We start from the raw sequence: 71887 nt of genomic DNA on the forward strand, positions 1-71887 counted from the left end.
AGTGTGTGCAAATTTAGAAGAGTAGGGAGGTAAGGCAATAAATAGGCCAAAGAGGCAAAATAATTACAAATTAGCATTAACACTAGAGTGATAGATGTGCAGATGAGGATGTGCAAATAGAGATACTGGGGTGCAAAACAGCAATAGTATAAATAACAATATGGGGATGAGGTAGTTGGGTGTGATATTTACAGATTGGTTGTGTACAGGTACAGTGAGCTGCTCTGACAGCTGATGTCTAAAGTTAGAGAGGGAGATATAAGACAACAGTTTCAGTGATTTTTGCAATTCGTTCCAGTCATTGGCAGCAGAGAACTGGAAGGGAAGGCGTCTAAAGGAAGTGTTGGCTTTGGGGATGACCAGTGAAATATACCTGCTGGAGCGCGTGCCACGGGTGGGTGCTGCTATTGTGACCAGTGAGCTGAGATATGGCGGGGCTTTACCAAGCAAAGACTTATAGATGACTTGGAGCCAGTGGATTTGGCGACGAATATGTAGTGAGGGCCAGCCAATGAGAGCATACAGGTCGCAGTGGTGGGTAGTATATGGGGCTTTGGTGACAAAACAGGTGGCACTGTGATAGACTGCATCCAATTTGCTGAGTAGAGTGTTGGAGGCTATTTTGTAAATGACACGACGAAGTCAAGGATCGGTAGGATAGTCAGTTTTACGAAGGTATGTTTGGCAGCATGAGTGAAGGAGGCTTTGTTGCGAAATAGGAAGCCAATTCTAGATTTAATTTTGGATTGTAGATGCTTAATGTGAACCTGGAAAGAGAGTTTACTGTCTAACCAGACACCTAGGTATTTGAAGTTGTTCACATATTCTAAGTCAGAACCGTCCAGAGTAGTGATGCTAGTCAGGCAGGCGAGTGCGGGCAGCAATCGGTTGAAGAGCATGCATTTAAAAGCAGCTGGAAGCCATGGAAGGAGAGTTGTATGGCGTTGAAGCTCGTTTGGAGGTTTGTTAGCATAGTTGTCATGTTTTGTCATTGATTATCATGTCTTGTCCCTGTGCTTCCCCTTCTATTCGTTTCCCTCTGCTGGTCTTATTAGGTTCTTTCCCTCTTTCTATCCCTCTCTCTCCCCCTCCCTCTCTCACTCTCTCGCTCTCTCTTCTCTCTATCGTTCCGTTCCTGCTCCCAGCTGTTCCTATTCCCCTAATCAATCATTTAGTCTTCCCACACCTGTTCCCGATCCTTTTCCCTGATTAGAGTCCCTATTTCTCTCCTTGTTTTCCGTTCCTGCCCTGTCGGATCCTTGTTTATAATTCACCGTGCTGTGTCTATGTATTGCCCTGTCGTGTCGTGTTTCCCTCAGATGCTGCGTGGTGAGCAGGTGTCTGAGTCTGCTAGGTTCAAGTGCCTTCCCGAGGCAACCTGCAGTTCTTGATCAAGTCTCCAGTCTGTTCTCGTCTTTACGAGTAGTATTATGCCTTTTGTTTTGTAAAGTATCTTTACTGGATTAAAAACTCTGTTTTCGCCAAGTCGCTTTTGGGTCCTCATTCACCTGCATAACAGAAGGATCCGACCAAGGAATGGACCCAGCGACTACAGATGCTCGTAACACTGCCGTCGAGATCCAAGGAGCCATGCTCGGCAGACACGAGCAGGAATTGTCTGCTGCTCGCCATGCCGTGGAGAACCTGGCCGCTCAGGTTTCCGACCTCTCTGGACAGTTCCAGAGTCTTCGTCTCGTGCCACCTGTTACTTCCTGGCCTGCCGAGCCTCCGGAACCTAGGGTTAATAACCCACCTTGCTACTCCGGGCAGCCCACGGAGTGCCGCTCCTTTCTCACCCAGTGTGATATTGTGTTCTCTCTCAACCCAACACATACTCTAGCGAGAGAGCTCGGGTTGCTTACGTCATTTCACTCCTTACTGGCCGGGCTCGAGAGTGGGGCACAGCTATCTGGGAGGCAAGGGCTGATTGTTCTAACAATTACCAGAACTTTAAAGAGGAGATGATTCGGGTTTTTGACCGTTCAGTTTTTGGTGGGGAGGCTTCTAGGGCCCTGGCTTCCCTATGCCAAGGTGATCGATCCATAACGGATTACTCTATAGAGTTTCGCACTCTTGCTGCCTCTAGTGACTGGAGCGGCCGGCGCTGCTCGCTCGTTTTCTGGAGGGACTCCACGCAGTGGTCAAAGATGAGATTCTCTCTCGGGAGGTTCCTTCCAGTGTGGACTCTTTGATTGCTCTCGCCATCCGCATAGAACAACGGGTAGATCTTCGTCACCAAGCTCGTGGAAGAGAGCTCGCGTCAACGGTGTTTCCCTGCTCCGCATCGCAACCATCTCCCTCCTCTGGCTCAGAGACTGAGCCCATGCAGCTGGGAGGTATTCGCATCTCGACCAAGGAGAGGGAACGGAGGATCACCAACCGCCTGTGCCTCTATTGCGGATTTGATGGACATTTTGTCAATTCATGTCCAGTAAAAGGCCAGAGCTCATCAGTAAGCGGAGGGCTACTGGTGAGCGCTACTACTCAGGTCTCTTCATCTAGATCCTGTACTACTATGTCGGTCCATCTACGCTGGACCGGTTCGGGTGCTACATGCAGTGCCTTGATTGACTCTGGGGCTGAGGGTTGTTTCATGGACGAAGCATGGGCTCGGAAACATGACATTCCTTTCAGACAGTTAGACAAGCCTACGCCCATGTTTGCCTTAGATGGTAGTCATCTTCCCAGTATCAGATTTGAGACACTACCTTTAACTCTCACAGTATCTGGTAACCACAGTGAGACTATTTCTTTTTTGATTTTTCGTTCACCTTTTACACCTGTTGTTTTGGGTCATCCCTGGCTAGTATGTCATAATCCTTCTAATAATTGGTCTAGTAATTCTATCCTATCCTGGAACGTTTCTTGTCATGTGAAGTGTTTAATGTCTGCCATCCCTCCCATTTCTTCTGTCCCCACTTCTCAGGAGGAACCTGGCGATTTGACAGGAGTGCCGGAGGAATATCATGATCTGCGCACGGTCTTCAGTCGGTCCCGAGCCAACTCCCTTCCTCCTCACCGGTCGTATGATTGTAGTATTGATCTCCTTCCGGGGACCACTCCTCCTCGGGGTAGACTATACTCTCTGTCGGCTCCCGAACGTAAGGCTCTCGAGGATTATTTATCTGTGTCTCTTGGCGCCGGTACCATAGTGCCTTCTTCCTCTCCGGCCGGGCGGGGTTCTTTTTGTTAAGAAGAAGGACGGTACTCTGCGCCCCTGCGTGGATTATCGAGGCTGAATGACATAACGGTTAAGAATCGTTATCCGCTTCCCCTTATGTCATCAGCCTTCGAGATTCTGCAGGGAGCCAGGTGCTTTACTAAGTTGGACCTTCGTAACGCTTACCATCTCGTGCGCATCAGAGAGGGGGGGCGAGTGGAAAACGGCGTTTAACACTCCGTTAGGGCATTTTGAGTACCGGGTTCTGCCGTTTGGTCTCGCCAATGCGCCAGCTGTTTTTCAGGCATTAGTTAATGATGTTCTGAGAGACATGCTGAACATCTTTGTTTTTGTCTATCTTGACGATATCCTGATTTTTTCACCGTCACTCGAGATTCATGTTCAGCACGTTCGACGTGTTCTACAGCGCCTTTTAGAGAATTGTCTCTACGTAAAGGCTGAGAAGTGCTCTTTTCATGTCTCCTCCGTTACTTTTCTCGGTTCCGTTATTTCCGCTGAAGGCATTCAGATGGATTCCGCTAAGGTCCAAGCTGTCAGTGATTGGCCCGTTCCAAGGTCACGTGTCGAGTTGCAGCGCTTTTTAGGTTTCGCTAATTTCTATCGGCGTTTCATTCGTAATTTCGGTCAAGTTGCTGCCCCTCTCACAGCTCTTACTTCTGTCAAGACGTGTTTTAAGTGGTCCGGTTCCGCCCAGGGAGCTTTTGATCTTCTAAAAGAACGTTTTACGTCCGCTCCTATCCTCGTTACTCCTGACGTCACTAGACAATTCATTGTCGAGGTTGGCCTTCAGAGGTAGGCGTGGGAGCCATTCTATCCCAGCGCTTCCAGTCTGACGATAAGGTTCATCCTTGCGCTTATTTTTCTCATCGCCTGTCGCCATCTGAGCGCAACTATGATGTGGGTAACCGTGAACTGCTCGCCATCCGCTTAGCCCTAGGCGAATGGCGACAGTGGTTGGAGGGCGACCGTTCCTTTTGTCGTTTGGACAGACCATAAGAACCTTGAGTACATCCGTTCTGCCAAACGACTTAATGCCCGTCAAGCTCGTTGGGCGTTGTTTTTCGCTCGTTTCGAGTTTGTGATTTCTTACCGTCCGGGTAGCAAAAACACCAAGCCTGATGCCTTATCCCGTCTGTTTAGTTCTTCTGTGGCTTCTACTGATCCCGAGGGGATTCTTCCTTATGGGCGTGTTGTCGGGTTAACAGTCTGGGGAATTGAAAGACAGGTTAAGCAAGCACTCACGCACACTGCGTCGCCGCGTGCTTGTCCTAGTAACCTCCTTTTCGTTCCTGTTTCCACTCGTCTGGCTGTTCTTCAGTGGGCTCACTCTGCCAAGTTAGCTGGTCATCCCGGTGTTCGAGGCACTCTTGCGTCTATTCGCCAGCGCTTTTGGTGGCCGACTCAGGAGCGTGACACGCGCCGTTTCGTGGCTGCTTGTTCGGACTGCGCGCAGACTAAGTCGGGTAACTCTCCTCCTGCCGGTCGTCTCAGACCGCTCCCCATTCCTTCTCGACCATGGTCTCACATCGCCCTAGACTTCATTACCGGTCTGCCTTTGTCTGCGGGGAAGACTGTGATTCTTACGGTTGTCGATAGGTTCTCTAAGGCGGCACATTTCATTCCCCTCGCTAAACTTCCTTCCGCTAAGGAGACGGCACAAATCATCATCGAGAATGTGTTCAGAATTCATGGCCTCCCGTTAGACGCCGTTTCAGACAGAGGCCCGCAATTCACGTCACAGTTTTGGAGGGAGTTCTGTCGTTTGATTGGTGCGTCCGTCAGTCTCTCTTCCGGGTTTCATCCCCAGTCTAACGGTCAAGCAGAGAGGGCCAATCAGACGATTGGTCGCATACTACGCAGCCTTTCTTTCAGAAACCCTGCGTCTTGGGCAGAACAGCTCCCCTGGGCAGAATACGCTCACAACTCGCTTCCTTCGTCTGCTACCGGGTTATCTCCGTTTCAGAGTAGTCTGGGTTACCAGCCTCCTCTGTTCTCATCCCAGCTTGCCGAGTCCAGCGTTCCCTCCGCTCAAGCGTTTGTCCAACGTTGTGAGCGCACCTGGAGGAGGGTGAGGTCTGCACTTTGCCGTTACAGGGCACAGACTGTGAGCCGCCAATAAACGCAGGATTAAGAGTCCAAGGTATTGTTGCGGCCAGAGAGTGTGGCTTTCCACTCGCAACCTTCCTCTTACGACAGCTTCTCGTAAGTTGACTCCGCGGTTCATTGGTCCGTTCCGTGTCTCCCAGGTCGTCAATCCTGTCGCTGTGCGACTGCTTCTTCCGCGACATCTTCGTCGCGTCCATCCTGTCTTCCATGTCTCCTGTGTCAAGCCCTTTCTTCGCACCCCGTTCGTCTTCCCTCCCCCTCCCGTCCTTGTCGAGCGCACCTATTTACAAGGTACGTAAGATCATGGACATGCGTTCTCGGGGACGGGGTCACCAATACTTAGTGGATTGGGAGGGTTACGGTCCTGAGGAGAGGAGTTGGGTTCCGTCTCGGGGCGTGCTGGACCGTTCGCTTATTGATGATTTCCTCCGTTGCCGCCAGGGTTCCTCCTCGAGTGCGCCAGGAGGCGCTCGGTGAGTGGGGGTACTGTCATGTTTTGTCATTGATTATCATGTCTTGTCCCTGTGCTTCCCCTTCTATTCGTTTCCCTCTGCTGGTCTTATTAGGTTCTTTCCCTCTTTCTATCCCTCTCTCTCCCCCTCCCTCTCTCACTCTCTCGCTCTCTTCTCTCTATCGTTCCGTTCCTGCTCCCAGCTGTTCCTATTCCCCTAATCAATCATTTAGTCTTCCCACACCTGTTCCCGATCCTTTTCCCTGATTAGAGTCCCTATTTCTCTCCTTGTTTTCCGTTCCTGCCCTGTCGGATCCTTGTTTATAATTCACCGTGCTGTGTCTATGTATTGCCCTGTCGTGTCGTGTTTCCCTCAGATGCTGCGTGGTGAGCAGGTGTCTGAGTCTGCTAGGTTCAAGTGCCTTCCCGAGGCAACCTGCAGTTCTTGATCAAGTCTCCAGTCTGTTCTCGTCTTTACGAGTAGTATTATGCCTTTTGTTTTGTAAAGTATCTTTACTGGATTAAAAACTCTGTTTTCGCCAAGTCGCTTTTGGGTCCTCATTCACCTGCATAACAATAGTGTCCAAAGAAGGGCCAGATGTATACAGAATGGTGTCGTCTGCGTAGAGGCAGAGAATCACCAGCAGCAAGAGCGACATCATTGATATATATAATGAGACAACAAAAAGTAAGGCAACATGAAAATATTGTCCCATTTACATTGTGTAATTTATTTATGGTCCCTAACTATCCCCAGAGATAGACTATCCGAAGTCGAGCCAACTTTGCCACGTGTGCACAGGAGCCACGTGTGCACATAAGCAAAATAATTTGGCTAACTCTTCCCACCTGCGAACACACACAAGACACCCACATCAAACCACACCCCCAAACCAACTCACGTTTGAATTCAGTCATGGCCGCTAGCATTTCTTAATGAACCAAATCTAAAATGAGACCAAATCAGGAAGTGCAGTTGCCCTTTAAATCTCATGAGCCACTGCATGTTACGATTTCCCTGCCAGTGACTCTAACAACATTTCACACACTGCACCAAATACCCTAGTTTTGTACTCCTAATATCAGTATACGTATGAATGCTCCTGTCACTCCGTTGCCACTCAGAAGATCTACAGCCTTTGATCTGTCAACACTCAAAAGCATCTTTTTCTCCCAACTGTTTGATAATGGGAACACGGGTGAACACCAGTCAATGGGGACTAACGAACCAGACAACCACTGTGTCCAGCCTTAGACATGCTCTCTACATGCAGGTAAGTGGCAGCACTAAAGAGATTTATAGATGTTGGAAAATACCCTGACACTCACACCTTACCATTACACTTGCACATGTCAATCTACAGCCCTCTTTCAGAGACACAAACTTTCTGACTCTTCAGTAGGTGTCTCTCCACCGGCAGGAGCCTAGCAGGCTAGGGGGTCGTACATTGGCCCTTCACATCTATGACACTGGACAATGGTTGGTTGCTAGGGAGACAGACATCAGCCCATCCTTCTGGCTCTGCAGGTCACATTCATTGAATTAGGAATTTGAATTCTAGAATAGACATGAACCTTCTTATAATGGTATGAAGGTCAGCCATTTTGATCAGGGAATTGGTCAACCATGGTTCACCAGTGCTGTGATAAGAAATTGTGTAAAATAATGAATTTGAAGAATGTATAGTGCTGTGAAAAATTATTTGCTCCCTTTCACATTTTCTATACTTTTGCATATTTTTGATACTGAATGTTATTAGATCTTCTACCAAACCTAATATTAGATAAAGGGAACATGAATTAACAAATAACACAAAAATTACATACTTATTTCATTTATTTCATAAACAAAGTTATGCAAAACCCAATGCCCCTGTGTGAAAAAGTAATTGTCCCCTTACAATCAATAACTGGTTGTGCCACCTTTAGCTGCAATTACACCAGCCAAACACATCCAGTAGTTGTTGATCAGTCTCTGATGTCACTGTGGAAGAATTTTGGCCCACTCTTCTATGCAGAACTGCTGTAACTCAGCGACATTTGTTTGTTTTCAAGTATGAACTGCTCGTTTCAAGTCCTGCCACAACATATAAATTGGGATTAGGTCTGGACTTCAATTTTTTTGGGGCTTTTTAGACATTTTCATGTAGACTTGATTATGTGTTTTGGATCATTGCCTTTCTGCATGACCCAGCTCTGCTTCTGCTTCTGCTTCAGCTCACAGACGGTGGCCTGATTTCGCCTGTAGAATTCTCTGATACAGAGCAGAATTCATGGTTCCTTCTATTAGGCTAGTCATCCAGGTCCGGAGGCAGCAAAGCATCCCCAAACCATCACACTACCACCACCATGCTTGACCGTTGGTATGAAGTTCTTATTGTTGAATGCAGTGTTTAATTTCTACCAGGCATAATGTGACCCATTTGTACTTTTGAATCATCTGTCCATAGAACATTCTTCCAAGACTCTTGATGATCATCCAGGTGCTTCCAGGTGCTTTTTGGCAAACTTGAGTCATCTTTTTGCAAGACATAGATCCCATTATGCCTGGTGAAAACCAAACACCACAGTAAAAACCTCATACCAACGGAATGTGGAATGAGGGAGAACTTGGTTTGTTGTTTTGGAAAATGTATTGTTTTGGAATGTTTTGAAAGTCTTTTGATAAGGTTTGGTGACTAACTAACTACTTTTGGAGTTTGGATCCCGCGACGTTGTTGGTATCAGTTGCTGGGACCCCTACTATCTGTCCAGTGATCCCGCTGACCAAGGCCGGATCTGAGGAGCTGCTTGGCATAGCAGCTAGCCTTGCTGCTAGCTAGTTGCCTATCAAGCTGCCTGTCAAGCTAGCAGGGTTTTCTTAATAAAAGAATGGACGACCTGACCAGAGAGGTCCAGGACCTGAAGAACAGTTTGCAGTTCTCCCATGGTCAGCTCAATGAGTTGACAAGAAGATTGAGGTTGAGCGTGCCCACAGGACTGGAAAACCCACCACCGGCCAGGGTAACATGCCCAGGCCAATAGTAGTCAAGTTCCTGAAGTTCAAGGACAAGGTAGCTGTTCTGTAAAGAGCCAAGAACTTGAGAAGAATGTACATCTTCCTCAACCAATACTATCCAGAAGCTGTGCCCCAGAAGAGGAAAGAACTCCCTGCCATGAAAGATGCCAGAGCGCGTGGGGACCTTGAGCCTGTCATAGCGGATGTAAGCATTGTCCACCCTCCCTCCCAAAAGCCTGGAAGGGATGAGAGAGCGAAGTCTATGGGTTTGTAGCATCAACCCTGCAGCACACACATATACTTACACACACCAACTGATTAATGACTGCTGAGTATATATATATTTTTTAAATCTTGCTTTGTTTGCTGTTTTCCATATTATGTCTATCTCTGATCAGCTACCCAGGAAAGTGCTGGAAATACCCCATATTAATATTTGTAGCTTTAGAAATAAGGTTCAGGAAATTAATAACTTGCTAACATCAGATAACGTTCATATATTAGCCATTTCTGAGACTCAATTAGATAATTCATTTGATGATACAGCAGTAACCATACAAAGATTTAACATCTATAGAAGAGACAGGAATGCCTATGGGGGAGGTGTTGCTGTATATATTCAGAACCATGTAATGCTTAGAGGTCTTATGTCGAGTGTTATTGAAGAGTTGTGGTTGCAGGTTCACCTGGCACATCTAAAGCCTTTTCTTTAGGAGTGTTGCTATAGGCCAGTAAGTGTTAACAGTCAGTATCTAAATAATATATGTGAAATACTTGATAGTGTATGTGATGTAAACAGAGAGGTCTACTTTCTTGGGGACCTGAATATTGACTGGTTTTAATGAAGCTGTCTGCTCAAGAGGAAGCTTCTCACTGTATCCAGCGCCTGTAATCTGGTTTAGGTTATTAATCAACCTACCAGTGTGTTTACAAAAACTACAGGAACAAGATAATCCACATGTATATCATATTTTTCTAATACTGTAGAACTTTGTTCTAAAGCTGTATCTGTACCCATTTAATGCAGTGATTACAATATAGTGACTATATCCAGGAAAGCCAGTTCCAAAAGCTGGGCCTAAAATACTATATAAGAGGTTATACAAAATATGTTGCTGAGATTTATATGGATGATGATAAAAATATTTGCTGGCCTGATTCAATCAATCAATCAATCAAATGTATTCATAAAGCCCTTACATCAGCTGATGTCACAAAGTGCTGTACAGAAACCCAGCCTAAAACCCCAAACAGCAAGCAATGCAGGTGTAGAAGCACAGTGGCTAGGAAAAACTCCCTAGAAAGGCCAGAACCTAGGAAGAAACCTAGAGAGGAACCAGGCTATGAGGGGGGGGGGGTCAGTCCTCTTCTGGCTGTGCCGGGTGGAGATTATAACAGAACATGGCCAAGCTGTTCAAATGTTCATAGATGACCAGCAGGGTCAAATAATAATAATCACAGTGGTTGTCGAGGGTGCAACAGGTCAGCACCTCAGGAGTAAATGTCAGTTGGCTTTTCATAGCCAATCATTCAGAGTATCTCTACCGCTCATGCTGTCTAGAGAGTTGAAAACAGCAGGTCTGGGACAGGTAGCATGTCCGGTGAACAGCTCGGGGTTCCATTGCCGCAGGCAGAACAGTTGAAACTGGAGCAGCAGCACGGCCAGGTGGACTGGGGACAGCAAGGAGTCATCATGTCAGGTAGTCCTTGGGCATGGTCCTAGGGCTCAGGTCCTCCGAGTTGAGTTGTTTATTGTTTTTGGAAGAACATTTAAAAATGTAAAGAAAATGTACGCCTACCACGCTGCACCTTGGTCTTCATTTAACGAACAAGTACTGCAAATTGAGAAATTATGTGAATAAACTCACCAAAAAGAAAAATAAACTGTATTATGAATGCAAGATCAATGGTACAGTATAAAGACTTTAGAGTACTTTAAATGAAATTATGGGCAGAAAGACAAATTCAAATCCATCTTTCATTGAATGAGATGGCTTATTCATCACAAAACCATATGATGTTGCCAATTATTTTAATGATTACTTAATTGGCAAAGTTGGCAAACTTAGGCAGGAAATGCCAACATTGAGCCATCGTTCCCATGTATAAAAAAAAAATTATAATAAAATAATGTAACGGATCTCTTCGTTGTCTGACGACGAGTATGAAATATCGGACCAATGCACAGCGTGGTAGGTGTCCATGTTAATTTATTAGCTGAACACAAAACAAAATAACAAAGTGAATGGAAGAAATGAAACAGTTCTGCAAGGTGACATACACTGAACAGAAAATGGGAAAAAAAGGCCACCTAAGTATGGTTCTCAATCAGAGACAACGATTGACAGCTGCCTCTGATTGGGAACCATACCAGGCCAAACACATAGAAATAGCAAACATAGAACAAAAACATTGAACGCCCACCCCAACTCACGGACATGGACCCCACTCCAACATAGTCTTGGCCCACTTAAGTGGCGCCTTTGGAGCGGTGACCCTCGCCGCCGACCTCGGACTGGGGACCCTTACAGCGGGCCCCGAATAGACGGGACATTTCGGCAGCGCCGGACAAGAGGGAGACTCCGGCAGCTCCTGACTAACGGGCGGCTCCGGCAGCTCCTGACTGATGGGCGGCTCCGGCAGCTCCTGACTGACGGGCGGCTCTGGCAGCGCTGGACAGGAGGGAGACTCTGGCAGCGCTGGACAGGAGGGAGACTCTGGCAGCGCTGGACAGGAGGGAGACTCTGGCAGTGCTGGACAGGAGGGAGACTCTGCCAGCGCTGCACAGGCAGGAGCACCTGGAGGGAGGAGATGGAGAGACAGCCTGGTGCGTGGGGCTGCATCTCGTGCCTATCGCGCTGCCATGCTGCCTCCTCATATCGCTGCCGCTCAGATCTCGCTGCCTCCAGTTCTTCCTTGGGGCGGCATTATTCCCCAGCCTGTGCCCAGGGTCCCTCGCCGTCCAGTATGTCCTCCCAAGTCCAGGAGTCCAGAACCCTCTGCTCTTGGTCACCACCCACAAACAGGAGTGGGAAAACAGGCTACCTAAGTATGGTTCTCAATCAGAGACAACGATTGAAAGCTGCTTCTGATTGGGAACCATACCAGGCCAAACACATAGAAATACCAAACACAGAACAAAAACATTGAATGCCCACCCCAACTCATGCAAATCAAAAGTAACAGTCAGTATGGAGGGATTGTGGGATTGTGCGTTCCTGGTGTAACTCGGGCAGTTGTTGTTGCCATCCTGTACCTGTCCCACAGGTGGGATGTTCGGATGTACCGATCCTGTGCAGGTGTTGTTACAAGCATTTCGCTACACTCGCATTAACATCTGCTAACCATGTGTATGTGACAAAAAAAAAATATTTGACGTGGTCTGCCACTGCAAGGATGATCAGCTGTCCGTCCTGTCTCCCTGTAGAGCTGTCTTAGGAGCCTTACAGTATGGACATTGCAATTTATTGCCCTGGCCACATCTGCAGTCCTCATGCCTCCTTGCAGCATGCCTAAGGCACATTCACACAGATGAGCAGGGACCCTGAGTCAGTAGAAAGGCCTCTTTAGTGTCCTATGTTTTCATAACTGTGACCTTAATTGCCTACCGCCTGTAAGCTGTTAGTGTCCGTTCCACAGGTGCATGTTCATTAATTGTTTATGGTTAATTGACAAGCACGGGATGCCGTATTTAAACCCTTTACAATGAAGATCTGTGAAGATATTTGGATTTTTACAAATTATCTTTGAAAGACAGGATCCTGAAAAAGGGACTTTTTCTCCTATGCTGTCTTCTCCTTACACCTCTGAACAGCCAATATACCTCTGTTGCTAGACAGAACTTTAGTGAGATCTGTTCTTCCTCACTTCATCTAACCTGACCTTGGCCCAAATTTCTCACTCCTCTAACCTGACCTTGGCCCAAATTTCTCACTCCTCCCCAACTCCTCCCCAACTCACGGCTGTCCTACCAGACTGTGGCCCTTCTCCTTCCCATCAGATACGTGAAGTCTAACAAATAACCTATTCTGACAGAATGTAAACGTTTTACATTCCTCTCTCTCCCTCAGTGACATGAATAAGGATATTTCCTATATTCAAGTTTAGAAGTCAGAACCCATCAATAGGGTTTGGACAAGTTGTTAATGCAACAAGTACCTAGACAAGTTGTAAATTCAACAAGTAATAGGATCTCTATGGTCACACTCTCCTTGCAGTCTCCTCCAAGCAGTGGCAGAGAGAACAGCAAAGGTCACCTCTGTCCTGCACAGTAATATCACAATCATATCTCTGGACCTGTGGGATGGTGGGTTGGGCATGTTTAAAAAACACTACCATTCCAACCATTTCCATTCGATGTATGTTATATGTAAATAAAGTATTCTTGTGTGTAACTTTGTGAGGTTGCCTCATTCCCCTCTGACCGGGGGAGGTGCTAGGGGGTCATGATCACAGATCAGCCCAAATGGAGAGTTGCACTCCAGCAGTGCACCATGCACACTCAGAGGTGTCTGGTTCTGACCTAAGCCTAAACTGATTCCTCCTATACTGCTTTGTAAATCCACCAGATCATGAACGTAGGACACTACGTATCACCTCCAGTGTATACAAGTGACAAATACTTTTAGGCCTATCTATCACCTTCTAGCTGAAGCAACTCCGGTTGTTAGCTTTTTTGTATTTGAATGGGAGACATGAATTTGCAATGGGCGTGTTTGAGAGGATCACTTTTGTCATGTTGGTCACCACCTTTCAAATTTCGTTGCATTATGGGTATAAAAATGTTCCAACTTGCCACTACTGCATGATCTTTACAACAACCATGTGATCTAAGGTCATGAACTTTTGAATGCAGTCGACTGGAAATTACTGCAGTTGCTCCTCACTAACTGCAACTTGAAGTCGGAAGAAAATCATTGTGAGAGACAATCTTCATCTGTTTTTCTTTTAGAAGCAAAAGCCACCACATGCTCATAAATTGATGTCGCCACCTATCATTGATCAACAATGCATGTTTACTGTTTTGGGTGGATTACTATACTGAAGAAAAATATAAAACACAACATGTAAAGTGTTGGTCTCATGTTTCATGAGCTGAAATAAAAGATCCCAGAAATGTTCCATAAGCACAAAAAGCTTATTTCGCTCAAATGTTGTGCACACATTTGTTTACATCCCTGTTAGTGAGCATTTCTCCTTTGCCAAGATAATCCATCCACCTGACAGGTTTGGCATATCAAGAAGCTGATTAAACAGCATGATCATTACACAGGTGCACCCTGTGCTTGGGACAGTAAAAGGCCATTCTAAAATGTGCAGTTGTGTCACACAGCACAAGACCACAGATGTCTCCAGTTTTGAGGGAGTGTGCAATTGGCATGCTGACGTCAGGAATTTCCCACAGAGCTGTTGACAGGTAATTCAATGTTAATTTATGTACAATAAGCCACCTCCAATGTCGTTTTAGAGAATTTGGCAGTACGACCAACCTGCCTCACAACTGCAGACGACATTTATGGCGTTGTGTGGGCGAGCGGTTTGCTGATGTCAACATTGTGAACAGAGTGCCCCATGGTGGCGGTGGGGTTATGGTATAGTCAGGCATAAGCTACGGAAAACATACACAATTGCATTTTTATTAATGGTAATTTGAATGCACAGAGATACCAAGATCCTGAACCACATTGTCGTGCCATTCATCTGCCGCTATCACCTCATGTTTCAGCAAGATAATGCACGACCCCATGTCGCAAGGATCTCGCTACACCCGCAATAACATCTGCTCAATATGTGTATGTGACTAATAACATTTTGTTTTGATCTGTACACAATTCCTGGAAGCTGAAAATGTCCCAGTTCTTCCTTGGCCTGCATACTCACCAGACATATCACCCATTGAGCATGTTTGGGATGCTCTGGATTGATGTGTACGACAGCATTTTCCAGTTCCCGACAATGTTCAGCAACTTCGCACAGACATTGAAAAGGAGTGGGACAACGTTCCACAGGCCACAATCAACAGCCTGATTAACTCTATGTGAAGGAGATGTGTCGCTCTGCATGAGGCAAATGGTGGTCACACCAGATACTGACTGGTTTTCTGATCCACGTCCCTACCTTTTTTATTTAAGCTTTCTGTGACCAATATCTGTATTCCGAGTCAGGTGAAATCCATAAATTAGGCCTGACTGATTTCCTTATATGAACTGTAATGCATTACAATCTTTGAAATTGTTGGGTGTTGCCTTTAGATTTTTGTTCAGTATATATTACTTTCCAGCCATTCATTTCACACATGAAGTTGATTTATTCTGAAATTGCTATTTCCTGTTCTGATGTAATAGCTGATAGTACTCATGGGGCACCTTTCTTTATTGAAAATAACTTGCACCTGCTACTTTAGAGTAAGAGTTATAGAAATATTAAAGCCCAGGCTACGTTGTATTAGAAGGAATTTCATTTCAGATCAGATTCCAATTCACAAAAATGTGAGTTATTTCGCAGACATTATCCTTATTTAGTGTTTTCTTCCAGCAATTTCTGACTCAGCTGTGATCAAGAGGCTCATCCTATCACATATCCTTGGGATGTCCCTAACCCATCGAAGTTGAAATATAAAATGTTTAAGGTAAGGGTTAATTTTAGGGTTAGGTAAGGGTTATGTTATAGTTAAGGTTAGGGTTAAGGTTAGGGTATGGACGTTCCAAGGATCCAGGATTGCACTGATCGTGACCAAAACGTTATCACTGTTGACGTCTATGAATCGTGGCCAGTGATTGGATGTCTCTGGTGTGTAAGGTGAGTTTCAATTGGCAGCAGCGCTTTGAGAACGTTTTATCATGAGTTCCCATTGCAGCAGCACTCTTGGGACTGATCGCATGCCTGAGCTGAGTTGAGCTGAGCTGCCATCGACTGTCTCGAGTATCTTCAACAATGGAAGAATCATAACTTTATGTCAACTGGAAAACTCACGGCTATATCGAGTTTTTGAGCAAAAGTCAGCTGTGTAGTTGTATCACGCGTTTAAGTGTGGCGTGTAGGGGTAAGTCTTGAAAGTCGGGGGTTGGTTTGTCTGATTTGTCGTATTTTTGGCCATTGTTAAATTTCAATTTGACTCAACACTTGTCATTTTTATATAGGATAGTAGCCAATAGTCACCTCAAGCTGATAATCTCGAAATCCAGGTTGAGGTTTGTCATGTGTGTGAATTTGTAGCAACTAGTGTATTACTCGCTTCGTAGTTAGGTTTGCACAAATTACCTAATTTACACACACGAAAACAGCGGTTTTGGCTCCACTGTTACCAACTTCTACTCATTAATTTGCTTGCTGATTATTTTTTCCTGAATTGTTGAATAGTATACCTAATATGAGAGTTTTCTAAACTTCATTTATTTTAAAGACCCAGTGTAGTCAAACGTAATTTCCATTATTGTGTATATATACTTCCACACTGAGGTTGGAATGATGCTGTGAAAGTTATGGTAATGTAAGCGCTGTTTTTAAATGTAAGCCTGAAATTGCAGCCTGTTTTGGTGGGATGGAGTTTTGGCCTGCCTGGTAAATTTAGTTAATAGACCAATAAGAAAGAGTTCCAAACCTCTACGCCAATAACAGATGGTTTTCAGTTTTCACTTCACCACTTGGACCACCGCAAGATAGTCCTAGAAACATTATTGCCTAGAAAAATTATTGCTTGAAAAAATTGCTCTTTGGTTAGCTTTTTTTGTGTGTTTTTGACCCTTTTAATTGGCAACAATCACAGTAAGGTACTTATTGTTACCCAGAAATGATTTGATATTGAGATAAAAATGGCTGTACTTGACCTTTTTTAATTGAAAATGTGTCAATAGTGAAAATGCAGAGGGAAAATAAGCGAACATTGTGGTTCACTGCTGGAATTTCAGCGATGCAGAATTTAACTGTTGTCATAACATTGGACTCTTTAGACTGGACAATTTGTGCTTCCAGAAATTTCTACAAGATTGATTAAATGGAGCTTGAGGGCCAATGGTGGAAAGGACAACTTGCTGGAGATATATACCAGGCTTTGCGCTACAAAGTAAGTATGCAGTCATATTTCAAAGTGGAGGCAATAACTGCCTACATTAGTGTAATATTCCAAAAGTGAGAGCTGTTGACCTGATGTATTATATTAACACATAGGCCTACAATACATGGCTGATCATAGTAAAGTTAAAAATGTGACTGTCCAGTGTTTTTATGCGTGTTACACACACACACACACACACACACACACACACACACACACACACACACACACACACACACACACACACACACACACACACACACACACACACACACACACACACACACACACGAGTCCAAGTCAAAACACCTTCTCATTCAAGGGTTTTTCTTTATAAAAAAACTATTTTCTACATTGTAGAATAATAGTGAAGACATCAACACTATGGAGTCATGTAGTAACCAAAAAAGTGTAAAAATATATTTTATATTCTTAAAAGTAGCCACCTTTTGCATTGACAGGTTTACACACTCTTGGCATCCTCTTAACCAGCTTCACCTGTAATGCTACTCCAATAGCTCCCACATATGCTGAGCACCTTTAGGCTGCCTGTCCTTCACTCTGTGGTCCAACTCGTACCAAACCATCTCAATTGGGTTGAGGTTGTGTGACTGTGGAGGCCAGGTCATCTGAAGCATCACTCTCCTTCTTGGTCAAATAGCCCATACACAGCCTAGAGGTGTGTTGGGTCATTGTCCTGTTGAAAAACAAATGATAGTCCCACTAAGCGCAAACCAGATTGGATGGCATATCACTGCAGAATACTGTCGTAGCCATGCTGGTTAAGTGTATCTTGAATTCTAAATAAATCACTGACAGTGTTACCATCAAAGCACCATCACAGCTCCTCCTCTGTGCATCACGGTGGGAGTCATATATGCAGAGGTCATCCGTTCACCTGCTCTGCGTCTCAAAGACCCAGAATTCATAAAATATTTTGATTTAACACTTTTTTGGTTACTACATGATTCTATATGTATTTCATCATTTTGATGTCTTCACTATTATTCTACAATGTAGAAAATTGTGAAAATAACGGAGAACCCTGGAATGAGTAGGTGCCCATGCTGAGGTTGGAATATTATTGTGTAAGAGCTATTTTAAAAGTCTGCCTGAAATTTCAGCCTATTGTGGTGGGATGGTGTTTTGGCCTCTGACATCACCAGAGACTAAATTAGTTAATAGAAAAATAAATAAAAGCTAGTTTTCAGTTTTCCCACTCCCAAACAGTCTTATCAAAATTATTGCTTGAGAAATCTCACAGCACCCCCCTTACACCAACTCCCCTAGCTCTGACTTTGCTGATTGCTACTTTGATGAAAAATGTACTTATTACGACTGATGTGGTTATTCCACCTAGCTAGCTTAAGATCAATGTACTAACTGTACATCGCTCTGGGTAAGCGTGTCTGCTAAATGAGTAAAATGTTAAATGTAACGTAGTGTTGTCACGATACCAGAATTTTGACTTCAATACCAGTTTTAGTATCACGATACCACAGCAAAAAAAAGAGTAGACTAAGTCACAGAATGGCACTTAATCTAGACACTCAGCTACTGCTCTGTTCAATCTTTTGAGTTCAATATCATGACAATTTAAATTTGATTTCAGACAGCCCTGTATGCATTAATGAAGTAATCATATCATTTAATTAGACTTTAGTAAAAATGAACTATAACAATGGTAAATCTCTATTGATAAACAAGGTAAATCAAGATTTAGTCTACGTGGCCTATTCACAATGCAGGTCAATGCATTTTCAATAATGTGTAAATGCATTGAATTATTGAGCTTGTTTTTGCTAATTTTATGTGGCTATAGATGACAATCTGTTTCCCTTCCATTTGCGTAGAAATGGCCATCTCTACTTTTTAGAAAAGGGCGTGCTGTCTCTTTTAAACCCATTATTGACGTAGAGAATCGACAGCTGACGGGGGAAATTATCTTCTCCAGGGTTCTGGTCTAGAAGCACGGCATCCGGTCCAGAAATACAATTTTCTTACACGGCTACACAGAGAAGTCAGATTTGAAAATGGCTAATTAGACACTTTTTAGTCATCACCTTTGTGAGGCTGAGATATTAACATTTTACACTGAACAAAAATATAAAAGCAACAAGAAAAGTGTTGGTTTAATGTGCTGAAATAAAATATCCTAGAAATGTCCCATATGCACAAAAAGCTTATCTCAAATTTTGTGTATGAATTTGTTTATCCCGTTTGTGAGCATTTCCCCTTTGCCAAGATAATCCATCCACCTGACAAGTGTGGCATATCAAGAAGCTGATTAAACAGCATGATCATGACACAGGTGCACATTGTATTGGGGACGATAAAAGGCCACTCTAAAATGTGCAGTTTCGTCACACAATGCCACATGCTGACTTTAGGAATGTCCACCAGAACTGTTACCAGATAATTTAATGTTAATTTCTCTACCATAAGTCGTTTTAGAGAATTTTGCAGTACGTCCAAAATCAAATCTATTTATATAGCCCTTCGTACATCAGCTGATATCTCAAAGTGCTGTACAGAAACCCAGCCTACAACCCCAAACAGCAAGCAATGCAGGTGTAGAAGCACGGTGGCTAGGAAAAACTCCCTAGAAAGGCCAAAACCTAGGAAGAAACCTAGAAAGGAACCAGGTTATTTGGGGTGGCCAGTCCTCTTCTGGCTGTGCTGGGTGGAGATTATAACAGAACATGGCCAAGATGTTCAAATGTTCATAAATGACCAGTATGGTCGTATAATAATAAGGCAGAACAGTTGAAACTGGAGCAGCAGCACAGTCAGGTGGACTGGGGACAGCAAGGAGTCATCATGTCAGGTAGTCCTGGGGCATGGTCGTAGGGCTCAGGTCCTCCGAGAGAGAGAAAGGAGAGAATTAGAGAACGCACACTTAGATTCACATAGGACACCGAATAGGACAGGAGAAGTACTCCAAATATAACAAACTGACCCTAGCCCCCCGACACATAAACTACTGCAGCATAAATACTGGAGGCTGAGACAGGAGGGGTCAGGAGACACTGTGGCCCCATCCGAGGACACCCCCGGACAGGGCCAAACAGGAAGGATATAACCCCACCCACTTTGCCAAAGCACAGCCCCCACACCACTAGAGGGATAACTTCAACCACCAGCTTACCATCCTGAGACAAGGCTGAGTATAGCCCACAAAGATCTCCGTCCAACCGGCCTCTCAACTGCACGTGTTACCACACCAGCCCAGGACCTCCCATCTGGCTTCTTCGCGTTCAGCCGCCAGCTGAGGAAACTGTGGGTTTGCACAACCAAAGAATTACTGCACAAACTGTCAGAAAGTCTTAGGGAAGCTCATCTGCGTGCTTGTTGTCCTCACCAGGGTCTTGACCTGACTGCAGTTCGGCGTTGTAACTGACTTCAGTGGGAAAAATGCTCACCTTCGATGGCCACTGGAGAAGTGTGCTCTTCATGAATTAATCCCGGTTTTAACTGTACAGAGGGCAGACGGCGTTCATGGTGTCTTGTGTGCGAGCGGTTTGTTGATGTCAACTTTGTGAACAGAGTGCCCCACGGTGGTGGTGGGGTTATGGTATGGCCAAGCATAAGCTACGGACAACAAACGATTGCATTTTATTGATGGAAATTTCAATGCAGAGCTACCATGAGATCCTGAGGACCATTGTTGTACCATCACGTCATGTTTCTGCATGATAATCCACGACCCCATATCGCAAGGACCTGTACACAATTGCTAGAAGCTGAAAATGTCCCAGATCTTCATGGCCTGGATACTTAGACATGTCACCCATTGAGCATGTTTTGGATGCTCTGGGTCGACGCGTACGACAGCCTGGACTCGCCAATATCCAGCAACTTCGCACAGCCGTTGAAGAGGAGTGGGACAACATTCCACAGGCCACAATCAACAGCCTGATCAACTCTATGTGAAGCAGATGTGTCAAGCTGCATGAGGCAAATAGTGATCACACCAGATACTGACAAGTTTACTGAGCAACACCACTCCTTTTTCTGAAAAAAAGGGTCTGTGACCAACAGATGCATATCTGTATTCTCAGTCATGTGAAATCCATTGATTAGGGCCTACTGAATTTATTTCAATTGACAAATTTCCTTAAATAAATTAACTCAGTAAAATATTTTATATTGTTGTTTTTATATGCATGCATGTATGTATGTAGTTGTAGTGGGGACTTTTTTGCTGCTTGCTCTGCTTTCTGTGCGCAAGTGTGAGTGTAATGTTGGTCTGTATAAACCGGATGCAAACCAGATATAGACGGTCCATGAATCGGCGTATGCGAACGTGAGTAAATTACATAGAAAACAATGGGTGGACAGCCTCCAGAGGTATAATAAGAACTGATCTTTAAATGTGATGGAGAGACGATTTAAAGGTGCAATATGCAGAAATTGCTCTGCCATTTCGGGATTGCTAACGTTTACGACAAAACGAGCAGTCGATAACTGTAGAGAATTATTGTACCATCTTAACCACTGTGAAATAGATATTTTCAATAACTCCAAATATTGTATTTTCAGTTTGAAACTGGTGTACAAAACAGAGATGCAAAAACTAAACTTAAGAATGGGAAGCATAGACCCAGTGCACAGAACAGATCTACTGCTTCTTAGATTAGCTTTCAATGAGATCTATAACTCGCATTTCTATGTGAATTTGGTCAGGTCACCCAATAGGTTTATGTTGACAATCAGCAACTTCTATGCAGCATGAGTGATGAGCTAACATGTTGCAGTCTAGACTCCTAGTCCTCTAGCAGTGCGTAAGTGGATCAGGCGAGAGGCATGAACGGTGAGCTCGCGCTATGAGGGGACATCAGCTGGCCTGATAGCCTTGAACCTCTCAATAAGTATATGATATGAGACTCGTGGCAGAAGTACCGAAAGTAACATTCTATGTTTTTCATGTTCTAGTATCTAGAGCAGTTTCGGTATACTGTGCAACACTACTAAGAAGGAATTTGTTTATTTTTTATCCGTAAGGTTAAATTGCTACTATTTGATATAGGACTCATTTGAGTGAGGCTAAAGCAACCGACTGCAGACAAAAGTCGAGGCGGGTGCAGCTGTGACTGCCAAAAGTGAATCGGAATACAAATTGTATTTCTACGATTCCAACAGTTAAAACGTGGCCATAATCGCTTGTGGACAGACGCGTAACATAAAATGGTATCGGAGCGTCTCTCAACAGATGGTGGGATGAGACGACGAAGAACTTCCGGTGGCCTGTTTTTTTTTCTTCTTTTTTTTCCCCGTCACTTATCATTTGGACTGTCACGCTATCTTTGCAATCTCTGAAGTGGAGGAGACATCTGGCCCATAGACTTACCCAAAACTGTCAGTTTCTGTTTAGGAGGTTAGGGATGTCGCTAGTCTCGTTTAATATTTTTTCTCATACTTCTACCCCCAGATCTTTAATGGAGCATCTGAAGCAGTCACACATTTTAGATCTGGTTGGCCAAGATTACAGATCTTATAATGTATTGTTTACTTTTTTTTTCAGGAAATCAAGTTGCCCTCCTACAAAGGCCAGTCCCCCCAGCTCAACCTCAGGCGCTACTTTGCAGACCTCATAGCAATCGTAAGCAATCGCTACCGGCTGTGCCCAACAGCCAGACACCTTGCCGTCTACTTGCTGGACCTTTTCATGGACCGCTATGATATAACGGTGCAGCAGCTTCACATGGTCGCACTCTCCTGCTTGCTTTTGGCTAGTAAGTTTGTCAGCTTCCTTGCAAGCCTCTGCTTGGCCAAACTTCTAATTGCTATGGTCCACCCAGCCTATAAACTCAATTTTTCTGTGTGCCTTGTGATTATTTCCCGTCCTCTACAGGTAAGTTTGAGGAGAGAGAAGACAGAGTTCCTAAGCTGGAGACTCTTAACAGTCTGGGCTGCATGAGCTCCATGAACCTGGTCCTGACCAAGCAGGGCCTGCTGCACATGGAGCTCCTCCTGCTGGAGACCTTCCAGTGGAACCTGTACCTGCCCACCGCTGCACACTTCATAGAGTACTACCTGTCCATCGCTGTCAACGAGGCGGACCTTCACGATGGCTGGCCCATGGCGTGCCTGGAGAAGACGATGCTCTACATGACAAAGTATGCTGACTACTTCCTGGAGGTCTCCCTTCAAGGCAAGTTGACGTTCTGTTGCTGCTTCACTTAATTAATTTGATACAGCAGTAGCAATGCAGGGATATAACATCTACAGAAGAGACAGGAATGCCTATGGAGGAGGTGTTGCTGCATATATTCAGAGCTAGATTCATGTAAAGGTTAGCGAGGATCTCATGTCTACTGGTGTGTTGTGGTTGCAGGTTCACCTGCCTTATCTAAAGTAATATTTCAGGGTGCTGCTCTAGGCCACCAAGTGCTAAGTCAGTATCTGGATAATGTGTGGCTTGCTTGATAATGGGTGATGTTAAGAGGTCTATTTTTTTTGGGGGGGGGGGGTGTGTGACTTGATTTAGACTGGTTTTCATCAAGCTATCCACTCAAGAGGAAGCTTCTTACTGTAACCAGTGCCTGTAATCTGGCTCAGGTTATCAATCAACCTGCCAGAGTATTTACAAACAGTACAGGATTTACATCATCCAAGTGTATTGGTCATATCTTTACTAATGCTGCAGAACTTTGTTCTCAAGCTGTATCCACACCCAATGGATGTAGTGGCTATATCCAGAAAAGCCAAGGTTCCAAAGGCTGGGCCTAAAATAGTGTATAAGATCCTACACAAGATTTTCTAGTGACGCCTATGTTGAAGATTTGTTGGTTTGTGTGTAATGAGGAGCATCCAGATGCGGCACTTGATGTATTTATGAAATTGTTTCTTCCAGTTGTCAATAAGCATTAGTGGTGTAACGGACCGTAGTTGATCCGTGATCCATACGGATGCAGGTGTTGTGCCACAAAGCCTTATGAACATGGAAATACATTGAGCATGGCCACACATTTAAAGTGTCGTCACCCTGTTGTCAGTGACAGGAGCCAACTCAGCCAAGAGACAACTTCTCAACCCAGCATTTAAGCAGCCTTTTGCTACAGAGTCAGACAGGGCTAAAGCCACCACCAAGTCTATTGGGATGTTTATCGCTGCAGACGTGAGGCCATACTCTGTTGTGGAAAACAAAGGGTTTAAAAATATGGTGGAAGTGCTTGAGCCAAGCTATGAAATCCCCTGGCGTACCCACTTCAGTATGAAGATCTTGCCAGATCTTTATGAACAGGAAAATATCAAAATTGTCAACTAATTATCCAAGGCATCCTCTGTTGCCCTCACCACAGACGGGTGGACCTCCAGGGCAACGGAAAGCTACGTGACTGTGACTGCTCACTACACCACAGAGGAGTGGGAGATGCGAAGTCCGGTGCTACAGACACGCCCCCTCAGAGTCTCACATCTGGCACAGGTACTGCTCGGAGCAGTAGCAGAGTGGAAGCTAGAGAGGCCCAATGGCAATATCTCAACCACCACAGATAATGCCAAGAACCAAGCAAATGTAGTGATAGAGGCTGGACTGGGGCCACCGATAGCTTGCTTTGCACATGTGATCAATTTGGCATCCTAAAGGGGAATCTCAGTGAACCAGATGAACCGCCTCCTTGGGAGGATCAGGAAGTTGGTGGCTTCCTTTTTCCACCGATGCACAGCAGCCGCTCGTGCTTAAGACCAAGCAAGAAACGCTACAGCAACCGACCCACAAGATCATACACAATGTCACAAGATGGCGCTCCAACATGTCATAAGTGGAGTTTCATCTGAGCAGCAGGCAGCTATATATTCTGCACTGACAGACAAGACTCTGAAAAAAAAGACATCTTCACCTTGTCTGATGATGACATAAAAAAGGTGGCAGAGGAGGTCCTCCAGGTGCTCAAACCCCTCAACGGTTCCAACCCTATTGAGCACTGAAACTGCACTGTCTGTGTCCATGATTCTACTTCTGAAAACAAGGATTCTACAATTCATGGCCCCAAGTGAGGAAGACTGCACCATCACTAGAGATATCAAGGTTGCCATAAGAGGACCTGAATCCCAGACCCCCCCCCCCCTAATGTACAGGACTACCTTCATAGATGGGGTGGTAAGGTAGCCTAGTGTGGTTAGAGCATTGAACTAGTAACCGAAAGGTTGCAAGATCAAATCCCTGACAAGGTAAAATCTGTTCTGCCCCTGAACAAGGCCGTTTAACCCACTGTTCCTAGGCCGTCATTGAAAATAAGAATTTGTTCTTAACGGACTTGCCTAGTTAAATAAAGGTCAAATAAAAAATAGATCTACTGCACTGGATCCAAGGTTCAAGTCCCTGTCTCACCTAGACCCTGCCCTACACCGGAGGACATAGTGATCTCACCACTGATATTGTGGCCACTGAAGAGGTAAAAAAACCCTGAGTGAATTACTTAAATAATATACTGCAGTCTAATTTTAGTCTATGCTATTAGAATCATCAATTTTTGATGTGAAATACTGACTTTTAAATGTTGCCACAATTATAGTTCTATGAAAATAAATAATTTGTTTAATAGATTAAGTCTTTTTTTCTGCAGGGTCAAGCCACAGAGCTGACAGGAGCAGACTCTGAGGCATCTCCGCCACAAAGTAATTTGGCCATGAAGGAGCTTTTCGGGGAGACCTTTGCGATTAAGGACATAGGCAAGACGTTTGCAAACACCATCGAAGAGGTGGCATCCTACAAGGCAGCAAGCGGCATTCCCACTGGCATGGTGGAAAAGCAATGAGTGTAAATACCCTCACATGGCCATGATGGCTAGAGGTTACCTGACTGTGCCTGGCACTTCAGTTCCTAGCTAGTGGGTGTTCTCCACAGCAGGGGACATAGTGACTGCAAAGAGGTCTACCCTCTTCCCAGACAGTGTAGACTTAATCTTTCTGAAAAATAATTAAGTTATTAGCTCAGGTCTGCTTTGCTTTTTTTACTTTTTTTTAAGAGGACAGGCTATTTTTATTCATTCACTATTGTTCCAAGGAAGAAGGTATCATGCACTTTGCATTTTAATTTAACAATTGAGTGTTGAATATTTTATTTTAATATTTGATTTAAACATTGAAAAGTTACTTGCTTCAAGTGTTCTTTAAGTCGCTCTGGATAAGAGCGTCTGCTAAATGACTTAAATGTAAAAAATGTAAGTAATAAAGGGTAAGCAAAGTTATGTCTACATTTTTTTTTTTTTTTTCTGAAATGATCCAATCCGTGACTCAAAACCATGAATTTTGGGATCCACTGCACCACTAATAAGCATGCACCTAATGAAGAAACGGACTGCTAAAATTGTTAAGCCCCTCTGGGTTATTGAGGAATGGAAAAACTTTATGGTTGAGAGAAATTAAGCAAAGGAGAGCCTTCGTTAGAATGGCCGACTATTGTAAAATGAGAAATTGTGATTTTAAACTGAACAAAATAAAATTTATTTATATATATATATATATATATATATATATATGATGGAGGTATAATTGGAAAGAAAGCTTTGGAGTACTTTAAATGAAATTATGGCAAAAAAGACTAATTCAACTCCATCTTTCATTGAATCAGATGGCTCATTCATCACAAATCCTATTTTAATGATTTCATTGGCAGAGTGCATAAAATACCTAATGAAAGAAAAGCATTGTAATTTTGTAAAGTTAGCGTGGGAGAGGTGGGAAAATGATTGCTCTCCGTTAGGGATGTCCCAATTGTAGTCGATAGGCTGTTAGTCGACCAATGCATATTTTATTTCTTTGTCGAGCAGTTGAAAAAAACAGAATTATATTTATTTCATGGCACATGTCTTGATGTCTGTCTCAGTGGACTAATCCATTGCGGAGGCCGCAGGGATGGCACACCAGTAATACATTTACAGTTGATTCCCATTTCTATTCTGCAATGTTTGTTTGGTTACCGTCATTTCTGTTAATGCATTTTAATATTAGTCTTTTACAGTGGACATGTTTGCAGTGCGCACAACCTAGGCAACACTTGTGAGAAACAAGTTTTGGTTTATTTCATTCCATTTATGAGTTGTCCATTTATTGTATTTTGTTTAAAGGGGTCCTGTCAATGTTGAGTAAGGGATGTAGACTTATACAGTGCATTTGGAAAGTATTCAGACTCCTTTTCCCACATCTTGTTACAGCCTTATTTTAAAATAAATGTTTCCCTCAATCTACACAAAATGCCCCATAATGACAAAGCAAACACAGGTTTAGAAAAAATAGAAATGTGATATTTACATAAGTATTCAGACCCTTTACTCAGTACTTTGTTGAAGCACCCTGTATTTGGAGTTTTTCCTATTTTTCTCTGCAGATCCTCTCAAGTGCTGTCAGGTTGGGTGGGGAGCGTTGCTGCATAGCTCTTTTCAGCCCTTTCCAGAGATGTCCGAGCTCTGGCTGGGCCACTCAATGACATTGAGACTTGTCCCAAAGCCACACCTGTGTTGTCTTGGATGTGTGCTTAGGGTCGTACCTGTTGAAGGTGAACCTTCACCCCAGTCTGAGGTCCTGAGTGCTCTGGAGCAGGTTTTCATCAAGGATCTCTGTACTTTGCTCCATCTTTCCCTCAATCCTGAATCCTGACTAGTCTCCCAGTCCCTGCCGCTGAAAAACATCCCAGCTTCATGATGCTGCCACCACCATGCTTCACTGTAGGGATGGTGCCAGGTTTCCTCCAGACATGACGCTTGGCATTGACCAAAGAGTGCAATCTTTGTTTCAGAATCTTGTTTCTCCATGGTCAGAGTCCTTTAGGTGCCTTTTGGCAAACTCCAAACGGGCTGTCATGTGCCTTTTACTGAGGAGTGGCTTCCGTCTGGCCACTCTACCATAAAGGCCTGATTTGGTGGAATGCAGCACAGATTGTTGTCCACTGAGGAACTCTAGAGCTCTGTCAGTGTGAACATCGGGTTCTTGGCCACCTCCCTGACCAAGGCCCTTCTCCCCCGATTGCTCAGTTTGACCATGTGGCCAGCTCTAGGAAATGTCTTGGTGGTTCCAAACTTCTTCCATTTAAGAATGGAGGCCACAGTGTTCTTGGGGACCTTCGATGCTGCAGATATATTTTGGTACCCTTCCCCAGATCTGTGCCTTGATACAATCCTGTCTCGGTGCTCTACGGACAATTCCTTCTACCTCATGGCTTTGTTTTTGCTCTGACATGCACTGTCAACTGTGGGACTATATTTTGTGTGTGCCTTTCCAAATCATGACCAATCAATTGAATTTACCACAGGTGTACCCAATCAAGTTGTAGAAACATCTTAAGGATGATCAATGGAAACGAGCTGCACCTTAGCTCAATTGCTTCTCATAGCAAAGGGTCTGAATACTTATGTAAATAAGCTATTTCTGGTATTTATTTTACATTTTTGAAATTTGTCATGATTGTTTGTAGATTAAATCAGGTGTTTTTTTCCTCAATCAATTTTAGAATAAGGCTGTAACGTAACAAGGTGGAACAAGTCAAGGGCTCCGAATACACTGTAAATGTGCCCATGGAGCTTCTGATTAATTTTTTTCTTCACCTCAAACGGCAAGTAAACCAACGTGTTTTTACATCCATTGAGTGACAATAGTTCCTCCAATGTAGCCTATTTGTAAAATATTCATATCCCTTGTGCGACTAGCCTACAGCTGTGTCAGTCCGAAGTTAACTGGCTCGGGAAACTGACGGTCCAGAATTTTATGAAGTTGCAAGTTGATAGTGCTTCAAGTTCCTTGCAGACAGACAGGCCATGTATAGCCAATGTGATTTATTTTTATCAGGTTCTTTTCTATCTGCAGGCTGTAATGTATTTATTTGTTGGCTTTATGTAGGCTATGTTTACATAGTTGGCAATAGAAGTTGGGCTACTTTTAGATTTGTATAATTTCTTGATCACATGACGTGGAGGTTCGGCGACAGGTTTTTGTCTTAATCTCTGGCTCCTTCAAGTCATTTTACTTATTTAATCACTGTGCTTAAAGCATCAGACAAGCTCAGCAGCCTACATATAGTTGATTTTATTAAAACAGAGGTTATTTAATGTCCGGAAAATGCACTTTAACATTTCGACCACTCGATTGTTAGTCTGAGACAGCCCTACTGTCCAACAATGAGAAACCACCTGGTATTGACAACCGACACTACATGCCCAACAGTATGTGGACACCTGCTCGTCAAACATCTCATTCCAAAATCATGGACATTTGGAGTTGGTCCCCTCTTTTTGCTATAACAGCCTCCACTCTGGGAAGGCTTTCCACTAGATGTTGGAACATTGCTGCTGGGACTTGCTTCCATTCAGCCACAAGCATTAGTGAGGTTGGGCACTGATGTTGGGAGATTAGACCTGGCACGCAGTCAGCATTCCAATTTGCGAGAAACCATTTCATTATGGATATCACTTTGCACGGGGGGGGCATTGTCATGCTGAAATAGTAAAGGGCTTTCCCCAAACTGTTACCACAAAGTCGGAAGCACCGGGTTGTCTAGAATGTCATTGTATGCTGTAGCTTTTCAGATTTGAAAAACAGCCCCAGACCATTGTTCCTCCTCCACCAAACTTTACAGTTGCCACTATGCATTTAGGTAGGTAGCATTCTCCTGGTAATCCGCCAAACCCAGATCTGTCCCTCGAACTGCCAGATTGTGAAGCGTGATTCATCACTCCAGAAAATGCGATTCCACTGCTCCAGAATATAATGGCGGCTAACTTTATCACTCCAGCCGATGCTTTGCATTGTGCATGGTGATCTTAGGCTTGTGTGAGGCTGCTCGGCCATGGAAACCCATTTCATAGAGCTCCCAACGAACAGTTATTGTGCTTATCTTGCTTCCTGGGGCAGTTTGGAACTCGGTAGTGAGTGTTGCAACCTAGGACAGACTATTTTTACACGCTACGCGCTTCAGCACTTGCTGGTCCCGTTCTGTGAGCTTGTGTGGCCTACCACTTCGCGGCTGGGCCGCTGTTGCTCCTAGACATTTTCACTTCACAAATACAGCACTTACGGTTGACCAGGGCAGACATTTGATGAACTTACTTAGAAATGTGGCATCCTATGACTGCAACACTTTGAAAGTCACAGATCTTCAATAAGGCCATTCTACTGCCAATGTTTGTCTATGGCAATTGTATGGCTGTGTGCTTGATTTCATACACCTCTTAGCAACTTATGTGGCAGAAATGGCTGAATCCACCAATTTGAAGCGGTGTCCACATCCAGTTGAAGTCGAAGTTTACATGCACCTTAGCCAAATGCATTTAAACTCAGTTCACAATTCCTGACATGTAATCCTAGATAAAAATGTCATCGGTTCGTTAGGATCACTATGTTATTTTAAGACAAATGTCAGAATAATTTATTTCAGCTTTTATTTCTTTCGTCACATTCCCAGTGGGTCAAAGTTTACATGTACTCAATTAGTATTTGGTAGCATTGCCCTTAAATTGTTTAACTGGGGTCAAATGTTTCGGGTAGCCTTCCATAACCTTCCCACAATAAGCTGGGTGAATTTTGGCCCATTCCTCCTGACAGAGCTGGTGTAACTGAGTCAAGTTTGTAGGCCTCCTTGCACGCTTTTTCAGTTCTGCCTACACATGTTTATATAGGATTGAGATCAGGGCTTTGTTTGCCACTCCAATACTTTGACTTTGTTGCCATTTTGCCACAACTTTGGAAGTGTGGGGTCATTGTCCATTTGGAAGACCCATTTGTGACCAAGCTTTAACATATCCACATCATTTTTGTCATGATGCCATCTATTTTGTGAAGTGCACCATTCCCTCCTGCAGCAAAGCACCACCACAACATGATGCTGCCACACCTGTGCTTCACGGTTGAGATGGTGTTCTTCAGCTTGCAAGCCTACCCCTTTTTCCTCCAAACATAACGATGGTCGTTATGGCCAAAGAGTTCTATTTTTGTTTCCTCAGACCAGAGGACATTTCTCCAAACCGTAGTCTGGCTTTTTTATGGTGGTTTTGGAGCAGTGGCTTCTTCCTTGCTGAGCGGCCTTTCAGGTTATGTCGTTAGGGTATAGGACTCGTTTTGCTGTGGATATATATATATACTTTTGTACCCGTTTCCTGTTCTGGGATTGATTTGCACTTTTTGCACAAGTACGTTCATCTCTAGGAGACAGAACGCGTCTCCTTCCTGAGCGGTATGTCTGCTGCATGTGTAACCAATGTGCAATGGCTAGCTAGTTAGTGGTGGTGCATGCTAATAGCGTTTCAATCGGTGACATCACTTGCTCTGAGACCTTGAAGTAGTTGTTCCCCTTGCTCTGCAAGGGCTGCGGCTTTTGTGGCGCAATGGGTAACGATGCTTCGTGGGTGACTGTTATCGGTGTCTGCAGAGGGTCCCAGGTTGGGGTGAGGAGAGGGACGAAAGCTTAACTGTTACACGTGGTCTCATGGTGTTCGTACTTGCGTACTATTGTTTGTACAGATGAACGTGGTACCTTCAGGCATTTGGAAATTGCTCCCAAGGATGAACCAGACTTGTGGTGGTCTACAATTCTTTTTCCTGATGTCTTGGTTGATTTCTTTAGATTTTCCCATGATGTCAAGCAAAGAGGCACATAGTTTGAAGGTAGGCCTTGAAATACATCTACATCTATAGGCTAATTGACATTTGAGTCAATCAGAAGCTTCTAAAGCCATGACATTTTCTGTAATTTCCAAGCTGTTTAAAGGCGCAGTCAACTTAGTGTAGGTAAACTTCTGACCCACTGCAATTCTGATACAGTGAAATAATCTGTAAAGAATTGTTGGATAAATGACTTGTCATGCACAAAGTAGATGTCCTAACCGACTTGCCGAAACTATAGTTCGTTAATTAACAAGAAATTTGTGGAGTGGTTGATTCCGACCTAAGTGTATGTAAACTTCCGACTTCAACTAATGTATACATACATTTGGAAAAATACTGAGGATGATTAGCAGACGATGTTTCCACTCCTTTTTGCCACATCTTTAGAGAAAAGTGTTTGTTCACAGACCTGGAGGTAAGTCATGCTGCTATCCAAAAATGTTAAAGCTCCCTTTCCTGGCTTCTAACAGCCTAACAATCAGCTTGCTTCCAGTTCTTAGCAAACTTATGGAAAAGATTGTTTGACCAGATATAATGCCATTTCTCTGTGAACAATGTAACTGACTTTCAGCACACTTCTAGGGAAGGACACTAAACATGGACTGCACTGACACAAATGACTGAAAGTTGGCGATACTGATAAGATTGTGGGAGCTGTGTAGTTAGCTTATAGTGCCGCCTTTACTATTGATGGCGTAACATAGCTCTCTATCCATGATATTATCTAATGGAACGGCCTTTTCTTTATTGGAAGCTTCTCTAACGTAAAACATGTAAAGTGTGGTATTTCATAAAGGGAGCTGTCAAGGCCCTTTTTTACTGTTACACGATACATGTCAGCACCAGCTAGTGAAGTCATTGCGGCCCTAAAGAGTTGGGTTAAATTTTAGAATAGGTGGCTAAGGAATAAACTAGCCCTGAACAGATCGTAAAGCATTATTTTAGTACCAAACACCCCCAAGGTACTGGACCTCAGCTGAATCTGGTAATGAATAATGTGGCTGAGCGAGAAGATACTAAACTTCTTGTTGTTATATTAGATTGTTTACTGTCATGGTCAAAGCATATTGATTCTATTGTTGTAAAGATGGGGGGGGGGGGGTCTGTCTGATAGATGCTTTGCTTTTTTAACACTCATGCATGCAAACAAAAGTAATTTTGTCATTTTTATTAGGATCCCCATTAGCTAATGCCGTATCGCTAGCCAAGCTTCCTGGGGTCCAACACCAATTAACAAGACATTACAAAAAAACACAAATCAAGACTCCACAAACATTCAATTAGACAAGCAATTAGACAATAGACAATTAAAATACCTGTCAGGAAACACATTTAACATTTCAGTTGATGCTTTCTATTTCCTGTCCAGTCATATGGTTTATCGCATTAGATGTTTTATTTTTTTTCTTTACGGTGGATCTACTTTTTGCCTGAGAAATATGGATTAGTAAAGATTTCCATTCACCTGTGGCTCTTTATAAAACTGTAGATTTAAGGTGATTTGTCCTTGCCTTGGGTTGTCTTAGCTGCCCTGGTGGTTATGCGTGTTGCTAGAATGTACTAACTGGCCGGAAGAATACTGTTTAAAAAAAATAAAATAATAACATTCCTAAAGAAAATCCGAAGACTGGATATCAATTTGTTTTCAATGTGAAGCCATGAGAGGTTCTGCTGCATTTGGATAATTTCTCTATCCGTATGAATATTAAGAGCTAATCTGGCAGCCCTGTTTTGAGCAATTTTGAGCTTTTTTTTTCTTTGCTGCAGGAGACCATATAACTGGACAGGACTCAAAGTGTGATAGGACCAGGGATTGAATCACCTGATTCAGTGTGCTAGATGTTACATACTCTGAACATTCTTGTAACAGCAATTCCCTTATCCATCTAAATGACTGCTGTGACCATGATAAAGCTGTGTCAAACATGATGCCTTGTAGTTTTTTTCTCTCACTTGCCCTACTTTTTTCCCCTCCATTTTTTAAAATCTAGGCAATTCAGTTAAGAACAAATTCTTATTTACATTGACGGCCTACCGGGGAACAGTGGGCTAACTGCCTTGTTCAGGGGTAGAACGACAGATTTTTACTTTGTCGGTTAGGGGATTCGATCCAGCAACCTTTTGGTTATTGGCCCAACGCTCTAACCACTAGGCTAACTGCCGCATTCCACATGCATTCTATTCATCGACAAATTCAATTGGGGATCATCAGCAAGCATAGATCTTGAACCAAATACAAACCATTTTGTTTTAGAAATGTTCAATGCCAATTTGTTCATATCAACCCACTCCGACACCATTCTTAGTTCATTGCTTATTACATCTGTTAGCTCATTACATTCTAATGCTGCGCGATACACTGTAGAGTCATCAGCATACATGACCACTCTTGCTTTGTTCATTACTGAAGGTAAATCATTAGTAAAGCTAGAGTAGAGAAGTGGGCCTAGGCAGCTTCCTTGAGGATCACCACAGTGTATCTTTACTGTTTGAAAAGCTACCATTTTAAAGAACACTTCATGCCTTCGCCTGGATAGATAGCTTTCCATCCAGGATAGAGCTGCAGACTTAAAGCCATAATATTTGAGTTGACCTAGTAACGGTTCATGATCAATCACATCAAAAGCACCACTGAAATCTAGCAACACTGCACCAACTAACTTCCTGTCATCTATACTCTTTAACCAATCATCTGTCATTTGTGCTAAGGCCGTACTCATAGAATGCCCTTTGTATGCATGCTGGAAACCAGTTATCAGACCATTTACACGAGAAATAATCCTTTATGTACAGATACAATAATTTAATTAACAAGCTTATAGGATGACTATTGGGATCAGCGAATGCAGAGCTCCTGCAAGCTCTGGATTTGTTGCATCTTGACTACTGCCCAGTTGTATGGCCGGGTGCATCAAAAAAGGACCTAGAAAAGCTGCAGCTGGCTAAGAACAGCATACGTCTAGCCTCATGTAGACAGAGGGCCAATGTCAACAGCATGCATGTCAGTCTCTCCTAGTTCAGAGTGGAGAGTGACTTTTTACATGCACACCAATATCCCGTTATTATTCATGTTAAAAGATTGTGTCCCGGTTATGAGAAACCTGGATAAGATACTGTGGCATGTAAACGTTTTATCCCGTTTCCTGTTTTTCGCAGGTTCGGTCTAGTTAACACTGGTAAAGTTGTCTGGGGGCTCTGTTCCTGGAGAGATGCTGTCCTGTAGGTACCCACGATGGCGCTGACAGAGGGGGCCGCCTTGCTTGTAGTCCTTGTTTTTCACAAGCATTTCGCCACACTCGCAATAACATCTGCTAAACATGTGTATGTGACCAATCAAATTTGATTTGAGGTTTTTGCTCCATCCCTAATCTAGCACACCTGATTCAAATAATTAGCTGCTTGATCAACTGAATCAGATTAGTTACAACTGGTGTCGGCGTGAACCTACAGGAGGGTAGCTCTCCAGGAACATAATTGGAGCACTGCTCTACACACCCACACATTATTATTTAACTGTTTTCTTTAGCTACAACAGAAGTGTGTACATACCAAAGCACTTGAACATTTGAGATTAGTTTAGCTAATTTGTTTATTTTTCTTGTATTTTTTTGAAGTAGTTGTGGTGTTCTTTGGTCGATGTGTACTACTGTTGCTGTTCTTGTCCATTCATGTAATGTTTTATGTTCTGTTTTCTTCAACAGCTAATGGGGATCCACATATTTTTTATTTTTGTAAATCATAATAATAATAATAATAATATATGCCATTTAGCATAACCGGTATTTCAAGGTTTTTCAAACCAGTGTTAGCCTTCTGAAAAAAAAAAAAAATTTTTTAGGAACAAGAGTGTAATGTCACCTTTTGCACTTAAAGACACAGCTAGCCTTATTGCACACTATTCTGGTGCAATACATGGTGATTAATGACTTGCTCTTATTCCAGATCATGTGTTTCTGAGGTTCGCCCCGTCACTGGTGGCAGCTGCCTGTGTGGCAACCTCTCGCATCATCCTGCGCCTATCCCCTTCCTGGCCATCTCAGCTTCAGCGCCTCACCGTATACAGCTGGGATCACCTTGTCCCCTGTGTAGAAAAAATGCTCACGTGAGTGTCTGTCCTCAGATGGCCTCTCTTGCCTGCTGACAAATACTGCCTAACACCAGGGCCGTGTTTTATTAAGGCACACCTTATCAAAAACATTTCGCAACTGGGGGGGCGGCAAGTCCAGGGAGTCCCTCTCGCTCACTCTTCAGTATGTTTTCTTGCGTTTGGTGGCTAATGACCTTGATGCAACCTGAGAAAATAAGTCAACTCTTGCCATAATCTTAGTAACATGGTTGTAGAATTGTGCTGCAGGCTTGACAGGTTGGTTGTTTGAATGTCACTTTTGGTCTTTCTTTGTCAGTGCTCATGACAGCGACGTGAAGGAGGCCAACAAGCAGACGTGCCAACCACCCGGTCAGCAGCCGGGCCAGACTGGGTACCATACCCCTTGCCAGACAACCACCACCATGCCGCCTCAGTACCTGCACCAGACCAGCATCCAGTACCCTCAGCAGGCCCTCCAGCCTTCCCTAGCCCTAGGCCACGGCCCGGCCTCCTACGTATCCCACTCTGCCGCCCTGCAGGGCCCTGGTGCCCCGCCACACAGCCACCCCCAGACCATCTCTGCTGGTCTGGATGGCAAGACCAACATTCCAAGCAGAGCCTACCAGGTCAATATGCACTATACCTGTGCTGCTCCCTGTTTTGATAGGTGATGGCTGGATCTCCAAGGTAGAGCTATGACAGTATGGGAAGTAAAAGTGTGAGCGACTGGATGGGTTTGTCGTCTCTTTGGATTAGACTAATTAGCAGGACCAGGTATGTTTTTTTTTTTTTTTTTTTAATCGAGAAGTTATGATGCGATTTAAGCACTTTCTTCTATGGTAAGATGTGCAATATAATATTCCACAAATGTGCAATAGTTATTTGTCATGTATCATTCCGGTGCTAACCTGCCGAAGGTGTGTTCTTTTCAAAACCAATATGATTGAGTTATCACCAAGCATGGTTGTCATGTGCAAAGGGTTGTTTTCCCAACACTCTGCATTAGCTATAATTTAATTGCACTATAGACAAGAGACTGTGCTGCATTTATTTAAGCTAAGATACCTCAGAAGCATTGAATGTATGTTCTCTTTTCGTTCCCGGGCGCCATGAGTAATAATGGAAATCTTATATCAGTATTGAACTCAAGGGATTATTTTTGTAGTAAGATATGGTAGTTTGATAGAGGAACCCGCATCACTCTGCCAGAAGCTACCTCAAATGTTAACGTTGACCTTTGCTCTTGAACGGTGCTCTCTGCAATGTTCAGGAAGTATAGTTTTCATTGTTTTGTGTTTCGAGCACTAATTTGGAGGGAATGTGTCATGTCAACACCTTCCTGTGCATACGGAATGGCAGCGAGTGCTATGTACTTCTAATATGGTACTTTTAAATAAAATGCCTGTCAGTTGTACTTCTGTTTTTTATTTTTATTATGCATCATATTATTGGCATTCTGCTGATGCCAGTAGTATGTATATCAATTGGCCTATAAGGCTTTATGCATACATCAACAAATATTGCCTAAAACATTTCACAAACCATATTGTGAACTTGAAAACATACCGCATATGTGCTAATCAAGGGTTTAACAAATATAGGTTCATGTTGCTGCCATATTTATGGACAATTTTATTGTGCAGTATTTCCATTAATTTGCTATGTACAGGTTTGTGGATTCAATCACTTGGCCTGAATCGCTCTGCATTCCTTTCCTCACAGTAGAAAAACGACTAGGAAAAGCTGACCCTGAAAGGCAGAGATTTTGTTCATACGGGCATGCAAAAAAAGTAGAACATAAAAAGGGTTTTAGGTAGTCCCTCCCAGTTTTGTCAGTTTCCTTCCATTTGGTGCCTAATGAACACAACCAGGATGTCTCAGTGCTTGTGTACTGAAGGAACATAAAACACGCCATGCTGGTGTTTAACCAGCGTTGCCAGGAATATCCACACCGACAGGATGTGGTTGGGGTATGGGTGGATGTAGGTGGAGAGAGCAAACTCTGTCCCAGGGATCTCAGTGCTGTGGATTCTTGTGTTGTAGACCGCCTCGATCACTGTGCTCATGTCTTGGTAGGCCATATGAATGGGGAAACCAGTCACCTAAAAACACACAGTTAATCAGTGTTTCCCCTATAGTTTTATTTGTATCTTTCTGCCGAGATGTGCTTGAAAGAACAGCGGGACAAATTATAACATTTATTTGTAGTAAGTAGCATTTTATGCATCTTCTTTTGGGATTATTTCAATTATGTAAATGATGGGCAACCCCATGCCTTTTCATATTTATTGAAAGGCGCTATTCTTTATCAGTTGGGCTACAGGTTATGCTTTTAAAGGGTAAATTATATTTCAGATGGCGTCGATACAATTTTGATTCATTTGAGTAGAATATCCTTAAGTGACCTTCTCCCGCTACCTTTGCCACCGCTGCTGAAATAAATTATAGGGGAGTTAAAACATTTAAAAAAAATGTTTTATCATTTTTTGGGGGGTGATATCATACCCAATAATGGTCACTGTTATTAGTCATGTAGCAAGTCTTACAACAGTATACACCTATTTTTATTCTGAAGGCCTGTGTGTTTTCTATCAAATTTAAGGACAATCTCAAACATCAAACTCTCCCCATTGTACGAGAGCAGGGTTGTTCATCAGGACACACAACAGAATATTAAATAAGCTTTTTATTGGACCAGTCCAGGTAGTCCCTTCCTGTTTCAATCCATTTGGTCCATAAATACTATCCACGGATTCCCCTTTTCATATTAAAGAGGGTTACGGGTAGGCCTATTTCACCTTGTAATCCTTCATGGTGTCCAGCAGCCTGTCTATCTCTAGCGCTATTGTGTCAGAAGCTGGGTTCCTCTCAAGCTTCTGCATGACCTCTGAGAGCATGGCTGCACAGCGGGGGCTCCAGCGTGTAGGGTGGGGGCTTCTCCAGTCCATCACACAACTTTTCAGTTTAATCTCCAGCCTGTGTTGAAGAATGCAATTCATGGATGGGACAGACAAGACCATAAATGAAATTGTCCTGCATTTCGCTCTAAGATAAAAGCGATGCATAGCCTTAAATATAGAATCCACATTAACATACCTTCTTTGAAGGTGATTGGCCAGCTCTATTTGAGGGGGACGGTATTTAATTTCTGTTGGCTGTAAAATTTGACAGTTAGCATTGAGCAGTTTTTAATTTACTGTACATAGTTGGCTCGCGTTATGTTGACTCAATATGAGTAATAAGTTGTGTTCTTCAAATATGACCTACTTTTAAATATTTACATTTACATTTAAGTCATTTAGCAGACGCTCTTATCCAGAGCGACTTACACTGTCACTAATTCTCAATGAGGGAAAAACCTACGGCTCTTATGTTTGGAACCGTATCTGACATTTTACGTCTCGTCTTTTAACACTACAGCAGCAAAAAAAAAACTAGGTTAGAAATACCGTTGAGGATGAGTCCGAGTTGAATCCTTTGGGGAGTAAGGGTTTCCATGTGGCGTTATTTGATACGTCAAAAGTGATGGGCATCTTTCTTGTTGGTTGGAGATGGAACCACACCTGAGAGACACCCAGAAAGATCAAGCACATGACATTTATGGTCAATGGACACGTCACCTAAAAACTGTTTAAGATCGAGTCAAGATAGCGGCTGAAGACGACGATCCCTTTCAGCAGTTTTCGAGCACCACACAGCTGGTGAACAAGACTTGCATTAGATGGTATAATGATGTCGCTGTATCAATCACCGACAGTGATTTTTTTTGTATAGGTCACAACACAGTCTCGTGATACTAACATAAAATAACTGGTAGAACAGTGTCACCACAATAGCATAGCAAACAGCATGGGCAGGGACAAAGAACAGCAGTTGGGAAGTGGACTTTTGGATGGAGTTATTGATTTGCCATCTGTTTTGACTAAACTCGCGTACACAAAATCCTGAGTGGATGACATAAATTAAACACACTGAGGGTATCCATGTTCATGGACTCCACGCTTACATTTTCACCATTGACCAGACAGTCGACAGTCTTTAGAGGACAGAAGGAGTCGTATGACTGGTAGTGCTTCCCATCTCTGGGGTTCCACAACTCAAACCAAGTGTTCTCTTGAGTAAGGACATAGGCGGTCTCTCCCTGGAACAAAAACAAACATGAATGCTACTGTGTTGCCCTCAACGAATACAATTAAATACACTGCACTAAAAGGTGTAGTCTATTTTCTCAGCTGACTCGCAAATACATTGATTTGGATGGGAGTGCATTGTTTTATGTATACAGTGCTTACAGAAAGTATTCACACCCCTTGACTTTTTCCACATTTTGCCGTATTACAGCCTGCATTTTAAATGGATTAAATTGAGATGGGTCACTGGCCTAAACATACAATACCCCATAATGTCAAAGTGGAATTATGTTGTTTAGACAAATTAATTAGATATGAAAAGCTGAAATGTCTTGAGTCTAAGTATTCAACTTGTTACGGCAAGCCTAAATACGTTCAGGAGTAAAAATGTGCATGGGCAACCCCATGCTTCTTCAGCCCATTTATTTAAAGCCGCTATCAGATGTCAGCATAATTGTTTTTTCATTTATTTAGGAGTAGAATGTCCTTTTGAAAAAGTTACCAGAAGTGACCCCCGTCACCTTCTCCCTCTACCTTTTGCCACAGCTGCTAAAAGAACAAAAATCATAGGGCAAACATGGTTTTGTTTGTCTTCTAGTGGAAACATTACACCCTCCCCATTGTACGAGAGCAGGATTGTGTTCATCAGGGCACACAACAGAAAATGTATTAAACAAGTCACATATGTTGCACGGACTCTCACTGTGTGTTTAACATGATTTCTGAATGACTACATCCTCTCTGTACCCCACACATACAGTTAACTGTAAGGTCTCTCAGTCGAGCAGTGAATTTCAAACACAGATTCAACCACAAAGAGAAGGGAGCTTTTCCAATGCCTAGCAAAGAAGGGTACCTATTGGTAGAAATAATAAAAAGCAGACATTGAATATCCCTTTGAGCATGATGAAGTTATTCATTACACTTCGGATAGTCTATCAATACACCCAGTCACTACACAGATACAGGTGTCTTTCCTAACTCAGTTGCCTGAGAGGAAGGAAACCGCTCAGGGATTTCACCATGAGGCGAAGGGTGACATTAAAACAGTTGGAGTTTAATGGCTGTGATAGGATAACTGGGGATTGATCAAAAACATTGTAATTACTGCACAGCACTAACCTAAAGTGAAAAGAAAGGAAGGAAGCCTGTACAGAATAAAACATATTCCAAAACATGCATCCTGTTTGTAATAAGGGCCTAAAGTGGAACTTACACAACACATCCCTGAGTACCACTCTTCATATTTTCAAGCATGGTGGTAGTTGTATCATGTTCTGGGTATCCTTGTCATCGGCAAGGATGAGGTACTGCAGTTTTTTAGGATAAAAATAAACTGAATAGAGCTAAGCTCAGGCAAAATCCTAGAGGAAAACCTGGTTCAGTCTGCTTTTCAACAGACACTGGGAGACAAAATCAACTTTCAGCAGGACAATAACCTAAAACACAAGCCCAAATATACACTGGAGTTGCTAACCAAGACGACATGAAATGTTCCCGAGTGGCCTAGTTACAGTTTGGACTTAAATCGGCTTGAAAATCTATGGCAAAACTTAAATGGCCGTCTAGCAATGATCAACAACCAACTTGACAGAGCTTGAATAATTGTTTTCATAATAATGTGTAAATATTGTACAATCCAGGTGTACAAAGCTCTTAGAGACTTACCCAGAAAGACTCACCACTTTAATTGCTGCCAAAGGTGATTCTAACATGTATTGACTCAAGGGGTTGAATACTTATATAATCAATATACAGTGGGGCAAAAAAAGTATTTAGTCATCCACTAATTGTGCAAGTTCTCCCACTTAAAAAGATGAGAGGCCTGTAATTTTCATCACTTCAACTATGATAGACAAAATGAAAAAAATCCAGAAAATCACATTGTAGGATTTTTAATGCATTTATTTGCAAATTATGGTGGAAAATAAGTATTTGGTCACCTACAGACATGCAAGATTTCTGTCTCTCACAGACCTGTAACTTCTTTAAGAGGCTCCGCTGTCCTCCACTCATTACCTGTATTAATTGCAAGTGCTGTTAAAGGACCAGAAACAAAATTGTAGACCTGCACCAGGCTGGGAAGACTGAATCTGCAATAGGTAAGCAGCTTGGTTTGAAGAAATCAACTGTGGGAGCAATTATTAGGAAATGGAAAACATACAAGACCACTGATAATCTCCCTCGATCTGGGGCTCCATGCAAGATCTCACCCCGTGGGGTCAAAATGATCACAAGAACGGTGAGCAAAAATCCCAGAACCACAAGGGGGACCTAGTGAATGACCTGCAGAGAGCTGGGACTAAAGTAACAAAGCCTACCATCAGTAACACACTACGCCGCCAGGGACTCAAATCCTGCAGTGCCAGACGTGTCCCCTTGCTTAAGCCAGTACATGTCCAGGCCCGTCTGAAGTTTGCTAGAGAGCATTTGGATGATCCAGAAGATTGGGAGAATGTCAGATGAAACCAAAATAGAACTTTTTGGTAAAAACTCAACTCGTCGTGTTTGGAGGACAAAGAATGCTGAGTTGCATCCAAAGAACACCATACCTACTGTGAAGCATGGGGGTGGAAACATCATGCTTTGGGGCTGTTTTTCTGCAAAGGGACCAGGATGACTGATCCGTGTAAATGAAAGAATGAATGGGGCCATGTATCGTGAGATTTTGAGTGAAAACCTCCTTCCATCAGCAAGGGCATTGAAAATGAAACGTGGCTGGGTCTTTCAGCATGACCATGATCCCAAACACACCGCCCGGGCAACGAAGGAGTGGCTTCCTAAGAAGCATTTCAAGGTCCTGGAGTGGCCTAGCCAGTCTCCAGATCTCAACCCCATAGAAAATCTTTGGAGGGAGTTGTAAGTCTGTGTTGCCCAGCAACAGCCCCAAAACATCACTGCTCTAGAGGAGATCTGTATGGAGGAATGGGCCAAAATACAGTGTGTGAAAACCTTGTGAAGACTTACAGAAAACGTTTGACCTCTGTCATTGCCAACAAAGGGTATATAACAAAGTATTGAGATAAACTTTTGCTATTGACCAAATACTTATTTCCCACCATAATTTGCAAATAAATTCATAAAAAATTCTACAATGTGATTTTCTAGATTTTTTCTCTCTCATTTTGTCTGTCATAGTTGAAGTGTACCTATGATGAAAATTACAGGCCTCATCTTTTTACGTGGGAGAACTTGCACAATTGGTGGCTGACTAAATACTTTTTTGCCCCACTGTATATTAGTGTTTTATTTTTCATGTTTTATTTTTTATACACATTTTTTTCTATTTTTCTTCCACCTTGACATTATAGATTATTTTGTGTCGATTATTGCCAAAAAGAAAAAAACGACAAATCCATGTTAATCCCACCTTGTAACACAACAAAAGGTCAAGGCGTGTGAATACTTTCTGAAGGCAATGTACATTAAACAGCACATGTCAATTGTTACCTCTACGACAGATGTTCCCAGGAGAAGCCACCCCTTTACCGTCAGGTCATGAAAGAAGTTGCACAGCAGAACTGCCAAACTGATATGGTTTCCCATAGCCAGCTCCAAGCATTGCTATTGTGTATAGCAAAGGTGTGCAATAAAGAATGAGAAAGGCACCACTGGGTTAACAACAAGCTGATCATTATTGGTATTTTTCTTGGTATTTAATATCTGCTGAACATAAGTGAAGTTTTAAGTCTTGGCTCTGTGAAACAAAATGTTCAGTCTACAACATGGTCTGTTTTGTTTACCTCTGAGGTGAGCCACATGTCCCCACTGTCACCAACGTCCGATGGGAAGGACAAGGTGGGAATCAGGGACACAAAAGCTGCCACCCTCTCCTGGGTTACACAGAGCAAAACATTTTTAAGAGCACAACATAGTAATCAAATAAAGGGCAACTCCACCTCTTTTCAGCCTTATTTTCATTATCTCCAGCACAATACCAGTGTCAACATATGTGAAAACGGTGCAATTCAGATTTTCTAGGGAAATAAATATACATTTAAAAAGTTCTACCCGATGACATCAAATGTTAAAACATTTTCAAGACAGATTTTCAAACACTATGAGATTTGCGGTGATGTGGGGAGCAACAAAATACCCTCCCTTGGGCTAGAAACTCGTTGCAGGTTTTGAAAATCACAATTAAAATTAATTCATTAAAAAAACACTTTTTATCTATCTATCCTGTCACAGAGAAGCATTTTTTAGGCCCTTTATTCTTAACTTTTTAACCACAGATCATAGAAACACGCTGTTTTCACATATGTAGACACTGGTTTGGTGCTGGAAATGATGAATATGAGGTTGAAAAGTGGCGGAATTGCCCTTTAATGCATATAAACAAATGAACTGAGTTCCATCCAAAAAACTCAATAAGTAAAACTTCCAAAGAATGAATACAACTGTGCTACAATTAAGATTCCATGTTGTTTATATATATTTCAGACATCAACCTTATGGGTTGAATCATTCTAATGATTGTAATGTTATGGTCAGACCTGGGTTCAAATACTATTTTAAATCATTTGAAATACTTTCGCTATGTTTGATTGAGTTTTTCTATCAAAGTAAAAAAAAAATATATATATTGTTTATATATATATATATATATATAAACAATCTGCCCATCTGGCTCTCCAGGCAGACTAAAGCAAACACTCAGTGTTTTGAAAGGTTTCAAATAGTATTTGAACCCAGATCTAGTCCAATTTGTAAGTCGCTCTGGATAAGAGCGTCTGCTAAATGACTTAAATGTAAATGTAAATGTAGTTATGTTGGAGCCTTACGAGAACAGACATGCTATTGTCGGGAGTGTCCAGTACAACTTCCTGTGGAGGAGGAAGTGGCTTGAAGAACCGGTGTGCCAGGACAAGCCTCCCCTCACTATTTATCACTGTGGTTATGACTCGCTTCTTCACCCGGCCTGCCGCCACCTTACACTGCTTCTCATACTCATAGGTCAAGTTCAGTAAGTCCTCATCCTCGTCTGTGGAAAACTACACGGAGACGGATACAAACACAGAATTCTGTAGGAGCGGCAGCAGTGCATGGAAAAGGGTGACTTATCATTTAGGCTAAGCAATAGAAATTGGACTGATACTCACCAGCCAAAGGGGCTTCTGGTCACCATACTGAATGTGAAAAGGGCAAATAGTACATTTCCATGGATGTGTGTTCTGATGCAGTTGTACAGTTGGTTATCAATCACAGTAGTCATGACATTAAACATAAGCACTTTAAAAGAATGGATGCTGATTAATGAGTAATCATATTCCATAGCTTATCGATCAATATCTTCCACAGCAAACGTCTGAATCAAATAACAGTTTAAGTGTTTTTAGTTGAAGGCAAAGAGGTTTTTTAGAACACAGTACCTCCTTAAAATGAAACAGTATTAAACATGAAAATGATTTGCCTTTGCTGTCTGGTCATCACTCAGAGAGATGGCTGGATCCAAAGTGATGAAGACATTCATGAAACTGGTATCCCTTCTCGCGGGTATCTCTACGCCCTGGTCATTGACCATGTCTTCCCCTGTCCACATGTAGCCCAGTAGGGTCGGTGGGGTACAGATGGTCAGTTTCTCATACACCTATCAAAGAGTTGACTCTTAGAGAAAAAGGTTCCAAAAGGATTCTTGGCAGAGGGATAGGTTTCAACCAAGAAACGTTTTCATCTGAAGAACCCTTTATTTTAAATAGTGCCTTGAGCATTACTCTTTACCTCAGCGTTTACACTTTGAGTAATCGGATAAGATAGGTGTTAGAATGTTTGAAATTGTACCTATATAGGAATATTTGCGCATGTATCTTGTACCTTTAATCATTTTACATATACAACACTGGCATAGTTGATGTCTTTGGAAAACAGAAAGGAAAATGCCGCACACTGCCGCTCATGCTCGCAGGTGATAGCAGTTCGACCCTTAGGTCTTCATCTCCGTGTCGGAGATCTTTGTGGGCTATACTCGGCCTTGTCTCAGGATGGTAAGTTGGTGGTTGAAGATTTCCCTCTAGTGGTGTGGGGGCTGTGCTTTGGCAAAGTGGGTGGGGTTATATCCTTCCTGTTTGGCCCTGTCCGGGGGTGTCCTCGGATGGGGCCACAGTGTCTCCTGACCCCTCCTGTCTCAGCCTCCAGTATTTATGCTGCAGTAGTTTATGTGTCGGGGGGCTAGGGTCAGTTTGTTTATCTGGAGTACTTCTCCTGTCCTATTCGGTTTCCTGTGTGAATCTAAGTGTGCGTTCTCTAATTCTCTCCTTCTCTCTTTCTTTCTCTCTCTCGGAGGATCTGAGCCCTAGGACCATGCCCCAGGACTACCTGACATGATGACTCCTTGCTGTCCCCAGTCCACCTGGCCATGCTGCTGCTCCAGTTTCAACTGGCCTGGGCCCTAGGACCATGTCCCAGGACTACCTGACATGAGGACTCCTTGCTGTCCCCAGTCCACCTGGCCATGCTCCTGCTCCAGTTTCAACTGTTCTGCCTTACTATTATTCAACCATGCTGGTCATTTATGAACATTTGAACATCTTGGCCACGTTCTGTTATAATCTCCACCCGGCACAGCCAGAAGAGGACTGGCCACCACACATATGCTCTCTCTAATTCTCTCTTTCTTTCTCTCTCTCGGAGGACCTGAGCCCTAGGACCGTGCCCCAGGACTACCTGACATGATGGCTCCTTGCTGTCCCCAGTCCACCTGACTGTGCTGCTGCTCCAGTTTCAACTGTTCTGCCTTATTATTATTTGACCATGCTGGTCATTTATGAACATTTGAACATCTTGGTCATGTTCTGTTATAATCTCTACCCGGCACAGCCAGAAGAGGACTGGCCACCCCACATAGCCCGGTTCCTCTCTAGGTTTCTTCCTAGGTTTTGGCCTTTCTAGGGAGTTTTTCCTAGCCACCATGCTTTTACACCTGCATTGTTTGCTGTTTGGGGTTTTAGGCTGGGTTTCTGTACAGCACTTTGAGATATCAGCTGATGTACGAAGGGCTATATAAATAAATTTGATTTGATTTGATTTGATCAGGCATCCATATCCCAGGTGGGGGTGGAAGGTCCTATATATAGGGGCAGTACTTAGTGACATCACTTCCTGAAACACGAGGTCATTTTGTACATTTTTTAAATATCCCACACTTATGGTTTTTAAAACACCTCCAAACATGAGAGATATTGTGGTTAAATCTGATTACCCACCAGAGAAAAGGGAAACTTTTTTGGACAAGGTTCCAGAGGGTAATTACAAATATGGCCAATGTACTCAATGCAGCTTTACGTACAAATGTAACTCATTTACCCACCCCGCACAGGACAAAGATTTAAGATCAAGGGCTTCATTACCTGCATGTCCACCAATGTTATTTACATGTTGACATTTCCTTGTGGTCTGTCCTACATAGGGAAAACCCATAGAAGCCTTAAGACACAGATCAGTGAGCACCGCAGCAATATACAAAACAGGTGAGACAAAGAATCCAGTGGCTGCTCATTTTGTACAAGCTGGACATCCTAATAGTTCTCTGAGATACACTGGAATAGAAATGGTCAGGATGTCACGCAGGGGAGGGGACATTGAGAGGAAACTTCTTCAAAGGGAATCGTTCTGGATCCACAGTCTGAACACACTGTCTCCTCTTGGCCTTAATGAGGAGTTTGACTTGAAATTGTTTTTATAGTATCAATAAGTCTGAATTGGGTTTAAAAAAATCCTAATTGAATATTGTATGTATTTTACTATAAATATTGGTCACATTCTATGTGTATGATCATATGAATTAGATACATTGAATGTAATATTGTGAAACTATGTTATACATTTTTTACCTCTCGTTTCAGGAAGTGATGTCACTGAGTACTGCTCCTATATATAGGACCTTCCTCCCCCACCTGGGATATGGATGCCTGATGAAGACCTAAGGGTCGAACCGTTGTAAATAAATATCACCTGGGAGCATGAGCAGCAGTGTGCAGCGTTTTCCTTTCTGTTTTTCATGAGTTTGCCTACAACTCTAACATCTGTGGAAAGTACCTGGATGTGCGTATGTTCTTCAGTTTTTATAGTTGATATCTTTGCCATGATTTCTGTCTTCTGTGATTTATTCATTTACATGTTTTACATTTGTGGTTACTACATGATTCCATATGTGTTATTTCATAGTTTTGATGTCTTCACTATTATTCTACAATGTAGAAAATAGTAAAAATAAAGAAAAACACTGGAATGAGTAGGTGTGTCCAAATGTTTTGACTGGTACTGTATGTAATCTATTGTCATAAAGAATGTAATAGTAAAGCTGGTGGAACCATTCGTAGAAGGTTCTAGTAAGAACCCTTCAAAGATAAAAGGGTTATTGGTAGAACCCTTCATAGAGGGTTCTAGGAAGAACCTTTAGATGATAAAAGGGTTCTTTGTAGAACCACTTATAAAGGGTTCTAGGAAAAGCCCTCCATGGAGGGTTCTAAGTAGAACCATTTACAGAGGGCTCTATGAAGTACCCTTCATAGAGGGTTCTGGGTAGAACCCTCTGCAAAGGATTCTACCTAGCACCAAAAGGGGTTCCCACAAGCCGAAGAACCCTATATAGTTCTACTTAGCACCTCATTTCTACGATCGCAGAGAAGACAATCTTAAGAGTGTTAATTGTCTACAAGGCAACCGAACATACAAAGACATGTAAGCAACCACAGCAACTCCCCAACATTACTAGGCCAAGTTGGACAAAGCCGACAGGCTTTAAATCCTTTTATCCGACGTTGTGCACCACCTGAACGTGTGTGCGCTCGCAGAGCCGTACCTTGGATTGCTGCAGCAGAGATCTGAAGGGTAAGGTGACCGAGCCCAGCCACTGTCTGCCAGAGAACACCTGGCTTCCACAGCCTCTCAGAGAACTGCTCTGGGTTTCACACAGGTGAAATAAAAGATGAAAGAAAAAAAAAGAGTAAGGGAGGGATGGCGATGGGACAGACAGAATGTTGATTTCCAGTTCACCCTGCGATTTGAAGTGGCCTTTGAATAGTGCTTGTACTTTCATGGTTGAGGCTTGCAGTACCTCAATGACTTGAAAGGACATCTCATCAAACACATTGATGACAATGTCGTCTTGTACTTTGGAAAGGCCCGCGTGGCTATAATCACCCCCTAAGGATCTGAGAGAACATTACATTTGACATCTATGAAATGTGATTTTGTTAGCACGGACAGAACAGTCACATGTGTAAGGATGCACAGTGTTGACTTGTGGAGCCAGTTGGAGATGGAATGAACAGTGAATTAGGAGAGTAGCGGGTGTCATACTTAAACTCCAGGGTGAACTCTTCCCTCCAACATGGGTTGGGTCCCTGCTCTACGCTGCTCTCATATGTTGTCTCCTGAAACCTAACCTCCACGAAGGGCTGAACCGGAGGCTGGCACAACCATGGGACAAAACTCAACCTACTGTACCTGTTACGAACCTACATAACCACATTGTAATATACAGTACGTCATGTCAACGGCCTATACGGCAACAAACAAAAAGCTATCAAGGAAAATGAGTTGATGTTCGTAGTCCGGTAGTATCTGACTGTCAATCGTGCAATTTGAATTCTGTTTCAATATTCTATATACGGCGATCACGTCTCTGCCTGTGATATTTTAGCACCAAATATGTGCTACCTCTACCATTTTACCTGTAGGACAGCCTTTTCTGAGCTGCTTTTCATGTTGTGTCTGCTGCTGCTCGACAGACCACAGCAGGAGCCTCTTGTCTGGATCTCCCTTGAAGGTACACAAAAACACAACTCATTAGATCTGCTTCCACACAGATGGAACTGCGTTGTCAAGGAAATAGAAAGTAGTGTCTATTTTTTATGGTGTTCTCTATGAGTGTGGTTGTCAAGTGGGGGAGGTGATTCAGTCAAAAGGTTTTCACCTTTGCTAGAATTGGATAAGAGGACCATTGCATCACGCATTGTACAGTACAGTAAGAATTCTATTAGGATAGCTGCAGGCATGAGAAGCTGAAGTATCTGCCAATGTGGGGTTGTTAAGGCAAGTTGCCAAATGTGTTGTAGATATAGCGAATATGTTCAGCTAATAGTACAAGTAGTATTGGGTTGGGTGTACTGTAAAGTGATGATAGTAGAAGTAGAGGTATTTGCTATAGGAATGGCATAGGTTTTACGTTAGAAGCTGTAGTAGTTGTAAAAGTAGTAGGATGGGTAGAACTTGGATCAATACTTGAGGAAAGCCTCCTGGCGAACAGGCAGGCCCTGGGCATTGTTGATGGCAACATGGATCCTCAGGTCCCCGTCTGAGAGGGAGCAGGTAGGAATGATCTTCCTCTTCACGCGCTGAGGCTGGAGAGGTCGCTTAAGTCTGAACACGTCCCAGTTGAACTCCCTGATGGGGTGGAGAGTGTTAGCCTGGAATTCAAATGGATATGCTCCATTTCAATGGTGAAACAAAGCATATCAGTTTGGATTCCAGGCTAGGACGCTAGAAGTGTCAGAGGAAAACATAGATACGTATCATCGTGTAGCCTGGCGGCAGGTAGCCTAGAGGTTAGAGTGTTGTGCCAGTAACCCGAAAGGTTGCTAGTTCGAATCCCAGAACTGACAATGTGTAAAAATCTGTCGTTGTGCCTTTGAGTAAGGTACTTAATCCGTATTGCTCCAGGGTTGCTGTTGAATGCCAGACCCTGGCTGCGAAGACCCCGCTTTCCAAGGGTGTCTCGGGGAGAATGGGATACGCAAAAAAACACATTGAAATAGAACAAATATAAGCACCCACTAAATGATTATCATTATGACTGAAATTTCGCAGAGGCCTCAAAAGCTAAAAATACTTTTAGATTTCTTTATGACATATGGTTTATGGGCTGTACAGCAACACCATTTGTATGTGGAGAAGTGTTAAGGAGAAAATTAGTCTTGACACTCACATCACTGTATCTGCCTCGTGGTACTCAGTGACTATATCAGAGAACTTGTACTTCCTCTTGATGTTCAACAGTTTTTCTCTTGCCAAATTCAGCGCCTAAAATAACAATCACAGCTCACATGACAATCGAAAATGACATGTCAGTATTGCTACTCGTTGGCACATGTTCATATATCAAACGGATCATATGAGTACGCTGTGAACACAGACATACGCGATAAAATGCAATCTGACTCCAGATGACAGAATCTAGGGACGGAAGAAGAGTACCTTTTGGATGTAGTGTATAGAGCGTGCTCTCTGCATTGTGATAGGGTCTTCATCCATAAGTGACAGATTTGGGAATGCACCATAATCCTGGGAAACAACAAAAGCAACAAGAGTCCACTTTTGTTAAAAACAATTCACCCACAAAATTATTGCAGGACGAGAGTAAAGTATGTACCTGTATGAAACTATATATGAAACAAATCCAAAACGTTGCAGAATATAGGGATGAGCAAGTAGTCTACTCTAGTCCCACAGATTTGTTTATGCTGTGTATAGCCAAACATTGGCATGACAATGACCATGCTGGAGGAATTGGCAACACAGCACAAACTAATCTGGAACCAGGCTATATGAAAAGGGCATTACAGCGAACATTGCTTCAGTAATGTCTCTGTCGTGGAGAGGGATGGGTTTGGAGGGGCTGACGTCCACAGCATGAGAGCTCCGCAGCTGCAGGAGACCAAAGCGACTGGACTTCTCCAGCTGTTCCTCAGTGGTGAAGTCAAACTCCTCCTCCAGGGCATGCAGGCGGAAGTGACCCGTGGCTCGGTCTCTCTGCTCACAGGCCTCCTATTGGTCAAACAATATGAAACGCTACTTCAAACGTCCACTTCAAACCAAGTGCTCCGGGCAAGCTTTCATGTTTCAGCCCTCTAGCTGTTTCCTGATTCGAATCCATGGCAACCACAGAGTGTTTTGTATCAACAACACATCCTTGGGTTTATTTTGGTAGAATACAAGTGGAGGTTCTGAGTCTACGGTGTTAACACTCACCCTAAGGAGTTCTGTGAGTTCTGTGTTAGAAGGGTGGTTGGGGTCAAACTGAAGGTCCCTGATCCATTCAAGCCTACTTGCATTGGGACCGCTGGCCATTGGTCTACAGGCAATGCAACATGGTTAGTGTTTCTATTGCAAGATAGCATAATGAAAAGCCTTCAACTCACAAGGTAACAGACAAACAGAGGTGTGTTTGTGTGTGTGTGTGTGTGTGTGTGTGTGTGTGTGTGTGTGTGTGTGTGTGTGTGTGTGTGTGTGTGTGTGTGTGTGTGCGTGCGTGCGTGCGTGTGTGTGAAGACGGCCAACCTTGTGGAAGTCAGTCAGGTGTTGTTCAGACTCACCTGGTTGAGCTGGGTCTGTGTGGTGGGGCAGTGGGCGCCATGGGAAAGCCACTCTCATCCACAGCCCAGGAGACAACATACAGCAGCCTCCCAGAGGTCATGAGGCACTCCTCAGCATCCTCCTTCTCTAGTTTGAATGGGACATCTAAAAAGACCATTGTTTTGTCACTAAAGACCTGGGTTGACATTATCCTTAAACAACAACAACAAAAACACATAGTGAGCTAAATTACCATAACTTTTCAAATAGACTTTCACAGGATATCTCATCACTAAATATCAAGGGCAAAATTGGGGTATAGATATTGGGGGTGAAGAACAGTAGAGAGTTTTTAACAAAACATTTTATACGCAATTCCTGCAATTCACTTATTATCTATGAGGGGTATTTTGAGGGGTATATGGTTGGGTATTTTGAAAACACAGTATAAGTGGAAGGATAAGTGAAAAGTCAGGTAATTTCCTGCAATTCTACACATTTTACCATGGGGCAGAGAAAAATGTTCTGTTTTATAGCTCATCACATGCTATTTTTCACATTTTGCAATGAGAATGCTAATTTCCTGCTACTCTACACAGTTTTCCATGAGGCTGAGATACATTTTTAAAATGAATATTCAGTTAAATCATACCCAAATAATGTTGTTGACAAAATTATACTTGTATTTGTGGCCAAAGCATAAATTGGAGAGAAAAGTCTACTCAAGTGAATATTTTTAATGACCGGTATACGCCCACATCATTCTGTTGTTGGGGTAGGCCCAGATGGAATAAGCGCAAACCAGATGGCATGGCATATCGCTGCAGAATGCTGTGGTAGCCATGCTGGTTGAGTGGGCATTGAATTCTAAATAAATCACTAACAGTGTCACCAGCAAAGCATTCCCACACCATCACACCTCCTCCTCTATGCTTCACGGTGTGAACCACACATGCAGATATCATCTGTTCACCTGCTCTGCGTCTCAGACACGGCGGTTGGAACCAAAAATCACAAATTTGGACTCATCACACCAAAGGACAGATTGATCGTGTTTCTTGGCCCAAGCAAGTCTCTTCTTCCACAAATGAACTTTTAGCAAGGCACACCTGTTAATTGAAATGCATTCCAGGTGACTACCTCATGAAGCTGTTTGAGAGAATGCCAAGAGCTCCCGAGTGGCGCATAGGTCTAAGGCACTGCATCTCAGTGTTAGAGGCGTCACTACAGACCCTGGTTGGCTTCCAGGCTGTATCACAACCAGCCGTGATTGGGAGTCCCATCGGGCGGCGCACATTTGAGGTAGGCCGTCATTGTAAATAAGAATTTGTTCTAAACTGACTTGCCTAGTTAAATAAAGGTTAAATAAAAAACAATAAAAGAGTGTGCAAAGCTGTCATCAAGACAAAGGGTGGCTACTTTGAACAATCTCAAATATAAAATATATTTTGATTTGTTTAACACTTTCTTGTTATTTCATAGTTTTGATGTCTTCACTATTATTCTAGAATGTAGAAAATAGTAAAAATAAAGGTGTGTCCAAACCTTTGATTCATACTGTATATAGGGGGGGGGGAATGTCCCCCCATCCCTGTAGCAATTTCACCAATGCTAAATACCACATCTTCCAAATAATCACATATCATAGCTACAACGTAACTCACTGCTCCCAACACCAGCGTAGTAGGCCTTGATGGCTCTGTCACTGCTGAACTCTGACCTCTCCATTGTGGCGTTGCTAGAGAGCATGTTCCTGTCTGGTATGGGCACATACATTTTGGCCACAACAGTGCTCTTTTGTTTCACTGTCTCACAAATCTGGAATTGTGAATTTACAAAACAAATCATTAACAATGTATAAAGTACTTATAAAGGCCATTTAAACAAATCTTTTATAAAGTGTAGCTTAACATAAAGTGTTTTGGGAAAAATGTAAGAATATAACATATCTCAAAAGCCAAACTCGAATTAACAATATTATTTACAACAAGAGAAACATACCTCAAGCATAATGTTCTCTGGGCTGTGTACAATCTGCATGTTGAACATCTGTTGAATTTGAACTCTGAAGTCACTGTTGTCGAACATGGATGGCTCGGAGGTAGACACATGCTTTCCATTATAGAATATGTTCACTGATACTTTGTGGTTGGCCAGTTCATATCTTCTAACCTTCTCATCACTGTAAAAATAAATAAAATATGAACCAATTGAATGCATTGATAGCATCAAAATACATGATCATATATCAGTCGGTGCCAAAGTAAGTGCCATGTCCACTCTCAACCGGATGGATAGTCTTAAAAACATACATTTCCAATGAACCAATAAACAACAACTAGCTCAAAATCATTCTGCTTCTGAAGAGAATCTTACGGTGGACAGCTAGAGGTTGGAGTGACCACCCCACACATAGTAAGAACAGGAACTAGATCTAACTGATCTGCCTTCTGCTTGACAGAATCAGTAGACATCTCCTCTTCTTGTCCTGGAACTGGAGGGACGGATATCTCCTCTTTGTTATGCTCCTTCAGCTCCCTACACAGGTAGTGCTGCTTGATCGTTACGTCACCATCTGTGTAGAGCTTCGTTTGCAAAAGGATGTTTCCACCGACAACAACGCAACAAAGGTTACAACAAACAGTACGGCTATAGTTTATTAATAACAGTTATGTTAAGAGATTGTCAAGAGAGAAGACACTTGCTTTCATGTGCTCATCTGTCCCAGTTCGGTTTGTCGTGCTGTCAGTGATCCTTGCCTTCACTCTGTGAATGAGATTCGTTGCAATTAAAAAATATACGTTGCAATGCTTTCTAAACACTCCCTGGTTACAACCATAGAGTTGGATAGAGGCCAGACTTGACCCAAAGATTTTCCAACATTCCATAACTGCAAGTGGCAGTAAATCACCAAACTTGTCCTGATACCTGTTCAGACTATACACACTACAACACACTAGTGGTAGTATGCACCTTTCAGTTTAATAACGAACTGTCAATACACTCAAATAAGTAAAAGAAGAAGAAATTGAAAACTTGAAAATGGATGTAGCCTTAAATGGCTCCGCCCATGCTTTCACAGAAGCAGCCATTGTAAAGACAAGAGATGCGTTTTTTTAGTATTTCTATGGTAACAACTGCCCTATCCTAAATGTTGAACACATGAATAGCCTACTTTAAGATGATATACAGTGCCTTGCGAAAGTATTCGGCCCCCTTGAACTTTGCGACCTTTTGCCACATTTCAGGCTTCAAACATAAAGATATAAAACTCTATTTTTTTGTGAAGAATCAACAACAAGTGGAGCACAATCATGAAGTGGAACGACATTTATTGGATATTTCAAACTTTTTTAACAAATCAAAAACTGAAAAATTGGGCGTGCAAAATTATTCAGCCCCAGAGTACTTTCGCAAGGCACTGTGCACTGCATGCTTTGCAATGACTTTAAAAGTCAATGTGAGGATGAAGAAATATAAATCAAACCAAAATCCGAATGTATTGGTTACATCCGCCGAACACAACAGATGTAGACTTTGCAGTGAAATGTTTACTTACGAGCCCATTCCAAACAATGCAGAAAAGCGTTTGCTCAAAAAAAAAAAAAAAAAAAAGGACATCGTAACACAATAAAATAACAATAACGAGGCCATAGAGCGATGTGTGTTGTTCATGTGACATGACCCATGACTCGCATTAACGTTTATGACCAGAATTTGCATGCACAACACATTTAGGTCTACTCTGTGTCCAAATAATACAAACGATGCTTACTTATGCAGCTGTAATTTCACAGTGGTGTTCACATAGCCGTTCTTGGCCCTGAGGGTTTTGATGCACTTCCAAGCAGCAACAATGTTCCTCACCAGAGAGATGTCTGCCTGCCTCTCAATCTTCAGTGCTACATGGGTCTTTCTGCAGTGAGCGGATTCATTCAAGCAATACCTTTACAAACGTAGAGGTACAGTAAAAGAATCGTATTTCTTAGAACAGAAATCCCTCTCACCGTATTTGCTGTCTCAGATCCTGTAACTTTGAGCACGGAGCAGGTTCATCAGTGGTGGTCAAGGCTGTTTCTGACTTCTTCAGCCCGCTTAGCTACCAGGGGTGAGGTCCATAAAAAAAACATTTTAGATTAACAATATACTATGGTATGACTGCATTCCTTTCCCCAAATGATTTCAATTGTACGTTTTGGGATAGTGTTGTACCTTGTCCTGCAGAGAGGTAGTTGCACCCTTCATCTCACGGGTTTCATAATGCTCATAGAGCTCATACAGTCTCTGAGCCAACACATGCTCTGTGCTAAACAGGGGGTGATGGGTGAAATGCAGCCTGGCTAGGTTCAGGTCAAGCTGCCACAGCCCTGCACTGCCGTCTGCATTAGAGACAACAGATCCTGCACTTCGCAGTTTATCAGGCTGCGAGGGGATACGGTATTACTGACTGGCTGTAGGTGCTTCAAGCATGGTATTAATGACAGGTGGGATTAGGTCAAGTGTCTTTAAAAATGGGTATTGCATCAATGAAAAGAGGGACTTTATATGTAACAAGCCATTCCACTCGTAAGACATTACAACATTACACATTTTACATCACACGTAGTACACTCAAGGACAGACTCACCCTCATGTGCACCGTGGCCAGACAAGGAGACTGGCATGAGAATGGGAAATCTACTTTACAATGCCAATACTTCTGGATTGGGTCCGGAATAGCAATCATGCAACCATTCTCTCCAAACCAGGACTGTCCCTGAAGGACAAGAAGTGCACAGCATCTCTGCTCACTTTTGCTTACACATGATAAAGGTCAACGTGGTACTTCGCTGATAAAATGTAGATAAAACCAGATCAAATGTAATGTGCCTTTATATCAGCAAATGTACATTTTCGTCATTTAGCTAAGCAGTATACCGTACATAGCATATAATGTTTCATTAGAGCCGATTCCATATATTTCCTGAATGGTAAAAGGCACCATTTGATGAAATCTGAATGTAAACATGAATACTCCTCTTTCCTGTGCTCATTTTAGATATTGCGTAACACGTTGTTTCATAACCAGAATTCTAAAGAGAGCCATGAAAAGGCTGCTCATGGAAAGGCTGCTCATATGACGCAATTAAATGATTTCCAATATGTATTATGTAACCCCTCTATCAATCGACCTTTACCCCCTAAACATACTGAAATACAAAATAGAAAATATTGTGATTAACATGAATCAATACCTTTTCTTCCTCAATCAGCCGGTGGCCCATTTTGTTTATCATCTTCTTCGGCACTTGGGGCCTCTCACAGACATAAAACCCTTCGTCCTCCAAAAAACGAGGCTTCAAATACCTTGGTATAATCCTCCCTTGGTTTACTGTCATCAGATTTAATCAAATGACTCTCACTTTAAAATTCAATTTCCTTCACATTCAGTTCTAATCACAACAAAAGCAACAATAAGGTACTAAACATCTTTTACATCTCAAAATGTTCATACAAAGACTATAGGTCTACGTCACCTGGTAAATCACTGGGTACAAATAAAAGGTCTGGATTTACATCCAGTATCTCAATATCACCAGGAACAAGAGGATTATGACACTCATCCACATTCTCAATATCGATGACAGTATCTTTCCCGCTCTATCATGGAAACAAAAATAAACATGTTTCAATAAAGGCTGCATATTAATATTGCGGCAGCCATTTCGTAACACAGTTACATAAGGTGAATGACAACATGTTTTAAAGGTCCAATGCAGCCGTTTAAAAAACAAATCTCAATATCAAATACTTTCTGGGGAACAATTAAGTACCTTACTAACCAGGTTTCCATCCAACCGTTTTGTGCGAGTAAAGTACATGTCGGCTAAAATAATGTCATGACAAGGCCTGATGGAAACCGACAATTGGTGGGTAAACTTTCCAAATGTCAACAACAAAGAAATACACTACACGAGGTGGGATCTTTTTGTCAGTAAAATGTATTATGCGAGAAATGTCAGTGGAAGTGCTTTTATGAGCAAAAATTGATATAATTAACCATCATATCAAAGTAAACTTGGGAGTTGATGTGATGACATGTTGTGTGGTCCTCCCTGAATTACGATGAACTTCACAGGGTGGTGAAAGTGCAAGGCGATGAGCTTGATGCTCCTTTCCAATGAATAGCGAGGATCAATTTGGTTGTTGTTGTGAGAAAACCATCAGTAGAGTTGAAAATACAATTTTTGATTAGGTACATGGGAATTTAGCCGCAAAAGGTGTTTTAATGAGCGCTACGTCATCACGCACAGACTTTTATCCTCAACAAGTCAATTTGATGGAAAATGCGCATATTCGTTTTATACGGATTTTGAGAATATTTGCATGAAAATCTGTCGCCAATTGTATGGAAACCTAGCTACTGTGATTGCTATCGATTCAAATGGTCAAAAAGAAACATAAATAGCTTCTTAGCAAAGAGCAATTTCTCAAGCAAGAATTTTGCTAGGACTGAGTGGCCTGAGTGGGGAGGGGAAAATGTGCTGTTATAGGCAGAGATGTTTGAAACTCTCTTTCTTATTGGTCTATTAACTATTTTGAAGCTAACTTGTCACAACTATGGGGAGCATTGGAGCCAGCATGGGCCAGCATCCCTTTACTCAGTGTATATACAACTCAGGAAATCATGTTTTTTTGACTGCACTGGGCCTTTAATACATTTATGATCACAGCTATCTTCGTACATTTTCCACCAAATGTATATTCTTCACTATTGCTGGGCTACCTGTTGTAAAAGTGTGCTGGTGGTAGGTCTATTCTTCTCCAATTCATCAAATTTATGGCAGAAGAATTGATAGGCTTCTTCCTCTGAGCATGACTTAAAAGAAAATAGTACAAAGACAGGCCAGATTATAAGAGAAACATACTCTCTCATTTCAGTACGTATGTATCAAATCAATAGTACAACATAATGATGAAAGCCAGACCCAATACCCTGGTCAGACTTCTAGCCTACTGTATAATGCACAAATGACAAGACCTGTATTTTCCCTACCGGCTTGTCAGCTATCTTCTGAGGTTCTTTTATTCTCACTTCTCTTGCAGCATTGATTTTACTTTGAAGGATTTTTAACTAGACGAGGGAACATAAGGATGACAAGATTAACCTGTTCACATATCGTGGTTATAGCTTTAGTGGAAATAAAGACGATCTCACCTTGTATTCCTGGAGCATGAGTCTACCTCTTTCTTGACTTCTGCTGAGCCTGATATGAGGGGGATGTTGTATCACTGTGAAATGTGGTCACCAAGCGGAGTCAGTAAACACAACACAACAACTATCAAATGCACAATTCTCTAAGGATGTAAAAAAATGAAGCAGTATGCCAATACCCCTTTGTTGAATGTATAATCCATCTTGAACCTTTTCCTTATTCTCCTCTGTCATCCTGACAAACAAATGGATATTGTCATACAGAACTGTTTCACTATTGCCACAAGTTATAGCCAGCCACATGCCTCACCTTGAAGTTGCGCAGAAACGAGATAAAAATGTCATAAATTAATTTTCATATCTTGTTAGGATACCGCTGGAGCAGATAGCCTAATCATAATGTTTTTACAGTCTAGTGTAGACCTGGCAGACAAGTCACCATGCCATGGTCGCCATGGGATCAAATAAACATTAGATCAAATAAACGAACTACTAGAACAAACAAACTCTGAGAAAAGACAAATAATACCATCATGGTGAAAGTGTAGGACAATAACACCCAATTGATAAGTACTAGCTAGCTAGTTAGACTCTCAGCAGATGAAAGGGGTTAGATAGTTCTAATATTTTCTCTCAGCATAGCTAGCTAGCTACTAGTAACGTTAGCTAGTTTGCTAGCTAGCTAGGTTCCTCACAAATGCACACTTATAGTTAGCCAGATAAAGTTAGCTAGTTAGAACTTGATAGGCTTTGCTTTAGACAGCTCCCTCACTGTAGCTAGATAGCAGCTGAGTGACCACAAATGTAGCTACTAGGTATTGTGTATGTAACACAGCTATTGTACCCAACGAAAGTCTGAGATTTCATCGACATAATTTCACTGCTCCACTGTCATGTTAGCTAGCTGTGCCCACACATCAGAGCGCGGTTAAATCAACGTTCAATCAACGTTCTCGTCTTTGTACGAGCTGGCAGTTTCAGCACTGGTCAGCTCCTGGTGCTGAAGCTCAGCTAACGACAGACAGATTTGGCTGCTTGCTGAAACATTTGTACAAATGTAGCAAGCTGGACCCTTCAAGAATGTATCAAATGTATCTAGACCATTTAAGAGTTTTGCTTAATTAGCAGCTTCAAATATTAAACTGTGTAACTCTGAAGAAAGTTTCAAATACGTGGTGATGGAACTTTGACGTACAGTTATGTTAATAGATTCGTTTCATCAAATCTATCACCACGAGGTTTGAGTTGCACCGTTGAGTCAATGCATTGTAAAATACCTGATTGTAAAGGTTCTCTCTAGTGAGTGAAAGGTGCGTGGGCGGGCTTCTGTCAATTCAAAAGAAAGGGGGAAAGTATTTCCTGCAGGATTTTTTTTCATCTTCGTACCTTCCTTTTTAATGTTATTTTTGATTGGTCGCTGAAATGGCTTCTAACCAATCAGCAGGCGTCTGCTATGGAGGAAGGAATAAATGCAAGATGGCTCCTCATATAAAATCAGCCGCCTGTGTTCCCTTTAGAGGACAACAAAATTACTCTTTACATCGTATTAGGTTAAAATACTTATCTGGGAGTAGTGCTGAAGGTTAATACAAGGTTTAAGGCGATATACGTTTAATGGATGGCAATTAACTGACGAAGAAGTTATCGAAGAGACAAGAGGGACCAACTTTGACGCCATGATTTGTTGAACTCATTTCGACAGGTTTCGGGTGGTGAGCTGTGTGACTGAAGAGAGACGCACCAGGGGCCTCTGCTAGGCTAGCTAGCTATCGCATTGGATTGGCGTCAAGTACAGAGGATAACTTTAAAAAAAAAAGCGATAGCATCTGTTAAATGCGGATCACCAAAGAGCACATTTACGCGTTCAATTAATCGTCATGGCCGTGTCAAGGTAAGATTCCCTAGGTAGCCAACTAACGTTAGCTATTCTTATCCAAGATTAGCAAATAGTTAGGTACTAATTAATTAGCATGAACAGGCAATGGCATCATCATTCACGGTGGTGTTGACTAGTTAACGTTAGCTCTAAATTAACGTTAGCTAGCTTTTTCAATTAGCCAGACAGTTTTACTGAAGTATGTAGCTAGCTAGCATCTACACAACAGCTATTGCCAACTAGCTAACATTATGTACTTTAAAAAAATCCTAACTGACGTTACTTACTAGCAGACCTGCATAGCATACAATTGATCTTGCCAATATGTTTAACGAGACATGTTAGTTTTAGCTAACCGTTAATGTATGTGCAATCTGGTTGCAAATGTGCCACTCTGTAATCTTGCAAATGAGATTATCGCTCTTGCATTTCATCCAGAGATTTATTTAGATGAGATTAGGCTCCCAAACGTATGGTTATTCTACTGTGGTTGGTTTCCCTTGTGTCATATCTTGTAAATGTAGTTTGCTAAAAAACATAATGGGCAATCGTGTCTGATAGTTTGTCTCGTCAGGCTCGCAAGAGGATGCCTATTTGAAGCCTTCAACTAATGCATAGGCTAGAAATCAGATGAAGGTTTTATGTGATCTATTGACAGTTACCCTCCAGCCAATTTTATGAATTTATAATTCTAATGATATGTACATTGTATAATCAAACTGCTGAACATCCTCCTTTTAATATGAAATTACCTAGTTACTAGTACAATGATTAACAGATCCAAAATGCTCCACCCTGATCATTTGCATTGAATGCTCAAATGGGAAAATAGTTTTTCTGCCCCTGCCTAAACTATTCCGTAACATCGTTTAACCACAACTGTATTAATCTGTAGCCTAGAGATTGTTGGGTTTGTTTTACATTGAGTAGGGTGGGCATTTTTCCATACTGAACAGTGTCGCCATTTTTTAACGGCACTCTGTTTTTATTTTTAGCAGAGATTTGTTCAACGCTCATATCAAACGGTAGTAATATGCACAGTATACTCTAGGTTTGAATGATTGTCATAACTCATTTAATGGTTTGGATTTTAAGTGCCCTCCCTAGTGCCATGTACACTTCAGTTTTGCAGATTACAGTGTATGTGTAACAGTAACTTTAAACCGTCCCCTCGCCCATACCCGGGCTCGAACCAGGGACCCTCTGCACACATCAAAAACAGTCACCCACGAAGCATCGTTAGCCGCAGCCCTTGCAGAGCAAGGGGAACTACTACTTCAAGGTCTCAGCAAGTGACGTCACCGATTGAAACGCTATTTAGCGCGCACCACCGTTAACTAGCTAGCTGTTTCACATCCGTTATATATAGATCTTATTTCACGAAGCAGAAGTTCAACTTCTCACATCCTGTCAAACACTGGAGTTTTACAACCCTCCATGGAGTTTATCCTTTTGTTACATTTGGAAATTTAAAAATGAATGCAACTTCTCAGTAGTCTCTTCCAATTCATGCATAAGCTTATTTTCTGATCTACTTGTTTCCTCAGTTTCTCTCTCGCACTCTTTCTCGTTCTCCAGGCTTGATCGTCTGTTCATCCTGCTTGACACTGGAACTACACCGGTGACGAGGAAGGCTGCTGCCATACAGCTGGGAGATGTGGTCAAACTCCACCCGCATGAGCTCAACAACCTTTTGTCGAAGGTGGGTGCTGGGCTTGTCCCTCATCAGTGCCACAGCCAGGTTTCTATCTACATCAGGGTTGTATTCATTCGGCACCAAAAGGAAGAAAAGACTGAAATGGGGAAAGACTACTTTAACTTAAATGAAAATAAAAAATATATTTTGCTCCAATGTGGGCTAATGAAAACAATCCATGGATTCCACATTGATGTCAGCTCCCCACACATCAGCCTGCAGTGCTGCCAAAAGGACACCCATACTTTAGCCACCCATACAGATTTGCAAACCCCCCCGGTCTGGAAAAATCTAACTGGCGTCCCGTAAAGGTCAGACTGTTGCATAGCCCATTGTCTTTCTTGCCTCAGGGAATGTTGAAGTGGACTGTTGAAGTGGACTGTTTGACCTGCTTTACATTTTAGTAATTTAGCAGACGCTCTTATCCAGAGCCACTTAGTTTGTGAGTTCATACTTTTCTCATATTGGTTCTCCTCGAGAATAGAACCCACAACCATTGCGTTGTAAGCACCATGCTCTGCCAACTGAGCCTAATAGGACCTGACACTTGTTTGAATGAGATGTGTTCCATCCTATGAGTCTAATGTTTTCTCATTTACCCATAACCTACAGGTGTTGACATACCTGAGAAGTCCAAACTGGGACACTCGTATCGCTGCAGGTCAGGCAGTGGAGGCCATTGTGAAGAATATCCCAGAGTGGAACCCGTCACCCAAGCCCAACGAAGGTGAACCAACCTCGACCTGCCACGTTAGTCACAGCCAATTGCCTGTATTTTGTTTATCCTTACAGCAGGGAACAAATAATGCCTTAACGTCCCATTAAAGGATGATCATTTAAATAACCTTTGAAACGGCCAGGAATGGGTGTAATAATGATTGCGCTAGGTGTTGTAATACAACTGGGATGTTAGCGCTGCATCTCTACTGCTCTTAAGTAACCGTTGACAGGTAATGAGGCACTTGAGTGTGTAGGCGTGGGCAGGCACATTTATATAAAAGCGGTTCAGGCTCACACATCGAAATTAAACACTTGACATGTCATCAGCACTCAAGGTGCACACTTCCTATCTTTTGTACTATAAAAAAATCCCTGACGAAGGCGGTGGGACTATGTAAGCTTAAATAAACAAGTGATACTCGCAAGTGAAGTGTGTAGGTTTTTCCTCTTGACCCTCTCCCCCCCTTCTAGCTCTAACTACTGATATTGGGGAATAATGTACTTCCCGTGCCTTTGGTTGTCCTGCCTAGCTGTCTTATGAATGCACAACTAAGTCTCTCTGCATAAGAGCATCTGCTAAATGACTAAAATGTCAAATGGAATGCGTGTCTCTCTCTTCCAGAGTCGTGTGCAGACTTCTCCCCAGAAGACTCCTCCTCTGACCGGTTGAGTTTCTACCGCTTTGACATTTCCCGCCTGCTCAAACATGGTGCTTCTCTGCTTGGTTCCGCCGGTGTGGAGTTTGAGATCCAGGATGACAAGTCTAGTATGCGGGTTTTTTTCTCATCAGTATTATCATGTCATATTTCATACATTGTACATGTGGGCTGCCACTCAGAAGAAAAAAAGAAAAACATTACTAAAGGTACACAACTACAAAGTATTGAGTATTTGATCATATTTTAAAGTTTAAGTAATACATTCAGTATAAACAGGAAAATATAACAAAGTAGGGCTCCAGCCCACCCCAACCCCACCAAGCCACGTCTCTACCCACTCCCTGAAACCATGTTTCCCCATCTGCTTTTTAACTCTTAACTCCTACTATGAACACCTGTGCTCAGTGAGGCTCCTAATAGTTTTGTTTGTCTGTTATTATCCAATTAGGAGGTATGTTATGGGAGAATCTGATATGTGACCACATGGCTAGGCTATGTCTGGTTGTGCTTCTGTTGAACAAGTAGCTGCTTGGATTGAGTCAGCCGCTGTATTGACATTCGTCTTTCAGCTTGTGCCGGACCCCACACAGCAAACAATTATTTGACACTGTAGTGTGTCAGGATTTAGTTTCAATGTTGCATAATCTGCTTTCTGTATCTCTCCCAAATGGCACCATAACCCCATATAGGGCATTATTTTTGGACCAGGACCCATTTTCCTTTTAGACCATTGGATCTGCATCCTCTAAGTTTGCTTTTACATGGTGATGTGGTGATCCAAGTGACAAGTTCGAATACAATTTGAATTCAAACGGCTCCAGTCTTTGTCCCTTTGTCTAACTTAATAATACATGTTTTTATTTTGTTCCCTCAGCTATGGGCCTCCTAGTATTCACTGCTCTGTATGTCATATGTTCAAGGTCCTGTGACAGTTCATGTTTTTGTGCTTTGCTACACTAGTCCAGAGTGACTTGCGTGCCTCTTTCATATATTTTGGCTGCAGCCTGTGAAAGTACAGTTTACCTGACCTGCTGTTAACACTCTGATCTCTAGTTCACTTGCCTTCCTGTCAGTCTACCTCCTTACTTACGTCCCCTTAAATACAGGAACATGCAGAATGAAGCCTTCATTTATACCATAAGGGCTGGTTTCAGGGACACATTAGTCCTGGTCTAATACACGCAACATCCAGGACTAGGGGCTTAATCTGTGTCTGGGAAGCCTTCCATAAGTGTCCATGTGTTCTCTACATAAAATGGGAGTTTCTCAAGAGTTGGTCTTTCTATAAGCGCCATACCCTCGCTCTGTACTCTCCCATGCCAGGTGAGGTGGACCCTAAAGAGCGTCTGGCCCGCCAGAGGAAGCTGTTGCAGAGGAAGCTGGGACTGGACATGGGTGCCGCCATCGGCATGGACACGATGGAGCTGTTCAACGACGAGGACCTGGACACCCAGTACACCTGCACGCCGAGTGGCCCTAAGGCCCAAGGACAGGGAGAGAGGGGCTCTGAACCCTGCTCCAGCTCCGGCAATCACGTGGTGAGTCAGTCACACTACCGCGATTTCCAACACTCCTCCTTTACGCTGCTGCTGTATGTCGAGCTCCAATAATTCCTTTCAACTTTGAGCAGTATCCTATGAAGCTTGATACCAGGGTTGTGTTCATTAGGCTATGTATTTTGCAACGGAAAATAAGCTTTTCTTATTGGATATATCCATGTAATCCCTCCCTGATGCAAAGAATTCTCACTACTGAACTCATCCCCAGGTACCATCGAGTGCAGGCTACTATCCTTTCCCATTAACTTAGAAAGCTAAGTATAGGTTAATTCAGGTCACAACGGTGGCAGACTGAGTACATTTACATGCACATTAAACTGATTATGGCAGTATAACTTTATTTTGCAGTATTATGCAATAGTCATGTGAACACCATACTCTACTCATTATAATCAGCGTCAAAATCTAGTAAACATATGCCGACTAAAACAACTGGTTTTCGGGGGAATTTTTAGGTACAGGTTAACGCCTTAATTGGCATTTCAGCTGTGTATTTGATCTGCACATGGGGTAGCACCAGCCCTTGTGAGTTGTGCTAGGTTTCCAAACAGGCACAAGTGGCCAACCTACTGCGATCACCTACTGCTATCTAGTTGACCAACTGGGAATCAGGCGATGTACACTGCTCAAAAAAATAAAGGGAACACTTAAAAAACACAATGTAACTCTAAGTGAATCACACTTCTGTGAAATCAAACTGTCCACTTAGGAAGCAACACTGACAATAAACTTCACAAGCTGTTGTGCAAATGGAATAGACAACAGGTGGAAATTACAGGCAAGTAGCAAGACACCCCCAATAAAGGAGTGGTACTGCACGTGGTGACCACAGACCACTTCCCAGTTCCTATGCTTCCTGGCTGATGTTTTGGTCACTTTTGAATGCTGGTGGTGCTTTCACTCTAGTGGTAGCATGAGACTGCGTCTACAACACACTCAAGTGGCTCGGGTAGTGCAGCTCATCCAGGATGGCACATCAATGTGAGCTGTGGTAAGGTTTGCTGTGTCTGTCAGCGTAGTGTCCAGAGCATGGAGGCGCTACCAGCAGACAGGCCAGTACATCAGACGTTGAGGACAACAACCCAGCAGTGGGACCGCTACCTTCACATTTGTGCAGGGAGGAGCACTGCCAGAGCCCTGCAAAATGACCTCCAGCAGGCCACAAATGTGCGTGTCTGCTCAAACGGTCAGAAACAGACTCTGAGGGCCTGACATCCACAGGTGGGGGTTGTACTTACAGCCCAATACCGTGCAGGACGTTTGGCATTTGCCAGAGAACACCAAGATTGGTGAATTCGCCACTGGTGCCCTGTGCTCTTCACAGATTAAAGCAGGTTCACACTGAGCACGTGACAGTCTGGAGATGCCATGGAGAACGTTCTGCTGCCTGCAACATCCTCCAGCATGACCGGTTTGGCGGTGGGTCAGTAATTGTGTGGGGTGGCATTTACTCCATGTGCTCGCCAGAGGTAGCCTGACTACCATTAGGTACCGAGATGAGATCCTCAGACCCCTTGTGAGACCATATGCTGGTGCGGTTGGCCCTGGGTTCCTCCTAATGCAAGACAATGCTAGACCTCATGTGGCTGGAGTGTGTCAGCAGTTCCTGCAAGATGAAGGCATTGCTGCTATGGACTGGCCCGCCCGTTCCCCAGACCTGAATCCAATTGAGCACATCTGGGACATCATGTCTCGCTCCATCCACCAACGCCACGTTGCACCACAGACTGTCCAGGAGTTGGCGGATGCTTTAGTCCAGGTCTGGGAGGAGATCCCTCAGGAGACCATCCGCCACCTCATCAGGAGCATGCCCAGGTGTTGTAGGGCGGTCATACAGGCACGTGGAGGCCACACACATTACTGAGCCTAATTTTGACTTGTTTTAAGGACATTACATCAAAGTTGGATCAGCCCGTAGTGTGGTTTTCCACTTTAATTTTGAGTGACTCCAAATCCAGACCTCCATGGGATGATACATTTGATTTAAATTGATAATTTGTGTGATTTTGTTGTCAGCACATTCAACTATGTAAAGAAAAAAGTATTTAATAAGAATATTTCATTCAGATCTAGGATGTGTTATTTTAGTGTTCCCTTTTTTTTGAGCAGTGTATTTGCATCAATGGTAGATGGGTAGACTTCAGCTTTCAAGTGTACACTACCCTACCGTTCAAAGGTTTAGGGTCACTTAGAAATGTCATTTTTTTTAAAAGAAAAGCACTTCGTCCATTTAAAATAACATCAAATTGATCAAATGCATTGTTAATGTTGTAAATGTCAAGTAGTCTACGTGTTATAATTAGTTCAGCTCTGACCAAACTTAAACTGCTTGCTCAACACGTGAAGGATGCAGAGGGACAACTCGATTCCTTTTTAGTATTTTATGGTTTTGATGCCATTTAAAGAGTTGATTTGTTGAATGACAGAAGAATAAGGAATAGGTTGATAACCTTAAACAGTGCATGACACAGCAACAAAGCATTGCTTTGAATAAAGTAAACGTTTAAACAATTTAATCTAGCACTTCAAGCAATTACTTCTGCAGTCAGAAAATATCCACAAACAAGTCAACACTCTTACCTGAGTTAAACATGTAAATTGTGCTAAGCACTGGATGCAACATAATAAATAATTCCGAACATTACATACCAGTTGTGTCTTTAGGGTTGAACAATGAGCTGTTTGTATGTTGAGGACCCAAGCAAAGATAAGCCCAAAAATGTTATACCCATGCTTATCTGCCAGGTGCATCTTTAAAAGTAGTCCCTCCAGAAATCCTGGATCTTTTTATTTTTAGTTCCACCTGTTTTTGTTATCTGCCCTCTTGAGGCCTGGGTTTCTTTAAAGGAAGAGCTGCCATTGTGCTCATGTTTTGAGTGTTCTGTTTTTTGACGCAACACTATTGTAGCTGGAAACGGCAGATTGTTTTTAATGGAATATCTACACAGGCGTACAGAGGTCCGTTATCAGCAACCTTCACTCCTGTGTTTACAATGGCACATTGTGTTAGCTAATCCAAGTTTATAATTTTAAAATGCCAATTTATCATTAGAAAACTCTTTTGAAATTACGTTAGCACAGCTGAAAACTGTCCTGATTTTAAAGAAGCAATAAACTGTCTTTTCTAGACTAGTTGAGTATCTGGAGCATCAGCATTTGTGAGTTTGATAACAGGCTCAAAATGGCCAGAAACAAAAAAAAAAAATATTTTTTTTACACTTGTCAGTCTATTCTTGTTCTGAGAAATGAAGGCTATCCCATGTGAGAAATTGTCAAGATACTGAAGATCTGGTACAACGCTGTGTACTACTCCCTTCACAGAACAGCGCAAACTGGCTCTAACCAGACTAGAAAGAGGAGTGGGAGGCCCCTGTGCACAACTGAGCAAGAGAACAAGTACAGTAGTGTCCAGTTTGAGAAACAGACTTCTCAAGTCTTCAACTGGCAGCTTCATTAAATTGTACCCGCAAAACACCAGTCTCAACGTCAACAGTGACGAGGCGACACGGGATGCTGTTGATGAGTTCAGGATCCAACCAACATATCTGGCCTGCACCTTTCAGCGTGTGAGGCGTCAAGTCATTATGTGCTCTTCACTTAAGCATGTGATCTGTGCACATTTAGTTTATAAATATGTCACTGTTAGAAAACACAACATTATGCTCACTGTCTGAACAGTCTCTCTTTGGTCTGGAATTAATGACTCATCTTAAGATGTCTATAGCTTATTACTTTACTGAAAATAAGTTTAACATTGTTTTGTTTTATCGATTTTAAAACTCATGTTCAGTTGAAATTGATATTTTTTTCAGCCCATGCAGGCGGCAGAGATAATAGACTCAGAGTTTCGACCAGGCATGAGCAACCGACAGAAGAACAAGGCGAAGAGGATGGCCAAGCTAGTGGCAAAGCAACGATCCAGAGACATGGATCCTAACGAGAGAAGGTATGACCTATTAATTTTTTTCCCAAAGCATTGTGTTCATTAGGCACCAATGAACAAACGGTTCTGAAACTAAGTGGAAGGTGAAGGCTTGTCCAGTGAGAAATGCACCATTTACGTTTGCCCTAATGAACATGACCCAGGTGTTCCGTTCTTTGGTTTCCATCTGCAGGTCATTTTTTACTGAGTTGGGAAATCAAATCACAGATCAATATTTTTCTTCCTGCAGTAATGACAGTTTTGAGGGGGAGCCTGAGGAGAAGCACAGGAAAACTAGTAACGTAGTCATCGAGCAACCGGCAACGGAGCATAAAGTCTTAATCGATAACTTTCCAGACAACTCAAGTCTCTTGGACGAGGTAGGCGATTGGTTAGCAAGGATAAAGCTCCGTTAAAGAATACAGTTGAAGTAACTATTTTACACAGAACTTGAATTAATTTATTAGGTGTTTGAGAAAAGACTGGATAGTTATTAAATTAGTGTCTTTGTCGAAACATTGAAGAAAAGTTCTAATTCATCTTGTGCTTCCCCCCCCCCCAGACCCAGGAGTGGCCCCTGGAGAGCTTCTGTGATGAGCTGTGTAATGACCTCTTCAACCCCTCATGGGAGGTAATGACCGTAGTCTTAGCAGACATGCTCAAGTCATCTGCAATCTTAAAGCTCTATGTACACTGAACAAAATTAGAAATGCATCACATCAAATAATATAATTTGTCATGTCGACCTTACCGTGAAATGCTTATTTACGAGCCCTTAACCAACAATGCAGTTCAAGAAATGGAGTTAAGAAAATATTTATTAAATAAACTGCAGTTTGGACACCTACTCATTCCAGGGTTTTTCTTTACTATTTTCTACATGTTTAGCTTAATAGTGAAGACATCAACTATAAAATAACATATGGAATCATGTAGTAACCAAAAACGTTTTAAACATATTAAAATATATTTGCAATTCTTCAAAGTAGCCTCCCTTTTTCTACATGACAGCTTTGCACACTCTTGGCATTCTCTCAACCAGCTTCATGAGGTTGTCACCTGGAATGCATTTCAATGAACCTCTCTAGGATATGTGGGACGCGTCCCACCTGGCCAACATCCAGTGAGATTGCAGAGTGCCAAATACAGAAATACTCATTATAAAAATTCAGAAAAGATACAACTATTAAACATTAACTTCTTGTGAATCCAACCACTGTCAAAAATGCTTTACGGCGAAAGCATACCGTAGTCCAGCAGACAAATCATTATAAACAGAAGCCAGCCAAGTAGAATTAAAATTAATCCCTTACCTTTGATCTTAATGTTTGCACTCAAGACATTAATTTATTCAATAAATGTTCCTTTGGTTTGATGGTCTCTTTTTTTATTAGAGGTCGACCGATTTATGATTTTTCAATACTGACTATTGGAGGACAAAAGAAGCCGATTTTAAAATTGATTTAATGATGACAATTACAACAATACTGAATGAACTTATTTTAACTTAATATTATACATCAATACAATCAAATTAGCCTGCAAATTGTATTAAATAATGCAAAAACAAAGTGTTGAAGTAAAAGTGCAATTTGTGCCATGTAAGAAAGCTAACATTTAAGTTCCTTGCTCAGAACATGAGAACATATGAATCCTAGACGAAGAACCATATTTGACATTTACAAAAGAAAACAAGATATACATGAACAATCATTATTGGACACCCTTTTTCTATAGTGAAACTGTTTCACAAGCTTTCCACGCGCTAATTAACAATCATCTTAAATTTAAAGATAGGCTCTCGTGGAATAACCGTTTGTGCACCACTCAGAATGGACGGACAAGTGCTTATGAGCCTGCTGGTGCCCACCAACACTTGGTCAGACTGCTCTATCAAATCAGACTTAATTATAACACAACACACAGAAATATGAGCCTTAGGCCATTAATATGGTCGAATCTGGAAACTCATCTCAAACAAAACATTTATTCTTTCAGTGAAATACAGAACCATTCTGTATTTATCTAACGGGTGGCATCCATGGGTCTAAATATTCCTGTTACATTGCACAACCTTCAATGTTATGTCATAATTATGTAAAATTCTGGCAAATTAGTTCGCAATGAGCCAGGCGGCCCAAACTGTTGCATATACCCTGACTCTGCGTGCAATAAACGCAAGAGAAGTGACACAATTTCACCTGGTTAATATTGCCTGCTGTGGTCTAGGGCACTGCATCGCAGCGCTAGCTGTGCCACCAGAGACTCTGGGTTCGCGCCCAGGCTCTGTCTCAGCCGACCGTGACCAGAAGGTCCGTGGGGGGACGCACAATTACATTTACATTACATTTAAGTCATTTAG

At 42.5% G+C, this 71887-nt stretch overlaps 3 protein-coding genes across 7 annotated transcripts in view; 2 read left to right on the forward strand and 1 right to left on the reverse strand.

Moving 5' to 3' along the window:
* Positions 1-15597: 15597 nt before the first annotated feature.
* On the forward strand, positions 15598-36888 carry ccnj (cyclin J). Of its 3 annotated transcripts, none has more exons than XM_046358952.1 (6): positions 15598-15778; positions 16686-16798; positions 22314-22524; positions 22644-22943; positions 35330-35489; positions 35791-36888. In XM_046358952.1, exons 2-6 carry the CDS (start codon positions 16730-16732, stop codon positions 36143-36145), a joined length of 1095 nt encoding a protein of 364 aa, XP_046214908.1. In that variant the 5' UTR covers positions 15598-15778; positions 16686-16729; the 3' UTR covers positions 36146-36888. The 3 variants fall into 3 exon arrangements, with proteins under 3 accessions (XP_046214908.1, XP_046214907.1, XP_046214909.1); XM_046358951.1 differs by having other exon boundaries at positions 16708-16798; XM_046358953.1 differs by lacking the exon at positions 16686-16798.
* LOC124041409 (protein CC2D2B-like) lies at positions 36882-56143 on the reverse strand. Of its 3 annotated transcripts, XM_046358948.1 has the most exons (25): positions 56111-56143; positions 55906-55997; positions 54275-54664; positions 53900-54080; positions 53563-53716; positions 51919-52063; positions 51575-51677; positions 51167-51370; positions 50801-50887; positions 50532-50626; positions 49829-49990; positions 49279-49366; positions 48905-49014; positions 48660-48756; positions 48405-48503; positions 45018-45194; positions 44707-44733; positions 44389-44598; positions 43348-43437; positions 43055-43168; positions 39481-39615; positions 38924-39037; positions 38571-38629; positions 38273-38450; positions 36882-37576 (listed from the first exon to the last, which is right to left on the reverse strand). In XM_046358948.1, exons 3-25 carry the CDS (start codon positions 54370-54372, stop codon positions 37352-37354), a joined length of 2952 nt encoding a protein of 983 aa, XP_046214904.1. In that variant the 5' UTR covers positions 54373-54664; positions 55906-55997; positions 56111-56143; the 3' UTR covers positions 36882-37351. The 3 variants fall into 3 exon arrangements, with proteins under 3 accessions (XP_046214904.1, XP_046214905.1, XP_046214906.1); XM_046358949.1 differs by lacking the exon at positions 45018-45194; XM_046358950.1 differs by lacking the exons at positions 44707-44733; positions 45018-45194.
* Positions 56144-60561: 4418 nt separating this feature from the next.
* Positions 60562-71887, forward strand: part of LOC124041412 (TATA-binding protein-associated factor 172-like) — a 66072-nt gene continuing 54746 nt past the window's right edge. The window contains exons 1-8 of the mRNA XM_046358955.1: positions 60562-60984; positions 62548-62671; positions 63278-63392; positions 64008-64151; positions 65368-65582; positions 69416-69549; positions 69776-69905; positions 70088-70156. Coding sequence (XP_046214911.1) covers positions 60971-60984; positions 62548-62671; positions 63278-63392; positions 64008-64151; positions 65368-65582; positions 69416-69549; positions 69776-69905; positions 70088-70156 — 945 coding nt within the window. The 5' untranslated portion in view covers positions 60562-60970. The remainder of the gene's footprint in view (positions 60985-62547; positions 62672-63277; positions 63393-64007; positions 64152-65367; positions 65583-69415; positions 69550-69775; positions 69906-70087; positions 70157-71887) is intronic.

The sequence above is a fragment of the Oncorhynchus gorbuscha genome, linkage group LG08 (assembly GCF_021184085.1).
Source record: "Oncorhynchus gorbuscha isolate QuinsamMale2020 ecotype Even-year linkage group LG08, OgorEven_v1.0, whole genome shotgun sequence".
Taxonomy (NCBI): Eukaryota; Metazoa; Chordata; class Actinopteri; order Salmoniformes; family Salmonidae; genus Oncorhynchus; species Oncorhynchus gorbuscha.

Coding starts and splice junctions, on each gene's coding strand:
- ccnj (XM_046358952.1), top strand. CDS start 16,730: ATGGAGCTTGAGGGCCAATGGTGGAAAGGACAACTTGCTGGAGATATA. Junction 16,799..22,313: donor ACCAGGCTTTGCGCTACAAA/GTAAGTATGCAG, acceptor TTTTTTTTTCAG/GAAATCAAGTTGCCCTCCTA. Junction 22,944..35,329: donor CCTGGAGGTCTCCCTTCAAG/GCAAGTTGACGT, acceptor CTCTTATTCCAG/ATCATGTGTTTCTGAGGTTC.
- LOC124041409 (XM_046358948.1), bottom strand. CDS start 54,372: ATGTCTACTGATTCTGTCAAGCAGAAGGCAGATCAGTTAGATCTAGTT. Junction 51,371..51,574: donor AACTCACAGAACTCCTTAGG/GTGAGTGTTAAC, acceptor TTTGACCAATAG/GAGGCCTGTGAGCAGAGAGA. Junction 39,038..39,480: donor GTCTGGTCAATGGTGAAAAT/GTAAGCGTGGAG, acceptor GGTGTCTCTCAG/GTGTGGTTCCATCTCCAACC.